At 37.7% G+C, this 68029-nt stretch overlaps 11 protein-coding genes, 2 non-coding genes and 1 pseudogene across 15 annotated transcripts in view; 8 read left to right on the top strand and 6 right to left on the bottom strand.

Moving 5' to 3' along the window:
- LOC133730107 (F-box/kelch-repeat protein At2g44130-like) overlaps positions 1-257 on the top strand; it is a 1540-nt gene extending 1283 nt beyond the window's left edge. Inside the window, exon 1 of the mRNA XM_062157777.1 lies at positions 1-257. This exon is cut by the window's left edge and continues 1283 nt beyond it. Coding sequence (XP_062013761.1) covers positions 1-134 — 134 coding nt within the window. The 3' untranslated portion in view covers positions 135-257.
- Positions 258-5765: 5508 nt separating this feature from the next.
- LOC133728016 (feruloyl CoA ortho-hydroxylase F6H1-3) lies at positions 5766-8359 on the top strand. The gene is made up of 3 exons (XM_062155437.1): positions 5766-6371; positions 7290-7874; positions 8308-8359. The coding sequence occupies exons 1-2, from the start codon at positions 5863-5865 to the stop codon at positions 7870-7872; spliced, it is 1092 nt and encodes a 363-aa protein (XP_062011421.1). The 5' UTR covers positions 5766-5862; the 3' UTR covers positions 7873-7874; positions 8308-8359.
- A 3431-nt stretch (positions 8360-11790) lies between these two features.
- LOC133731560 (probable CoA ligase CCL12) lies at positions 11791-17216 on the bottom strand. The gene is made up of 14 exons (XM_062158934.1): positions 16799-17216; positions 16084-16213; positions 15739-15998; positions 15239-15446; positions 15088-15128; positions 14853-14981; positions 14604-14677; positions 14288-14508; positions 13946-14040; positions 13651-13867; positions 13300-13425; positions 12933-13031; positions 12559-12765; positions 11791-12352 (listed from the first exon to the last, which is right to left on the bottom strand). The coding sequence occupies exons 1-14, from the start codon at positions 17071-17073 to the stop codon at positions 12239-12241; spliced, it is 2196 nt and encodes a 731-aa protein (XP_062014918.1). The 5' UTR covers positions 17074-17216; the 3' UTR covers positions 11791-12238.
- Positions 17217-17518: 302 nt separating this feature from the next.
- On the bottom strand, positions 17519-20065 carry LOC133731562 (constitutive photomorphogenesis protein 10). The gene is made up of 4 exons (XM_062158935.1): positions 19839-20065; positions 18811-18884; positions 18288-18435; positions 17519-17967 (listed from the first exon to the last, which is right to left on the bottom strand). The coding sequence occupies exons 1-4, from the start codon at positions 20014-20016 to the stop codon at positions 17870-17872; spliced, it is 498 nt and encodes a 165-aa protein (XP_062014919.1). The 5' UTR covers positions 20017-20065; the 3' UTR covers positions 17519-17869.
- Positions 20066-20126: 61 nt separating this feature from the next.
- Positions 20127-20198, bottom strand: TRNAM-CAU (transfer RNA methionine (anticodon CAU)). Its single transcript has one exon. It is a non-coding gene; the product is annotated as a tRNA-Met (tRNA).
- Positions 20199-20517: 319 nt separating this feature from the next.
- On the bottom strand, positions 20518-20589 carry TRNAM-CAU (transfer RNA methionine (anticodon CAU)). The gene has a single exon. It is a non-coding gene; the product is annotated as a tRNA-Met (tRNA).
- A 436-nt stretch (positions 20590-21025) lies between these two features.
- Positions 21026-25200, bottom strand: LOC133732789 (glucan endo-1,3-beta-glucosidase 4). 3 transcript variants are annotated; one of them, XM_062160372.1, is made up of 5 exons: positions 25055-25200; positions 23745-23873; positions 22003-23247; positions 21562-21586; positions 21026-21464 (listed from the first exon to the last, which is right to left on the bottom strand). In XM_062160372.1, the coding sequence occupies exons 2-5, from the start codon at positions 23809-23811 to the stop codon at positions 21320-21322; spliced, it is 1482 nt and encodes a 493-aa protein (XP_062016356.1). In that variant the 5' UTR covers positions 23812-23873; positions 25055-25200; the 3' UTR covers positions 21026-21319. The 3 variants fall into 3 exon arrangements, with proteins under 3 accessions (XP_062016356.1, XP_062016355.1, XP_062016357.1); XM_062160371.1 differs by lacking the exon at positions 25055-25200 and adding an exon at positions 24619-24907; XM_062160373.1 differs by lacking the exon at positions 25055-25200 and adding an exon at positions 24270-24280 and having other exon boundaries at positions 23745-23874.
- Positions 25201-25659: 459 nt separating this feature from the next.
- Positions 25660-29185, bottom strand: LOC133731788 (serine/arginine-rich SC35-like splicing factor SCL30A). Its single transcript, XM_062159194.1, has 6 exons — positions 29027-29185; positions 28236-28392; positions 28009-28086; positions 27066-27230; positions 26804-26944; positions 25660-26100 (listed from the first exon to the last, which is right to left on the bottom strand). Exons 2-6 carry the CDS (start codon positions 28385-28387, stop codon positions 25869-25871), a joined length of 768 nt encoding a protein of 255 aa, XP_062015178.1. The 5' UTR covers positions 28388-28392; positions 29027-29185; the 3' UTR covers positions 25660-25868.
- A 3340-nt stretch (positions 29186-32525) lies between these two features.
- LOC133731968 (transcription initiation factor TFIID subunit 7-like) lies at positions 32526-35058 on the top strand. The gene is made up of 6 exons (XM_062159418.1): positions 32526-32729; positions 32839-32952; positions 33451-33584; positions 33679-33798; positions 34053-34126; positions 34583-35058. The coding sequence occupies exons 2-6, from the start codon at positions 32841-32843 to the stop codon at positions 34752-34754; spliced, it is 612 nt and encodes a 203-aa protein (XP_062015402.1). The 5' UTR covers positions 32526-32729; positions 32839-32840; the 3' UTR covers positions 34755-35058.
- Positions 35059-44357: 9299 nt separating this feature from the next.
- On the top strand, positions 44358-47995 carry LOC133727875 (IQ domain-containing protein IQM2). Its single transcript, XM_062155282.1, has 8 exons — positions 44358-44552; positions 45276-45830; positions 45919-46033; positions 46122-46187; positions 46282-46458; positions 46545-46784; positions 46893-46994; positions 47107-47995. Exons 2-8 carry the CDS (start codon positions 45319-45321, stop codon positions 47920-47922), a joined length of 2028 nt encoding a protein of 675 aa, XP_062011266.1. The 5' UTR covers positions 44358-44552; positions 45276-45318; the 3' UTR covers positions 47923-47995.
- A 283-nt stretch (positions 47996-48278) lies between these two features.
- On the top strand, positions 48279-52002 carry LOC133733667 (protochlorophyllide-dependent translocon component 52, chloroplastic-like). Its single transcript, XM_062161314.1, has 7 exons — positions 48279-48973; positions 49277-49464; positions 49796-49881; positions 49983-50167; positions 50309-50506; positions 51089-51276; positions 51596-52002. Exons 1-7 carry the CDS (start codon positions 48455-48457, stop codon positions 51852-51854), a joined length of 1623 nt encoding a protein of 540 aa, XP_062017298.1. The 5' UTR covers positions 48279-48454; the 3' UTR covers positions 51855-52002.
- Positions 52003-53514: 1512 nt separating this feature from the next.
- On the top strand, positions 53515-55728 carry LOC133732196 (uncharacterized). The gene has a single exon (XM_062159688.1). It carries the CDS (start codon positions 53864-53866, stop codon positions 55523-55525), a length of 1662 nt encoding a protein of 553 aa, XP_062015672.1. The 5' UTR covers positions 53515-53863; the 3' UTR covers positions 55526-55728.
- Positions 55729-58330: 2602 nt separating this feature from the next.
- Positions 58331-64529, top strand: LOC133732469 (protochlorophyllide-dependent translocon component 52, chloroplastic-like). Its single transcript, XM_062160025.1, has 8 exons — positions 58331-58539; positions 58686-59450; positions 60052-60239; positions 60557-60642; positions 60751-60935; positions 61066-61260; positions 63556-63743; positions 64053-64529. Exons 2-8 carry the CDS (start codon positions 58929-58931, stop codon positions 64309-64311), a joined length of 1623 nt encoding a protein of 540 aa, XP_062016009.1. The 5' UTR covers positions 58331-58539; positions 58686-58928; the 3' UTR covers positions 64312-64529.
- An 874-nt stretch (positions 64530-65403) lies between these two features.
- LOC133734685 (uncharacterized) lies at positions 65404-66981 on the top strand (annotated as a pseudogene).
- The last annotated feature ends 1048 nt before the right edge of the window (positions 66982-68029 follow it).

Here is a 68029-nt window from a genome sequence, read left to right as displayed (position 1 = left end):
TGATGGGTTCGGAGTACGATGGCGGGAGCCAAGGGGTATTCATGAAGGATGGGCAAAATGGTAAATTAGAGAGGGTTAGTGTGCCTGAAGAGTTTTCTGGGTTTATTCAATCAGGCTGTTGCGTTGAGATTTAGAATTTAAGGATATGTGACAAATTGATACATGAGTATGTATAATTTTGAGAGGAGAATGTGCAGTATACTTTCATTTTAATTTTGATAATGTTAATGCAGTTTCGTAAAATTATTTTGATTTTATTTATTGCCAAATTGTTAGATATCTCACGCGTTAATTTATGATAAAAGAATAACTGATAATTTTTTGTCACGTATGTTAAAGATATTGGCTTATAACCACTGCAAGTGGCTTAGTGGTTCTTGCCTAGTTGGGTGTGCTCCCCAACCTAGGTTCGAACCCCGAAGCTGTCAAAGTGGCGAGGCACTGTGCTGCAATGCACAGTTGGAGCATTTCACATGCGCCGAAGGGGTTTATCTTGAGCCTAGGAAGCCTTTGGATTCCCCTTGACAAAGTCAAAAAAAAAAAAAAAAAGATATTGGCTTATGAGCTCATGAGTTGTCACCTTACCACCAAATTTAGCTCGAGGGTTTAATAAGTAGTAAAAAATTTGTTGAGGGGGGCCCTGTAGGGTTTTCAAAAAACACTTTTGTTGACAGCCTTTGAAAAATGGTGAATCAAATTGTGATCATTTCCAATAATTCGTTGCTTGATCTGACTCTGAGTGTAAGATTGATACTTGAGGCGTCTTATGAGTCAAGCCGGTAAACACTAAATCAAATACAAAAAAAATTGTTAAGGGTCTTCAAAAGTTGGTGAATTAAACTGTGATAATTTACAACTATGTATTAATTAATCTGATTCGAGAGTTGGATAGATATTCAAATTATAATTTCAAAAGTGACGAAAACTCTTGCAAACTTCACATGGCAAAATCTCGAGATACAGTGAGTGCGAGTTTGAGACCTTCAATTTTGAGATTGATAATATATGTAGCCATGTAGGAATTGAAACAATTGGGAGTAGAGTTAAAAAACCATGTAAATACAGAAGGTAATGATTGTATTTTGTTTTTTGTATCATGTATATTGAGTATGTGCATTTTATCTTTTGATAGTGTCTTTCCTTTTCAGTGCAAATATCTTCTTGTTATTTATGCAATATACAATGTATATCGAGTAGTGTATCACTATTTTTCTTTTGATGTCGTGATTACTGTCTTTCCTTTTCAGTGTAAACATCTTCTTGTGATACCTGCAATGCAAATTGCTGTTGATGGTGACTATCATGACTATCATGTAATGCTGGGAAGCTATGTCAAATTGAGCCAACCAAAATTTAGATGACTTGGGAAGATTGGGTAGAATTTGGACCTGATCTTGGTCTAATTTTTTCAAACCCATCACCATCACATAATGTATTTTCGAATCTCATAACGAACTTTCGTTATGGGTCTTTAATGAAGATAAATCAAATGTTAATACGATTTTGAGATTGCGAGGCATAACAATTTTCTAAAATTACCCAAGTAGTATGAGAAGAAGTAGAATGGGCTACCGTTGTCCTCGGGGTTCACAACATTTGATTTTTGAGAATCGATGCTTCATACTGGGGGTTCACAACATCAATCACTCGTCAATGATGCCCATCAGGAAGATGAGAACAATCTAATCGAGCAAGCCAAAGAGAATAGACTGAATAGTTGTTACGGTCAAGTTTTTTTTTTTTTTTTTTGATCAAGAAGAAACTTCATTAATAATGAACTGGATACAATGAGTTTTGGCATCATCTCATACACAGAAATGGCCACTGGACTTCACGTTGGAACTCCAACATGACTGACTAACGGAGCCAAACAAGCCCCGACTCAACTACAGACTTAACTTGCACTACAATTAAAAGGCACAGACAATAGGCGCAGGCACACAACTTTGTCAACACTAACTCGCCACCCAGAGTCCTCCTGACCTGCCCTTGATCGACCAAGTCTACACTAGTTGTGACTTCAAACCCGACCAAACAGAAATGCTAGACCGTCAGACCTGAGACTAAATTAAACCGAAGACCATTGCCACCTTAATGTCAACACCTTCAATCCACAAATGCTCCAAATCGCCATCACCTCCGACTCGAGATCAGACAGGAACAATCCCACTAGAAGGCCAAGGATGATTGTCTATGCCAGTATGCCACCGCTGGACATTTTCGCCACCGCTGCTGACCTAACTCCAGAACAGGAACGACCTCTAGACTGCTGAATAGAAGATTGTCTATGCCACAATTGCAGTGCACCAGACCCAACAGCTTGATGCAGAACAGATGGCAGCCCAATTTGAAGAACAGTTGGATCGTGCTAAATGAGGAAAACGAAAAGTGACTAGTAGACGCGAAACAGCTCCTCGGAGTCCGTTTGGGACGCACCTTACCTTTCCGGAAAGGGAATCGCCCCAGAAATCAAACTCGTCGCTATGCCACGACCTGTGGCCTTTTTCGGGCTTTCGGGGTCCTTTAGGGCCTCAAAACTGCATTTTTCTATTTTCCGGTGTTTTGGTTTTCCTAGTTATTTTCGGGTTGTTTTCGTTTTTACCCATGGGCTTTAGGGTTTCATTGTTAGTCTCCCTAGGCCCTAGGGTTTATTTTATTATAAATAAGCCGCCTTAAGGCTGCAGAACGCATCTTTTTATCTTTTATCAATCAAATTGAGATTATTCTCTTTTATCTCTGGTGGACTCCAGAATCTTTGCTTAGGTTTATTGCTGGTAAACCTAGTTTATCATTCCGACTGCGTCACAGCTAAAACTTAAAACAAAACCTAGAAAGTAACTTATTGCTGAAAAACAAACCAAAAGAAACTAAACCCTAATTTAACATGCAATAAAACAAAAATTAAAATTAAAACATTATTAATGAAGAGGAACAAAAATAGAGATGTATTGCTTGTTACGGTCAAGCTTGATGGATGAGAGATTAGTCACGGTGGGAACAAAAATAGAGGAAGAGCCGAAGAGGTATCCACGGAACTGGAGGAAGCCACGAGAGAAAGGGTAGGAAAAAAAGAAAAAATAGTATAAGGTCGTTTGACGCTTTAGAGCACCATATAAGAAACAAAATGAATCAATCAGTACACAGGCTTTGATCATATATTATAGTATTTATATAGAGTTTGATTCCTATACAAACTAAATCTTAACATGCTTGATACTCGAGTAAAAGATACAGAGAGAGATAGAACTTGAAGAGAAAGCAGGAGCCTTAGAACTTTCAGGAACATGTGCAGACGTGGCACTTTGCTTAGAGCGTTCGTTACTCGTTAGTATCATCTCACTCGAGACTAGGATGTATACTTTGAATTGACTTATGAGTAAACACCAAGCCAAACAAAAAAATTCGTATGAACAACTGATCAGCAACTGCATGGTAAACCTATAGTGTTCCAATCCCCAGTTGATCAACCCAATACAAATTTAGGTAGGACCCTTTGTTAGAGTTTACAGTTGAATTTTGTTTTATTTTAGGGCAAATAATGTTCATCGATCTCACCTTTTTTTTTTGTCATAAATAATGTTCATCGATCTCACCTTGTGCATGGTAGAAAGTACAAGAGTAAGCTCCTTAGTCCTCTTACCACAAGTCCACATTCCACAACTACTTCGGCGGTAAGATCGATCCCACTAATTACTGTTTGGTCTAAACAAACTTTCCAACATGATTCCCACGGATGAATCTAACTTTCGAAGGCCAAGTCTAACTTAAAACTATTTGTAACTACGTGAATCTAACAAAGTTACCGGCTTCGAAATATTAATACTCTAAAGCACTGTATTGTTTTCATTTGCGCATTCTCCAAAGTCAAACGCTTCACAAGTTGTCCCTGAAAGGCTGAAATGTCAGTGAAGATTGTATGAACTTTACTTACTGTTTCAGCATGTTCTGCAAAATCAAATGTCGAAGGCAGCTTAAATGATAGTGATGACTGATGACTGATGAGGAATATATATAAGGACTAGATAGAGGAGCATGGAAAAGAAGACACAGTGAAATGCTGCCGACACTATTTTATAGTGTTTTGTCACATCGATCTCTATTGTTGTTTTTCAGATTGCGCGCAGAAGCTACAGAGAGACAGCTGCATTGAACAAGTTCAAGTGGATTCCGTTAGAGCTCTTCTTTTTGCGTTCTATGGTCGCTGCTTTCTCTCTGTAGATAGCAGATTTTGTAGGGCTGATTAGTTTCTTAATTGCTTTGGGCTGGCAGCCCTTGTTGCCCCTCTTATGCCTTTGGGCTTTAATGATTTCCCTTTATGACAGAAAAAAAAAAAGTGGATTTTGTTAATGCTATGTAATTATTCAGATCGAAAACTTGTTTAGGATTGTATTAATTTAGTTGACAATGAACTATTCTAATCCAACTTGTATCAAATGAAACATTTTATGTCATGCAATGACTAGTACATATCTCAACATGAAGCACCCATGACCACCAACCCCTAGAGCTAATAGCTAGCTAAGTAGTCAGTAGCTAGCTGCCTCGATCTGTTTTTTTTTTTTCCTCTTCTTCTTTAATTAACTCATGAAGCACCCCAATGACCTAGCCAAAGGCAAAGAATTAATATTTGTACTTGCACTTGGGATTCTCTCTATTTTGATTATGAGATGTATTTGAATCAATTTTAGTCGTGTATTACAAATTTAAGAGTTATAAATCTATAAAATGACTCCGTATACATCTAAAAAAGCGTTAATCGTAATTATATATTTATCTATGGACTTGGAATTCATTATTTTATCTTTTTTGTTTGGATGTATTTAAATTAATTTTAATTGTGTATTACAAATTTTAGAGTTATGAATTTATTTTTTTCTTCTACTCAGACTTGCACCTTTAAATTCACAATATATGATAACACAATTAATACACTATAATAGGGTTACCACTTGGTTTGGTAATTACCAAACCGACTGAATACCAACCGATATTTTAAGTTTGGTAAACTAATTTTTGGTAACAGAAATCGATAAAACTGAAATTGAAAATTACCGAAAAAGTTAGTTTGGTTTTGATAAATACCGAATCTATCGATAATCTAAATATTAGCTTTATATACTATAGTTTTCTATACACATATATGTATATTAAGAAATAAACATAAAAAAATTCATAATAGTATGAACATTACTACATATACTACATTAATTGTACATGTATTTTAAGTAAATTGGTCAAAGATGCTTAAATAACCTAGTTTTATTAAAAATGGCTAAAACTTAATGTCATATGTACAAAAGAAAGCTATAATAAGTAAATGAATACAAAGCTTATGATTATAAAATTGAAAAACCTAGTATGTTTCATTCTAATTTATATTACAAAGAATTAGTTATTTTAAAGTTGGTAATACCGAAAACCGAAATATTGAATTTAGTAGATATGATTAACAACCGAAAATTTCGGTTGGTAATTGGTAGCTCAATTTTGAAACCGAAAGGTTTGGTTTTGAAGTTGGTAATACTTATAAGTCTATAACCGATTCAACCCGACCGAGTGACAGTCCTACACTATATCAACACACAAAATTTTAAGCATCAAAGTGCAATACATTCTTTACAATTAATTAGATTTCATCAGTGTGGTCCACTAATTAATTAGCAAGCCAAATGAAGCAGAGTGCCAAAGCAAACTTGAAGCAAAATATGCATGATACTTGCTAGGTGAGTTGGTGTCTATAGCCAATAAATAGCCATGTAAATCAATCTAAACCGTACCACTTCCGTAGCCAATTACTCTGATCACTAGCTTCCAAGAGACTAGTATAAGCTTTTTTTCATCCCCAATTCTCAAATTGTAGAAATGGCACCATCTATAAGCCAAACCATCACAGACCCTTCAGATCTCACTGATTTTGTCATAAACAAAGGCAATGGAGTAAAGGGTCTTTCCCAAATGGGACTCAAAAGCCTCCCAAAGCAATATATCCAACCCCTTGAAGAAAGAATGAGTATGAATATGACAAAAATGCCTGAAGAATCCATTCCCATCATTGACATGTCAAACTGGGAAGACCCGAAAGTGGCAGAATCAATTTGCAATGCGGCAGAGAAGTGGGGGTTCTTTCAGCTACTCAACCATGGTGTGCCCATTGAAGTCCTTGAGCATGTCAAGGAAGCAACTCACAAGTTTTTTGAGATGCCAGCTGAGGAGAAGTGTAAGTTCTCGAAAGAGCATTCGTCTTCAAACAATGTCCGGTTTGGGACAAGCTTTAGTGCTGAAGCAGAGAAGGCACTGGAGTGGAAAGACTGGCTTAGTCTCTTCTATGTTTCTGAGGATGAGGCCTCTGCACACTGGCCTCCACTTTGCAAGTAAGCAGTGAAATCTACGTAGACAGGTTTTTCTTCTGGCAATCAAGCGTTGAACATAATATAAGTGATATGCCGACATGGTATCAGTTTTTAGGTTCCAAATAGTTCTTGGCTCGATTTTTCGGTTTTCCCACTTATATGCAGGCCCGGCCCTGAGACATTTAAGGCCCGGGGCGAAGAATAAAATTGGACCCTTTATATAAAAAAAAAAAATTTCATCGGCCTGCTACTGCTTTATTCATTTCTTTGGATTTCCTCCCTCCTCCTGCTACTGTTTTATTTGGGGCCCCTCGTTGCACTCTCTTTCTCTTTAGTTTTTTTTCACTCTCTCTCTCTCTCTCTCTCACACGTTGCCATCCACCAATCAAGGGTGAGCATGGCATATTTAGTCAACCGACCCTTTTTACAAAAAGAGAAAGAGACAAGCTTTTTGCATCTCTCAGACAACAATTTTTTTTTGCTCCATGGGCTCTGGGCTATCGCCCAGCTTGCCCTGAGCCAGGGCCAGGCCTGCTTATTTGTACATTCATTTATGGTTAAGATGAGGCGTTGAACATAATGTAAGTGATAATTGCCGACATGGTATCAGTTTTTAGGTTCCAAATAGTTCTTAGCTCAATTTTCCGGTTTTTCCACTTATTTGTTCATTTATGATGATTAAGATGAGGACGTCGTACCTATATGTTTTGTCAATGTTCCATATATATATATCTACGACGTCCTCATCTTAACCATATATAGGTACGTACCTATATAATTAAGATGAGGACCAGAGTCGTCCCTGGTTATAGGCCCAATAAGCCTGCGCCTAGGGCCCCGATTTCATGGCCCCTAAAAAATTGCAACTCCCTCATTGCGGACGTCGTACATTTATTTATTAATTACATGAACTAATGATTGAAATTTTTTTTTTTCTAGGGCTGAAGTGCTCGAATACATGAAGAGGACAGACGTACTCATAAAACGACTCCTAGAGATACTGATGAAAAGGCTAAACGTGACAGTAATAAACACAACCAAAGAACCACTTCTAATGGGATCCAGGCGAATTAACCTCAACTACTACCCCGTTTGCCCAAACCCTGAGCTGACAGTTGGAGTTGGGCGTCACTCTGATGTCTCCACACTCACAATCCTCCTTCAAGACTACATCGGAGGGCTTTACGTCCGAGCTGAGACTACTGATGAAGATAGCTGGGTGCATGTTCCTCCATTGGAAGGGTCATTAGTGATCAACGTTGGTGATGCACTGCAAATAATGAGCAATGGAAAATACAAGAGCGTCGAGCATCGAGTGGTTGCTAATGGAAGTAAGACTAGAGTTTCGGTTCCCATATTTGTGAATCCGAGGCCATCGGACGTGATAGGGCCTCTGCCTGAAGTGCTTGAGAGTAGTGGGGAGAAAGCATTGTATAAGCAAGTTCTGTATTCTGACTACGTCAGGCATTTCTTCCGGAAGGCTCATGATGGGAAGAGTACAGTTGACTTTGCCAAAATCTGAAGGTAATTTCACTCAGAACTGGTCCTAAGATTCTAACGGCCTGAGGCAAAAAATTAAAATTTGTCCTTCGATATATATATATATACACACACATATACACACACATACGTTACACACACACACACACACCAAATAACAATATAAAATCATGTATTTTGAATAAAAATCAGTCCATAGATCGAGAACATGCAGAAGACTATTGTTTAGCTTGCCTCGATGGTCTTTAGTTAATGTTTATATTTCTATTGGGTGTGTGTGTTTGGTGGGGTGGTAAGGCTTTGGTCTCATATATAAGAGGTCAGGAGTTCAAGCCCCATCAAGGGTGGGAATGGGGTGGGTTTTTTTTTTTTTTTTTTTAAATGTTTATATTTCTATTATCAAATTTAAGCGTATACTTCCTCGATGGTCTTAATCCATTCTATATGTCATTTTCAGGTTCGAACATTGGTTGGGGAGGAGCATTTCAGCAGCACTTCCGCTAAACCAAAGATATACTTTTTCCCAATTTAACCAAATAAAATATATCTATTACAGATGACATGTATATAGAACGAAATCCTCCGAGGCCCCCGGGGACCCGTGGCCTGAGACTGCCGCCTCAGGTGGCAGCCCTTAGGACCGACCCTGATTTCACTACTATATCGGTATGTACCTTGGGATGTTCCAAGGCTCTTTTGTTTTAAATAAAGAAATGTAGTCCTCATGGTTTTAAAAATAAAATTATTTGCCCAATACTATTCTGTCTAGTGACAATAAGTCTTTTATTTGTAAATGAGAGGTCGTGAATTCAATTCACAGAAGACTATTTGTTGTATGAGTTATTGGTGCAATAAAAACAAAAATTTGTATACGATATAAGAGATGCGACCTGTTGGTAAATTATAATTCCAACATTGTATAGGTCATGGGTTCGATTCTCACTGACATATGTAAGGGTGGGGTGGGTTAAGGGTTTTTTTTTAAAAAAAAAAAAAAAAAAAGAGATGCGATCAACAATGTAATTATCGATAAATATTTTGTAATGACTCAATAATATCTCATGCATTCAATAGTGTTAAGTGCTAAACATAAATTCATCAAAGTCCGACATAAAAAAAGGAATCATAATATATAAGCTTACAAAAGTGGAGATTATAGAAGATATGATTACATTTACTCGCATGGTGAGCAGAACCAGCTAGTTACGTTTACAACATAAATGCTTTGAGCAGTTGTACACGGTGATTAAACCGAGAACTTGTGCGTGGTGGGTGATTCATAAAATATGGCCAGGGCATGCCCATTCTCATTACCTAAGAGAAGGCAGAATTTTCGACCTCTGAGATGGATAAAACTAGAGTACAAATGTTAGCCTCCCAGGGTGGCAAGGAGTAAAGATTACTTCTTCTACTTCACATTCCCGCACGACGTTGTGGAAATCAGATGGACTCCTATAACATCTGGCTGAAAATTATTGAAAAGCAGGTGACACCATCGCGTACCCTCCACAACTAATGTCGAGCCATGAAAATTATTGCGAGGGATGTCCGCCATATCACCTATTCACCTCGTTGTTGTTATTGTGTTATTGTTACTTGTCTCCAAGATTTGTTGCTGCCAAATTCTGTGGTGTCGGAGTAGAACAATGCGGGAGTACTGTACTTACAGGAGAGCAGCTTGGTTCCCACAATTGCGTGGCAGAAATCAGAAGCAAAACCCCCCATTAGTAGAAAATTAGTAAATGTGGTAAGATGGAGGATCCGGAAGAGCTGACCCATACCCCCTATTTCGGGTCAAATACCTCGAAAAGCAGCCTTGGATTATTCTTGGAATGGAAGTAACCCGAGAGAGAGCATGGGATTTTGCCTCCCAGCTCCACCACCAAGGGATTAGCAGGCTTCTCTTGATTGAGCTGGACACTGCAACCGGGAATGGAAGATTGCCCAAAATGCAACCAATTTGTACTAGATATGCACCTTCATGTATGGGTAGTCACATCTGTCAATTGTACGGCTTGTACATATGTAAAAACAATGTACATTCATTTTTTTAAGTTTGCATGGTTTAGTTTTTATGAGCACCGACAAAACAGGAGAGAACTAGGGTTGGAGAAAGTTATTTGTCAGCCTGTTCGGCGGCGCCTCCACTTCGGTCGTGGCTCCCTGCCTCATCCACGAGTGGCGGGTGTTGCCGGATGGGATCTTGGGATCTCAAGCAGGGGCGGAGCCACCTTGGGGCACGGTGGGTCCCGTGCCCTAGTGAGATTTTGATATATATACAAATCTGGTTTCATCAATCCCGTTCCAATGGTCAGCTGCTGACCATGAAATTTTTGCTCAATCACCGTCCGATTTCAATCGGACGGTTCACAGCTAAGTGATGAGAGAGGAGAAGAGAGTTGTGAACCGTCCGATTTCAATCGGACGGTGATTGAGCAAATGATCCCTGGTCAGTTGCTGACCAGGTGATCAGGACTGCTGGTTTCATAGTAACTCTAAGTGTTGTCTTGCTGTTGTGGTTGAGGCATATATCTATGATAGGCTCATCCCTGGTTCGATTGCTGGTAGCAGCAATCTGCTAATTTTTTTTTTTTCTAACATTAATACTATTATTTATTCTCAGCAATGTGCTAATTTTTTTTTTATTTCTTTCTTTTTCTAACATTAATAGTATTCTTTCATATAGTTTCAAAGTTCAAAGATAAATTATATTTCCATTATGAAAACTTGTCTAAAATCTAAAAACTATAAGTTTGATTAATAAAATATGTAATCTAAAAAAAATATTGATCTTTTTTAGTACAAAAATAAATATTGATCTTTCCCTAACCTTATTCTAATTATTATTTTTATTACAATTTTGATATATTTTAAGTTTAAGTTTCAATTTTTTTTTATAAAAAAAAAAATAAAAAAAACTTTTGAGTGCCCCAGTTGAGATCATTTTCTGGCTCCGCCACTGATCTCAGGGGTCCTACTCTGTTCTTCGTTTCGCTGGTCAAGGCACAGTGATTCTTTCATCGATTTCTTGGTGATAGATTTAGTGTGGTTTGTTGTATGGTTCAAGCACCTTCGACTTGGGGAGCTTGAAGACATGGGGCTGCGGTGGTGGCCTGCCGGTGGGTCACCTGATGACAAGGATGAGGAGTACTATAGCGGCGACTATTTTCTTTTGGTTAGAGTCTTCTTTTTAGTTAGGTTGTTGGTTAGGTTACTTTGGTCACTAGTTGGTCCCTACTCGTTTGAGCTAGGGTTGGGTCAAATTGATGTGTCATGGATGTGGTGTCTTTCCTGGGGATGAGTTGGTTTATTTTCGGTTTTATCTTATGGTCAATGTGCTAACAAGCGATCCTTGCATGTGGTTTGGTTTCATTGGGACGCGGTGTGGAAGATGGTGTTGGTTTCTCTGGCAGTTGTCTATGAGGTGTTATCGAGTTTCTCGGGATTATCTGTAGCCTGTGAGGTTGGGCGATATAGTTGGTTGGGGGTTGGGCTCTTTTGGCTCATGGATGTCATTCTTAATGACGGACCCATAACTAGTTCAGTTTTTAGGGAGGAGAGTGGGGAGTTCATGTTCACCACCAGTCATTCCCATATTATGTAATCTTGGTTATTTTCAATAAAGAATTCTTATTCTCAAAAAAAAAAAAAAAAAACAATGTACATACATACAGTTTAGGTTTCATATGTAAAAGTTAACCTAAAATAAAAAACTAAAAAGTAACGGGAGTAACAGTTTAGGTTTCAATTAAAACAATGTACAAACTAAAATAAAATAAGTGTGAATTTCATTCTCCTTTAGTAACTACTTTCGACAATGACACCACATGATGTTAGAACCAATCAGTATATATGAACAGTAACCGTATATATATATATATATCTAAATATATAGAACACAAATTGAATATATAATAACAAGTAATAAATTGAAATCAAATAACTTTAATTCAAAATTGAATTACTAACTTGATCAGATAGAGGCCTGCGATGCAGTGACCTAAGACAGAAATTCGCCCCTACTTGTGCTGTAGTTTCGGACGTCTATCTAGAGGATACAACTATTTGGTGACGAATTCTACTTTATGTTTCTCAGAATAACTTTGGGGGGAGGAAGAAGAAGATTGATCGATGGATAATGACGACCGAAGGTCGTCCTTATATAAAAGCCAAGATGAACAGTTGCGTCGGTTGCATCGGCAGTTGTTTGACGTTGTTTGATTCCATCCATTGCAACTGTTAAAACTTCTTCCATGTGGAAGTCCCACAAGTTCCAACAATACCCCACATACCTTGTACAATAACATCAATTCTCATCCCATCTGCAAATTCCTATTTATCATCCGCACAAAAGGGAGTGAACACTGTTGGCTGACATAGAACAGTAACTACATTCTACTCCGAACAGAAAGCTCATGCTTCATTTGGTCCCTCAAAACTCTTCTCAATAACTTATTAGAAGCTGTTCGAGGAAACTCTGCAACAATCTTGACCAAGCTCACCTGTTCATCCATTGCAACAGTTGGAGTAATCACATCAGCAACTAAAAATGACACAAAACTTAGTTTTAGAGTATATGTGGAACCACCAATAGCTTTGTTTTGGGGAGTTTTTTCTCAAAACGGTAAAAACTTGAAGTTAGTGCTATAAATTGTGAGTGTTGAGCTCATTTCCCAAGCTCAATAGGAAATATTAGAGGTATTGATACCTTGAACAAAGGGTTAAGGTTGCTATGAATGGCTCTTGAGAATTTTGTCTTTAGCTCGTCTGCTTTGGTCTCAAATCCCTTCTTTAATACCACATATATAACCAACTGTTCCGGACCCCCATTCACTGGTGCAACACTAACTGCAGCTGTCTCCAAGATACTTTCATCAGACCGGTCACATACACGCTCAATTTCAATAGAACTTGTCTGCAAATCAAGAAGAATTCAAAAATTTAGTGTTTCTATAGTAAGTCTAAGCATATCAGTTGACAGAACAAGCAGCCAATGACTATTCCTGTGAGTATATAAGATACATAAACTTAAGAATGGTCAGAATCACTGATTCTAGAAAGTGAACCTTTGGAACATCTTACCTTGATGCCACCAAGGTTCATGGTGTCATCAGCCCTGCCTTGAACAATGAAGTAGCCCCCAACTGTTCTTTTGATTATGTCTCCATGTCTCCTGAGTTGCTGTCGATACATATACCAAAGTATAGAACGATTACAATTTTTGTGAAGGATTAATTACATTGCCAAAAAAAATTGTACTCAAGATCGATTGCCAAACTTTTAACTTATGTGGATGAGTCTCAAATAATTTCAAGGAAAGCCAACTCTTAAGACTGACAGAAACCAGGAAGTCGAAAGATGAAGTATGTCTAACACTTTGTGTGACTCAGACAGGTACTGTTAGTGATTTGAAAAAATAATACAGGACCAGAGACAGTTCTAAGCATACCATTCCATTGTACATTGGCATTCCCTTGAAGTAGACTTCTTCATGGTCAGCATTTAGCAATCTATCAGTTGCTCCCATGTACAGAGGGAATAAACCCACTTCCCCAACACAAGCTTCATCATCTGGCTGTCAGGTTGTTCAAAGAAATCAGAGACCTTGACATACAATGTAGTACAATATTATCAATGAGTTGGCTTGATATTATCCGCCACCTATTAGTCTGTTACCATCACCAATTGTTTCGACAATAATGCCTAGGTACTGGCATGATGTAATAGAGTGGCAGGTAGGTGATTAGAACAGTTAATGAAACTGAACCCCAATTAGAAACTAGCTAGAGAAACCACTTACGTAAGAAACTCCACTTTCATCAAGGATGACAAAGCCTGTTGTCATCGACTTTGTGCTAAAGGTCCCAAAAGCTTGTGGCTGCAGTGGACTTGCCATTATGTAGGATGAAGCAAGTTCTGTGCCTCCACAGCATTCAAGGATGGGCTTGTAATAAGCACGGGAAGAGAGCCAAAGGTCGTCATCGACGTTAGATGCTTCACCAGTCGAAGCGAATGATCTGCACAAATCCAGGTTTAGTTCCTTTTCTTTGGAATCATGCAAATAATTATGTTTCTTTGAAGATGTAGAAGATTACTTTATCTTTGTCCAATCTAGGCCTTTCATACACTCTGTACTCTTCCAAGCTTTTACTAAGCTGGGAACTGTACCCAAAATAGTGACTCCTGCATCCTGAACAGATATAACACAAGAAAATAAGCGAGGAACTGTATGAAGCTGGCAAATACTAATTAATTAGTCTTATACAAAAAAAAAAAGTAGGATGTTAGTTCTCCTGAGCTGTTGCACTTCTTGTCTGTATTGCATCATTTGCATGCGCCTTTCAGGTATTTTATTTTGTAATTGAATTAATTTCTCAGCACCAAAAGAAGTGACACTTTTGCTAAATGAGGCTCCGAGAGAAGTACAGAGGTATCACCTGAACAAACTTTCCGAAGCCACGACCTAGAGGAGATCCATGATAGAGAGCAAGAGTTGCACCACTTAGAAAGCATGAGTAGATTAAAATTGGACCCATAACCCATCCTAAATTTGTGGGCCAGCAGAAGACATCTCCAACTTGAGTATCAATGTGAGCCCATGAATCAGCTGCACATCGAATTGGCGAAAGTTGTGTCCATGGGATAGCTTTTGGATCTCCTGTCAAATGATGCAAGATAAGCTGAAGAATGAGACAACAATGAATTTCAAAGTAGAGATAACAACAAATGTTTGGCTGAAAGTGATTTCTGTACCTGTAGTTCCTGATGAAAAGAGAATATTTGTCATGGAGTCTATTGGCTGATAGACTGGAGCGTAGTAATTCTTTCTGCCAAGAAAAATGTACCATTACACTGATTAGAAAATTGGTTCAAAAGCACAATCATTAAAAGAATGTATAAAATTTTCCAGATTCACCAATGATCGTAAAAAAAAATAAAACTGTCTGGTTGAAAGACAAAGTGTTAACTGGTAAAACCTAATATCTTGCTGCACTAATTTACCTCGGCAGATGATTGACACTAGACAGAAAGTCATTCCAGGATATATCCTGTTCTCGTAATTGAATGCCTACACTGTTCCCAATTGCTGGAAGCACAATAGCTTTACATGGAGCAGCATCCACAACCCGACTGCAAGGAAAGAAAAAGTATTAATTAACCATAACAACGCTATAATTCCCAAATGTGACATTAAGTTAGTAGTATCTAGTATGCTTGCAAATGTAGTATGCTCTACCTGTACAGAGGAAATTTACGACCTCCTCGTATTATGAAATCCTGGATACAAAGTGCAAGCATAAATCATTTCAGAGACTACTAAGTTAATGGCCTTATAAACAGACTGATAAGTTTTAATGTTAAAGCTCCACATATTAGGGAAAGTCCACCTGGGTAAAGATTCCCTTTGCTTTAGACACACGCAGACGAGTTGCAATTTCGTTAACAGCGAAACTGTCAGCTATTGATACAACTACATATCCTGCTAGTATGATTGCCAAATATATGATAACTGCACTGACTGTCATTGGCATGTCAATTGCGATGGCATCACCCTTTGAAAAGGTTGCATCCTGGTCTAGTGCATTAGCCACCAACCTGTGAATTTTTGTGTAGACAACATGAACACAAGAGAATGGTTTGAGGAAACTGTATAAAAAGAGATAACATCTTGATCTATTCGAAAAAGGGTAGAAGAACAAGCAGAATGAATGAAAAGTTTAGACAAGTCACAAAAGAAAAAAATTGTAATCAAGGACATTCATATTCCAGGTGATCAATCAAATGGGATTAAGAGTAGCAAGGACGTTTGGGTGAAAAAAAAAAAAGTCACAATCATTGCTCAAATGTAATGAATCTCAAGGACTTAGGAAGTTAAATAAGAGCATACATTACTTGTTCCCGAAGTTCTTTTAGTGTCATACAATTTACAGCAGAATCATCACAGCCTTCATCTCTCCATATAACAGCCACACTGCCATCCTCTCTCCTTGGATGTCTGATGGGTAGCAAACAGCATTCAGCTATATTCAGAACTGAATCTTGAAGCCAAACTCCCCCATGCTTCGATTTTTCAGTCCTATCAAGAATACACTTTGGGGCCTCTCGAAATGAAATTGAGAGCTCTTTTAGAATAATTGACCAGTAAGCCTAATAATCAGTTGCAAGTCATGAGTTAACTAAGAAATCAGTTCCTCTAATTATAAACAATATTTGCATATGATTGAGTACTTACCTCGGGATTCTCAACAGAAAATTTCTGGAAAAGGCTAAAAGTTGTTATAGGATCCTTATATGATGTTCCTAAAAGCTGTGAACCATGCATTTCCATCACTCGGCCCAAGTTTGTGTGTCTAGACTCATATCTGATAATACAGAGCAACATGTTCAGTTAGGAATAGAAATAAAATCACAGAGCAGAATCAAGAAGCATAAGACAGCCAATGCAATTTCAAATTAAAGCCTCACTCAACGATAGTTGTGGTGACAATCCTACATACTTTCTACTTTCTAAAATTCATAAAAGAGGCATCAAATGTTTGAAATGATCAAAACTGAAGGCTTAAACTTGATTAATTCAAAGATGGGTCTCAAGATCTCAAACCTTTTTGATATTGTAAGTTATATATAACTGAAATAAAATCAAATATGCCATAAAGGGTAGTGACTTTATTAATCAAGAAAACAGTGCAGCATTAACAAACCTCACTGATCAAAATTGCAATTCTCAACGTAGTACCAATCCAAGTGTACTTTCAACTCTACTAAAATTCATAAAAGAAGCATCAAAGGCTTGAAATGATCAAAATTGATGGATCTCAGTATCTCAATTCTTTTTTATATAGAAGCTATATATAACTTGGACTAAAATCAAATATACAATTAGGGACTTGAATGACCAAGACAACAATGCAGCAATTAAAACAAAGAAAGCAAATTAGGAAAATTACAGAGAAGGGAACCAGTAGAGTGGAGGGCCTCTGTTGGAGACATCCCAATTGGCATAGACGGAGTAGTAAACCAGTTGGTGCAGCTCATGTGGGTGTGAAGGTTTCAGCAATTTCTGAGCCACTATCTGCCTCCACACCTCTCCTGGATCAAATGACGTGGTGTTGGTTGCAGAGATCGTCTGCTTAAGGACAGCTTCGAAGTCCTTGGCCTCATTGATGGTCAGGCCTGCATGAACCAAGTCAACCAATCCCAATTCACTAATGGTCTTCACCATCTCTATCTCTGTGTTGTGGTTTAAGGTTTTGCATGATCATCACCAACATGTGTTATAAAAAGACTCTCTAGTGTAGTAGGTGAGAGATGTACGGGTTGTTGAGCCGCCACGTGATAATTTCAGTTGGGAGGTTCAGAACAAACCTCTCTTTGCCTAACCTGCTTAGATTCTACATCTGAATACAATAGTCATTCTGTGTTTGGTGGAAGCCATCTTTTAATTTTTGGGGCAACTATGTCATTGTTACCAACTACTCGTTCTCCAATCACAAAACTAATATCGAAAATTTTATAATGCTGCGGATCATTTGCTAATATTGGTAAAAGGTGCAACCAAATTGTGTTTCATGTAATGAGTAAGTTGTTTGAAAAAGAAAATACAGTTTGAAGAGTTTGGGGACCATATTTTTAGTACCAATAGCTGCAAGCAGTTGTGGGTGACAATAGCAGATAAAGTTGTTAGTCTTATATCAGAGCCGGCTATTCACAATGCCATACCTAATTATTTATTAGAAAGAGAGTTTGAGACTTTTGGTGCCAGAAAATTATTCTAATACGACTAACAGATTCCTTATGTTATGATACATATTCCAAATGGAAACATATTTTGCAAGCATTTTTCTTTGTGGTTCTTGTCATTCAACCATGACTCCGCAGACCATGAAGTAACCACAACTCCTTTTTTTTCGGTTATAATACACTTTTCCATTATCAACCTCTTGGAAACATGACGAAGTCTACTTGCAACGCTGTTGGACTCTGATGCTTGCACTATGTGAGCAGATTCTGTGTAAAACTCACTTGGCGAATCGCATTGTCCACTCAGAAGCTAGTTCATCGTGTTTAGCTTTATCTGCCAAGTACAAATGGGCGATGCTAGGGACAAGCGGATTATCTGCTCAAATATAAACATCAGTACAAGAAACACATCATTTGGACTTAATGTTATTTAAATGAATATGATGTTGGGGAATATATTTTATTTTAAATCAAACTTGATCAACTCAGGAAATGTAAAGAAAATGAGCTCCTTTGTTCTTTGATGATGTTTAACACATGGATGAGTTCGTTTAAAATACTAACATTTAGTACTAAAAGGAAACTAGTGCTATACCACGAGTAGAAGAGTGGAGAAAGGGAGGAAATGTAAGGAAAGGAACACAAGAACATGCAGACAAGCAAACTACAAAGAATGCTCAAAAGAATAGAACTTACAAGGATCAGGTTTTGTGAAAATGGACCGAATTGCTAGTAGCACCTTTGTAATTGTCAGAGCTGGACTCCAACCATCCTTTACAATTTCCAAACTCACATTACCAGAAGCATCGACATTGCAATGAAAGACTCGAGTCCTGAATACGATCTGCAACACTAATCTTTTTAAGAAGAGAATAATAAATTAAAAGAATACTAACTTCAGATAAGTGAATCACACAGATAAACTGCTGACCTCCAGTTGTATTTAATTCATACATATACATTTTATTCTTAGATCACATATACATTTTATTCTTAGATCAATGTTTGATACATTGATTTATAAAATAGGTACCAAGGCTATAGCCTATGGGTCCCACTAATGACCAGAACGAAAAGTTGGATGATCACTTCATTACTTTGCTTTTGGTATAGCATCAGTTTGAGAATTTATATATAACTGTATGATGTATCTTTGGATGTAGAGATGAACTATAAATATAAAATTATTCATCATCAGATGCCTAATGGGGGGTAGTACCTTTGGAGGTTTAAATGGATAATCACCAGGAAATGTAATGTCAAGGAAGTATATGCCACCTTGGTATGGTGTTCCTAGGAACAAGAACATACAATTGTGTCAATGTTGCCAAGTCATACCTAGGATACATAAGATTATCAACATAACTATGAGCATTGAACAGAATAAACATAAAGCAAAGAGCCATTTGAATACCCAATTAGACCATATCCGGTAAATAGTTCATTCACCTCCATTCTAGCATGAACCAAATGAGTGATGCAATACTATCCCAAAACCATAAAAGAGCAGAAATGGCATCATCAACTAGAAATACAAGAAAAACGAAGCCTTGCTACTTGCTAATGGGTTCCCAGACATTCAAGTTTCACTACAAAGAAAGATTACAGAGTTGGTTCTAACTAAAACCTAGGGTCTGCAGATTTGACTTTCTAAAGACCTAACATGCAGAACAAAAGGACAACCAAACAGAAATCTAAATTCATGACCGATAAAAGCCCAAACCAAGACTGATATAGCTGTAGGTTGTGCTCAATTATTTTTCAGGAACATGAAAAGGACTGCATCATCCAATAGCCATAAGCCATCAGATGTTAAACCCCCAACAGTTACGTCATATAATCTAAGCACACCAACAACCATCTACTCCACATCTTAATACAATAACCAATCCATAACCAGCATAGAAAGTTATATAATAAGCTAGTATGCTATAGGAAGTATATTCAAGGCACAAATCCAAATAAAGCACCAAATTATAGAAGTAAACCATAATTCTCTAAAAACTTAGCAACCCAAAAGAGTCATCTGCGATCCACAAATTCAAAGCCAATCAATTACCCAATACTATCAAATTTATCAACTGCAAAACCAACTCATCCCAGAAAACAAAGCAAAGCTAACAAATTGAGCTTGGAACCATCAAAGTAAGCAGCTTTAGAACCCAAAACTGAGCAAAGAAGTAAAATTGAAGCAAAGTAAAAACTGGGAAAGAGTGAAAGATGAGATCTTTGAGTGGAAGAACGAACCTGGAGGGCCAATGATGGTGGCAACCCAGTGGTAGAGATTGTCACCCTTGGGCCCAGCAGAGCAATCAGGAGGTGGGTCCGTGTTGAGCTCAACCATTTCTCTCTGGATTCTCTTCCCTGAGGAAGACACAGAGGTCGTGGACGCCCACGTCGAGGTTGATGCCGACGATGTTGTCATCGACAAAAGATGATGCCTTGTGTTTTCAGAAAGCTTGAATTACGGTTTTAAATGATTTCAGAAAATTAACGGGTTAAATTCCTTAAAAAATATAAAAACTACAAAAAATTTATCAAAGCCAGGTTTCGATCCTGGGACCTGTGGGTTATGGGCCCACCACGCTTCCGCTGCGCCACTTTGATTCGTTAATTGTTTGTTGCACGACGTCTTATAAGTCTCTCATAGAATATCACTGCCAAATTTCAAGTTGATTAAAGAGTCTTACGAGCATGTTCATCTGGTCAGTAACTGATTAAGAAAATTTATGCTCAACTACATTTGGATGTAAATCTAATAGTGGAAATCATTATTTTTAAGTTGAACTATTTTATTTTCAACTGTTAAATTTACATCTAACGGTAGTGAGCATATTATCGAATAAACAACTAATGATAAGAATTGAAAGTGTTCAAATGTTTAACGGGTTAAATTCCTTAAAAACTATAAAAATTACAAAAAATTTATCAAAGCCAGGTTTCGATCCTGGGACCTGTGGGTTATGGGCCCACCACGCTTCCGCTGCGCCACTTTGATTTGTTAATTGTTTATTGCACGACGTGTTATAAGTCTCATAGAATATCACCGCCAAATTTCAAGTTGATTAAAGAGTCTTACGAGCATGTTCATTAAGAAAAGTATGCTCAGCTACCTTTAGATGTAAATCCAATGGTGGAAATCATTATTTTTAAGTTGAGCTATTTTGTTTCAACTGTTAAATTTACATCTAACGGTAGTGAGCATAGCTTCTCTAGTTAGTTACTAACCAGCCGACCAGGTGAACACCCACTATCAAATCTGTATCCAAACCCGATGCATTATCGAATAATCAACTGATGATAAGAATTGAAAGTGTTCTTTGATACATTAATTTAGAGTTTTAAAGAAGTGAAATGTTACTAAGACTTGTATATAATCCATGTTTTGCTTTTATGCATGGATATAAATAGGTAAACTGTAGGTACACTACAAGCAACAAATACACTTTTCATTGATAAGGTAGATAACTAACTTCTGGTTAAATCTGCCCCAAAAAATGAAGGTCTAGCCGCTACTTCATCAGAATGCCTACAACGAACTAAACAGAACTCTCCGGATTTTTAAGACAAAAAAAAGGTGAAGGAGAACATGAAGAGGTTCAAAACAAAACCAAACTAGATGAACAATGTATGAACTCCATTTCACCTAGCTTGTGCACTCCATTTTTCTATCTCAAATGGGCTGCTTTAACTACACGACGTGGAAATAATCTGGATCGAACCTCAAGTCAAAACAATAACAAAGGAAGAAAAGCGGCTGGTATGAGATACTGCAGTTGGGAGACTTTCAGATTTGAACTCCAGCCTCCAACAGGGCTTGAAGGTGCAGTCGCCGAGATTGGTGTAAGTGCCCCGGTTGTACTTGAATTAGAACTGTTTCATAATATTGCAAATTTAGAGCCAAATAATGTATACATTCTAAAGTTCTAATTGTGAATATCTATAATATTTAGAGGATAAGTATTCTCACCTTGCAAATTTGCAAGATCCATTACCTGCAATGACAGAAAGAGTATTAGGAGGACAAAAGGAAATAAATGTAAGAAAGCTCATATGCTTAACTGGAGAGTTGAGATAACAGTATAAGGCAACTTGAGTACTTCGAAGTTTGGAGCAAGATGATAACAGATGAAGAGAAAGAAAAGTTTGAATGTACAGTCAGTAAGTGGTTCAACACGTCACATCTAAATATCATCATTATTATGTCAATTAGCAAATCAGAACCATGAAATATTTATCTCATACTATAGCTAATTAAACAACCAAATCCTATAAACTACTTAAAGCTCCATTTTTACCATAACTTGTAGAAATGTGCATTCTGTACACATCATTTGTTTGGAGAACTTGACTTCTGAACCATTATAAGAGCAGTGCATTTAAACAAGGAGAAAATGTTGACAGAACTTACTGGGATCAACAGTAGTTGTCTTAGCCGTGCCATCAAAGTCGCATGTTCCACCAACACTCTGCATTCTTTGATAGTAATCATTATAAGCATATGAAGCATGATTTACAAGTGTATTGGGAAGAAAACACCCATGCCCTTGTTGAATGGGAGTGCAATCAGCTTGGCCTTGCCCACAAGCCCAGTTTAAGCCATCTTGCAACTTATCAGGATCAGCATCAGTTTTCGCCACACAGAACGACCCTGAAGAATTTCCAGTTGGAGTGGAAGTACCCAAAGTAAAAGGATAAACAGTAGACCCATTAGTGAAGAGCACGCCCCAATTTTTCTCTGACACTGGCCCTGGCCTCTTATCTTCATTGAACAACTCATAAATGTAAGTGTTGATAGGAAAAGTTGGCTTGCTTGGTGGACCCGAATCATTCAAAACTCGCCGAATCAAGTTGTTTGTGTATGTCTGAGCATTTTCCACATTCGCATCAGGTTCATTGGATCCACCCAACGATGGCCAACCACTCTCCGTAACAACAACAGAAATCCCAGTAAAATTGAGGGCCTCTATAGAATAATAGGTAGCATCAACCATAGCATCAAACATGCTGTTATAGTGGGATAAAGTGTTTGGATCAACAATCTGCTTGACAGAAGGAAGTGGTTGAAAAAGAGCATAATCAATCGGGAAAATTCCGTCACCCTTGGTGTAACCATAATAAGGATATGCATTTAACATGTAATAGGAATTTGTGTTTTTCAAAAACTGAAGGATTTGGAAAACTGTAGAGTTCCATGATGGATCAAAGGTAGCAGTGGAGGGGGGGAAAGCCTTAGGGATTACATCCATGGATTGTGGAGTTGAAACTTTGACCTGGAAGTTTAAGTTTGTAGCAACCAGGGCTTTGTGAATGTAATTCATAGCAGAAACCAAAACTGGCGAAGCATGAGGAATTTGGGTAAGAACCTCACTGCCAACAGCAATGGCTGTAATGTTGGTGGAAGGTAAGTAAGGTGCGACATTTTTATTAACCCAGGCTGCTGCTACTGATGGAGACTCTCCAATCCCTAGGACCTCCTCATTTGTAATACCTACCACTACTTCAATACCACTGTTTGAAAGGGCCCTCAGCATGTGAGCATCAGCATCATAAAGGCGAACATGTGTAATTTGATGGGCTATAAGGATCGCAACCATTTCAGTCCCAGATGGAAGGTCTGAAACATCAGTACCAATGTTTACCCCTACGAATGCACCTACAAGTTTCATAATGTGATTCAGTTACTTGTTAGAGTGATAACGTTCCAGCAATAAGTAAAGGCATTTCAAAATTCCAACTGGTGTGCCTTCCATTAGAATAAAGAATTAAACATATCAGACTACCAATCAAGCAAGTTTTATCATATTCTCATGCGTAATTTTGGTCTTCCAAGAACACAAACTTCTGAATTGATACAGTATGGTAAAGTGGAGCTTGTGACAAGAATTCTTTTTACATGACCTGAAAATAATAGGCTCAGCTGATCAAGATGTAGATAATACCCTTTGCAACTACTGTTATGGCCCATCAATTTGTTTCTTAATACACACTTATCTTAACACTACTAAATGATGCATAGCTTAAAAGCAGTCAAACAAACATGAAATGGGCAACGACTGTCGTCTAAGAAGCAGTTGAGCTCTTAACTACTTAATCCGAAACAATGGAAATAAAAAAAATGGAGTGAACAAGGCACAAAGCATGTTATTTTACCTAATCCATTGGTAAACATGCCGACTAGGAGCAATAGCAGGCCTGCAATCCGTCTTTCAAGCATCATTCTCACCACTAAGACTTCAAGTTATACCTCCAGTGCTGTGCCTATAGCTCGTAACTCCTGATCTGCCAATAAGATCCCAATGGCCATATGCAAAGTTCAGCTACAGCTTTGTATATCAAAGCCTCAGAATTGGATGAACGTGCAGCCCAATTATGTAACATGAAAAAAAAAAAAAAGGAGGAACGAAGTGAAAAACAAAAAATCCTCCACCACCCAAAAGTCGATGGTCCAAAGTATATCACGGCTCAGCACAATCACATCGACTCATTTTGACATGGTAGGTTTCAACCCCATGAATACAAAAACAATAACTGATAAGGAAGAACATCACCTAATATTAGCTCAAACCTACTCATTGCTCTCACAACAGTAAAAATGCTAAATGTGCTGCATCACACTTGTAACTAAATAGACTCCGGAACCAAATATCAAACTCAGACTACTAACATTTGAGTCTACGATTCAACTTTCACTCAAACCATAACCATTTCAAATACTCTCCTGCAACAAATTCTTTCAAGTGTTAAACTTTCCCTTGCCCTTTTCGAAAAGAAACTCAGCTACAAAAAACTAGCTGCACATACATTAAGCCACTTCCCAAACCCAAAGAAATCACGAAGAGCCAGTCACCCCAACCCAAAAGAAGAAAACCCACATAAATGGAAAAGAACCAGCTGAAGGAAAAATGAAAAGCCAATGTAGAAATGCCAGATCCGACGACTAAAAACATTAATGACCAAGACCCCCAGAAGCTGAAAGATAAGCAATAAATAGCCATAAAATCAAAAACCCATGAAATAAATGTACCCGATTCAACTTCCCCAGCCAGAAAGTCACTTCCTTTAAGCTCAAGACGCTTCTATGAACTCAAACCAAAACACCCAAATGAGTAAAAGCACTTCACAACATAGCTACAGAATCTCTACCGTCCAGAACCAACCAGAATCCAAAGAAAGATTCCTTATATTAAAGTAGTTCACAACTTCTTATTGTTTTCACAATGGAAGCCAGAACAGCACTAAAACACACACACTTCTAGAGACTAGACCCTGTATATACCTTCCATTAAAAAACAATAAAATATTGGATGCTACCCAGAAAAGAAAACACTCTGACAAGCTCTGCCCCACCATTGCAATCATATTAATATTATTCGTTCATGATGCTAATTAGAGATTTACAGAGGAGTCAAGGAATAGAATAATAGTTGGGACGTTAAGAATGAGATTATAGAAAGAGAGACCTGTTGGCAGAAGCAACTTCAGTACAAAAATGAGCTACTCTGTGAGAGTGAGGAGCTGATACCCAACTAAAGCTCAAGTCTTTCAAAGTTGAAACTCTGGTTGCTTCTTTTTATATTTCCTTTTTCTTTTTCTTTTGAGGGAAATTACAGAAGTTTTTTTTTTTTTTTTTTTTTTTATTGGTCAAACACAGAAAAGAAAGGTGTATTCTTTGTGCAGGGTCATTGGGATTATCGCCAAGGAATATTACATTATAGTAATTATTTAGGTGATTTCATTCATTTTCCTTTTTCTTTTCTTTTTTTCTTCCCTCCAAAAGTTATTTTCCTCAGCTGGAAAGACAGAAAGAAGGAAAAAAGGTGTTGAAAAGTCGTGCAGTGGCCGCGTGAGAAAGGATGGTTTTTGATTTTTGAACCCAAGCTCAATCATCATAAATCAAGCTCAATCATCATAAATCATATCATAATTAGTAACAAGGTGACGGATACAAGGTAAGAGGAAACGAATAATCTTCAGTGCGCATCAGCAGTTTAAACTGCCATCAAACCTTTCTAGACGAATTGTTCAAATGAAAACGGTTTTCAAATTGTGAAATCAAAAGCAGGACTATTCAAGCTTCTTCAGGATCACTGATATCATAACAGGAGTAACTGAAACAAACATCATCAACCTACTGAATCCTAGATTAAATCTCATCAAATAGTACATCAAAACATTAAAGGAACCAAAATACAAGACTAAATCTCAAGTTCGGAATAACAAGGTACTTCACAGTAGTTTTGAAAGTAAAAACATTTAAACAGTCTTTCTACTTGTTCATGGACTAGGAGACCTGTCTCCATTTGGTTCCCTTGAGTAATCTTCATGATCAGGACTTTGTGGCCTGCCACTCAAGCTTCTACCAATTTGCCTTGGACTCTGGCTTCTGCTCCGGCTTGGACCCCTAACCGGACTCTGACTGCGGCCCCTTGAGCCATTATATGGTTGAGGAGGAGATCGGGAAAACGATCTCTCTCTACTGTACCTTCTCCCTGGGGGTGAGAAAGATCTGATCCAGAAGAAGCAACATAACTTTCACACATTAGAATAAATTGCAGAAAGCTATAGGCATTGCATACCACACAAACAAACAAGTAGATGAAAGCAATTCAAATGTGACAGCAAAACTTTTGCCATTTTCCAGCAAATAATTTGGGGGAGACACTATTCTCACAATCATTACCATGAGACTGAACTCCACCAATTCACAGTTACTCGTGTACTCGTCTATTCTTTAACCAGAAAGTCTTTATTTTGTGAGGGTTGCAGGAAACAAGTAATACGCAAGTTCCAAATAGTGGTAAAAGCAACTACCAGCAAAGGTTAACCATGATACAGATATAAAATTATATACTGCATGTAAGTTCAGGTTTTTTTTTTTTTTTCCTCAGCCAATGTAGATCCAGAGTTTATATCTTTCAAATTACTTCTTCACATGCTAGTTCTGGTAATAGAATGAGAAGCCATCCAAATTGCAACGACACAAAATCCAACTTTCCTCCTCCTGAAGTATGACGGCTAGCCACAATCCTAAAACTAAAATGTACATATCTAACAACTATGAATCATCATGTAAAGCATTTGATTTGAACTTTGGGAGCAAAACACATGCAAGCCATGCAACCACAATTAGTTGTTTCTATACAGGAGAAAAAAAAAAAAGCCTTTAGCCTTTATTGGAAACAGGACACAAAGGTGGAACTGACAATTACCTCGAATATTCCCTTCTTTTTGGGGGAGGGGAATCATAAGAAGGGCTGCGGGGCCGAGATCTTGCATGACGTGGAGGTGGAGAGCGTGAATAGCGTGGAGGAGACCCTCTTCGATCACGATGTCGACCACTACCCCTGGAGCTGATTGGAAAAGATTTGAAATACTTCTCAGATTTGAACAACAAATTAATTATTTTGTTTTAATCAAATGTCCAGGTTTCAAACTATATGGCACATCACAAAAGCAACAGGCAGGTTTTACCTTGGACCCTCCCTTTGCCTCATATCAGACGGCTTCTTCCTGTTCTCCTCTGCAAATACAACAGTTACCTCGCGACCAAGAAGAACGTGACCATCCATTTGATATTTAGCCTCCGCAGCATCAGTAGGATCAACAAATTGGACAAAACCGAAACCACGAGGTTGCCTGGAAAATGGGGGGAAAAAAAACTGTCACAAAAGGGGCTACACCAAAAAGAAAAAATGGTGATGAGTACTTTACACACCATCAGTCTTTCCTATATATGCCAAAATAACCTCCAACTAATACGTATGGCCATGATAAAAGAGCAAGCACTCGGCTGCTGACCTTTCAAGTGTGAATTTTAAGATGACTTGAAATTCTTCAAGACTTGGAACATCTTCACAATGTATTCAAACCCAACTTCCTTCAAATCTTCTCTACCATTAACATCATCTTCAAAAGACCTCTAATTACTTGATTGTTGTCTTCAAAACTTTAATTTCACTGTTAAACCTCAGAAACTTCAATGAACACACCCAACTTATAGAAACAGTAAGAGTAGAACATATAATATAGGCCGATCACGAGAACAGCTCTTGATAGCAGGGCCAACACATTTTAAAAAAAAATTGATTTGATACTTCAAATGTAAAAATAGTAGCATTAAAAATACTTTAAAGAAATGTCATTTTCAAAACTGTTGATTTTTTATAGGAGCAACAAGTGGGAGCAGAACCATCCAAAATACTATCATTATAATTGCTTAAAAAGTGATGTATATTAAAAACTTATAACAGGTTGCCAACTCAAGCCATATTTTCACCAATCATGAGAAATAAACGAGAACACCAGATGTTAATCATTTAGGTGTGATATTCATAAGGAAAAGAAAAAAAAAATTGAGAAACATAATCTCTTCACAGAAGATATTCAGCGACTAAAGTGTCACAAATATGCTTACCCTGAATAATAATCCTTTGGCAGGTAAATGTCCTTCAGAGGACCAAACTGCCCAAATGGACGGCGAAGATCATCTGGCCTGGAAGCAGACAGCAAATACAGCATGTCATTAGTTGACATTTAGCTTGTCGTTGCTTTCATAAAATTATACCAATACATTGATAACCCACCACATGAGAGATTGAAGTATAAGGGGCAAAATATCACTTATAAGTAACAATAACAAACCTGCAATCATGGCGAAGGTTACGAACTAGGAGGCTTGTAGGAAGATCTCTATCTCTACTATGACCACCATAACGACCCCTTGGGCTAGGACTCCGTCCTCTCCTACCATATCCCCTTGGTGGTGGTGATGGACTGTAACTCCTTCCCCTCATCTCCTCTAGTCCGATAGAAAGAAGAAAAAAATTATCAGAATTGAAAAAAAGAAACATTTGAAAATTACATAAACCAACAGATTGAAATTTACCACTGAGGTACAAGTCACAACTGATCCAATTATTTTTTGGAACATTAAATCCTACAATTAAGAACGAAAAATTGCAACAATATATAACCCCAACTTACAGCTGACAAGCCAGTGATCATATACTAGCTTTCATAAACAAATTACTACATTCAATAACAATATAACCACAAAGGCAACTAAAAAAATAAAAAGCAACAGTCTTGCAATCCAGATTATTCGTTTATCGAAATCCGATACAACGAGTGAGGAGGATCTTATTGAAGAATCAAATAACAGTAAATGACTCTTGAAGCCCACAGTTTAGCTTCAAGCACAGTAAAGCTTCAATAGAAGCCCAATATCTTCAATCTATATGAAAATCGTTCTTGAATCTTCTTTTTTTCAAGCAACGAGATTGAAATTTGACTACATTTTTCACGAATTACACAGAAAATTCGCAGCCGATGTATAAACCCTAACGAGCACGGCCTCGACCTCTTAAACCCTAACAATGCAAACATAAATACGGCATCGAATAGCATAGAGAGAGCGAGCGATAGAAACAGACCTGAAGGTGGTGAATCGGCGGCCGGCGGTAGTGACCTGAAATCGACGGCGGTGGTTGCTTTGGTTTGGGTGCGAGTGCGACGAAGATAGCAGCTTCCGGTGGATATGAAATCAGTAAATGTAGCTTTTTGTGTATTTATTAAAGAGGATTAGGGTTAGGGAGACCAAGACTTTATAAAATTGACCACTTTTTTAATATTTTTAATTTCAAAACTACCTACTAGGGGTGCCACTTGGTTTGGTAATTACCAAACCGACCGAATACCAACCGATGTTTTAAGTTTGGTAAACCGACTTTTTGGTAACCGAGACTGATAAAACCGAAATCGAAAATTTCCGAAAAAGTTGGTTTGGTTTTGGTAAATACCGAATCTACCGATTATCTAAATATTAGTTTTATATACTATGGTTTTCAATACACATACATGTATATTAAGAAATAAACATTAAATTTTTCAAAATAGTATGAACATTACTACATTAATAGTACATGTACTTTAAGTAACCTAGTCAAATATGGTTAAATAACCTAGTTATATTGAAAATGACTCAAACTTGATGTCATATATACAAAATAAAGCTATAATTAGGACATGAGTACAAAGTTTATGACTATAAAATTGAAGAACTTAGTTTTGTTCGTTCTAATTTTAATTACAAAGAATTAGTTGTTCTAAAGTTGATGATACCGAAAACCGAAATACCGAATTTGATAGTTATGATTAAAAATCGAAAATTTTGGTTGGTAATTGGTAGCTCAATTTTGAAACCGAAAGCTTTGGTTTTGAAGTTGGTAATACCTATAACCGATTCGAACCGACCGAGTGACAACCCTACTACCTACCCTCTCGTAATTCTATATTTTTACAAGCATGTCATATCCATCCCCCTCTATTTTTTTTCTTTCTTTTTCTAGACCAAAATACCGTGTTGTATACTTGTATATATCATGTTTGTTTCGTATATTTGACGATAAATACAATAAAAAAACCATTAAGATAACTTTTGGAGAATGTTAAATCCAAATTCAAACCATTAAATTTCGTGTTAATCGTCAAAATCTATTAAAATCCCCTAAGAACATAACTAAACCTTAATTTAGAACATTTTATAAACTTAGTGACATAATAAGCAAATTTTTTTTTTTTTTTTGCGACTGAGTCTTACGGTATCTTAAAGCTTTCAATTAAGATTTAAGATACTGCATTCTGGAGGTATTGTCAGAACATTTCTTCCATCCTGATCACAAATAATAACTTCATAAATCGAATGCCGGTTAGGAGGTTTCCAACCACAACGCTCAATCACTAAGTCACATGTTATGATTAAGCAAAAATAAATCGAGAGGTAGATTTTTCTTTGTATTCCCGAAAACTTTTATCTGTTTATGAAAATTATGAAAACAGCCTAAGACCATCTCCAACCGATGGGTCATTTGCCATGTGGAAGCCCAACGATTACTTTTGACAGCCCAAACTGTTCTCCAACAAATATGTCTTTTCCACGTGGATTTGACATAAGCCTTTCTTCTGTCAAATTTGACAGCTTCCTCTCTTTCTGTCTTTTATTTTTTTATTGTTTCTCAGTGGTCTCTCTCTTTCCTTCTCGTGTCTTTCTTCCTTCATCTCACCCAGAACTTCAAAATCTCAGAGAAAGAAACACTTTTCCTCTCTTCAAATTTCTTCTCTCTTCTTGAATATCAAGAACATAGATCAAATGGATACCTCCCAAGTCACGAGGCTACATCAACAATGGATATCACCGTCCACTGGTCCAATCTTCCAGTCGAGCTCTGGCCATTGATCGGAGAAAAGCTCGAACTGCGCATCCAGTCTCTCCAATTCCGCAGCGTTTGTCATTCATGGCGTTCTTGTGCCTCGCTTCCACCCTTCACTTCCTCCGAAATTCCCTCTCCCATTCTCCGATGGACCCACCTCCTTCCTCTCCCAAAACACCGTCTACCTCCTACAGAGCCCCTCCACGTCATCACTGGCGCCGCCGTTGTCTGGAGGTTGGTTGGTCAAGGTCGAAGAGTGCGACATAGAAGAAATCCGATCACCTCCAGGCGAATCAGGTACACAAACGGCCCGTCGTCGTCTCCTGAATGTTTCAATTTGTTGGAGTTTAAAATGATCGAATTAGGGAAGTCGTATTTTCTGAGATACATCCTTGGCTCTAGTTCTGTTTGTGGTTTAAAGAAAGTGATTTAATGCCTGCTGAGATTGTTGATTGTGCTATTCTGGTTATCTCTGATAAGGGAATTTTGGGTTTTGCTAAAAGTGGAGATGAGAAACTCACATGGTTTAGTAATGGAGGTTTTGTTTTTGATGATGTTATTGTTTAATAGGGTCAGCCATATGTGGTGGATAGCTTGGATTATGTTTTTAGGATTGATGTGTCTTCAGAAGTGATGGTGAAGATTTCGTCGAAAGTGATTGGTTTTGGTGGGAGGAAGCATTTGGTAGAGTCTTGTGGAGAGCTTTTATGTGGTCGATATGTATTTTGATCAAGAACAAAATAAGCAAGAAGGGGCTGGTGTTGAGTTAGATTTTTCTTTGTTTGTCCGTTGGCGTCGTGGAAGACACCAAAGATATCAATCTGGTGAACTCAAGGTAGTTGATTTTAAGGTTTGCAAGTTGGAACTGTTGAATGGAGAGTTGGGCAGATGGGTTGAAGTGAAGAGCTTGGGTGATGGAGCGTTTTTCTTGGCTATGGATTGCTGTTTCTCTGTTTCGGCCCAAGAATTGGCTGGGTGCAAAGGGAATTGCATTTACTTCTCAGATGAAAACAATGTTAATCTTGCTCTTAGAGAAGTAACTAGACCAGAGAGTTTCATGTTCTACTTAGAGGACCATAGCATTCAGAAGTTGGGATCTTCCCCAGGCGGTTCCCAGATATTTTGGCCACCTCCAATTGAGCTCGGCTCCACATGTTCATATTCTCTGGATTGATGCAAGTATGATTTGTTGTTGTCATAAAATTCTATAATTGGTCTCTCTTTAAGTTGCGTTCCTTTTCCATGTTTAACTTCATATTTGGAGTAAGTTAGATGATTTATTTGTAGAGTGGTCTACGTATCTCTTGTGTTGTATACTTGATGAATGTTGTTGTTGATAAGATGATAAAGATGTTTCTAAGCTGAATCACTCTCATGTAATTTCAATCCCATTGCAGCAGCAGCAGCACCTACAGACTTGCAGACCAAACATGTAACAAAGCAACCGTGCTGATGCGTTTCTGCAATTGGTTAAGCAACACAAATAGAATTATATATATTAAAATAATATTCAAATTTGACATCTCCATTGGAGCTAAAATTAGTCAAAATGTTAACATGTCAATTTTGCCATGTCATATGTCAAATTCAAATTTGACCAAAGCCAAAAGACAAAATCATTGGAGATGCTCTAAGCGAAGTAGCCAAGACTTTTATAAATTGACCGCTTTTTCATATTTTTATTCCAAAATCACCCTCATGCAATTCTTTATTTTACAAGCGCGTCCTCTCCTGCCATCTGTTTCTTCTCTTTCCCTCTCTGTTCTTCTGCTTCACCGCCAAAAGTACAGAACCTTCTCCCTCCTTCTCTGCTTCACTTCAGGCCACCTCTGAATCTCTCTCTCTCTCTCTTTGCGTTTGAATTTCCCACGGTTAATCTCATCGGCCACCAAAGACTTCAATTTCTGAATCAATTTTACATTCGGAGGTCAATTTCTCCATCAATTTTACATTTGGTTCGGCTTTAGGGTTAGGGTTTTGGTTTTGTGCATTTGCGTTTTGTGGTTTTAAAGACGGGGTCTTTTTTGGTTTTGTAGTGATGGAGGAGCAATTCGTACTCAGAGTCCCACCTTCAGTTGCAGAGCGATTAGATCGTCTTCTCAGCGAGAATGCTTCTTCAGACGACAAGTCGTTGGATTTGTCTTTCGAAGGTCAGAGCAAATGTACTTTCTGGATTGTATGCATCCTCAATAGAACTGTTTAGTCCTTCATTGCATTGCTGACTTGCTGTTACATAAAAGGCAGAACCCTCTGATAGGATTAAAAAAGGCTAGATTTTCGGTGTCGTTTCGTCAATGAGAGTTGATTAGAATGGTGGTTAGTGATACATGGATAGTACTTTTGCATGGGAGTGATGCATTTTTTTTTTGTTGGATTATATTCGAGGGTTTAGTTGCAATTGGTTTGGACTTGGGATGGCAATTCGGCGTGATGCTTTGTAAATTGTTCGATCTTTTGCCTGCTTAGTGTGCCTGTAGCTCTTGTTCAAACCAGCATTGTGATTAATTATGATTTCGAGTATGTTATGTGGACATGGCAAACTGGCAAAGTAGAGAGGAAAACAGTAACGATGGTGTATGTGTATAGTTTGTTTTTTCCTTACCCTGTTTCATCAAATGTTTTACATGTAAGCTTGAAATATCTTGCAGAGGATGGCCGGAGTGGAACATTTGTAATTGGCAATGACCGGTTCCCTGCATCGCTCTTGGATCTTCCTACTGTTGTGGAATCCTACAAAACGTATGACGATAGTGTGTTAATTAAGACTGCAGATATTGGTCAGGTGGGGTGCTGTATGTCAAAGGCATATTGAAACAGCTAATTATGTGAGTGCTTCATTTCAAAGGCATTTATGTGATATTTTTGGGTTTTGACAGATGATTATGGTTAGAGATCCAAATGATCCTGCTCCAGATACAGTTGAGTACAGGCATGGTCTCACCCCTCCAATGAGGGATGCTCGAAAGCGAAGATTTCGCAGGGAGCCTGATCTAAATGTAACATTACTATCTTTACATTGGATTTTTTATTTACTAATGCCATATATATTACGGTAGGAAAGAAGAAATCCAGTGTCGCTTGGTGTAAAAGTGTAAAAAAAAACATAAATAAATTGAAAAGAAATGTCTTTTGAGAGAGACTCCTATAATTGTTGAGGCCTTTCTTTTTTATTTTACAGCACAGTTATCTTACGCTCATATCCTTCACATCTGGATGTTGTTGCTGATAGTGATATTGTTGCATTTTACAGCCTGAGCTTGTCCAGCGTGTTGAGCAAGATCTACTGAACATTAGTGCTGGTGGACCAGCTGACAATGTGGATATCCTTTTATATAATGTTTGAACATTTTTTGTTAAAGTTTGGCAAAATGTGGAAATAGTAGATTTTGGTCAAGTGAGAAATAGGATCCCTCCTACTTTTGGTTTTAAACTTATACTGTTAAGCCTAGAATGCATCCCTATTTATGATGATTTACTAGGCCTTATTTTCATGAAGGCTGCATAAATTGCAATTGTATGTCTTTTTGTTTAGCTGAACATGTTATTTTCCTTGCCTTTTTCTCCGCTTTTATAAGAAATTTTTAGGCCTCCTGTTCATCAGGTTATGAAGCTTACTGTTACATCAATTGATATGTGACTCTATCTCACTGCTAATACAGAAACTTTTCTGGATCTGTGATGATGGATTTGGCACTGTTGTCTTGTAACATTCAATCTGTATCATGTGTGAAGTTCTGTATGTTCTGTTTTGTTTATCCCTTGATTTGATAGCTCACATATTGAAGTAGCTGAGCAAGAGAAAAATCGAGATGGCAAGGCTGGTAATACAAGTAAAAACCCTGCACCAGCACCTGAATCAAAAACTGATATTCCTGAGGCTGCTACAAACACAGGGGAGCCTGATGGAGAGCATGATAGAAGTGATTCGGATGAATCTGACGATTCAATTTGAAGCAAGCCCTTGTGCTGATATTGTTTCCCCGTCAAGCTTCTTGATGAAGTTAAGATGTGCATATCAAAAAGAACAGGGATGAAAGCTTGTTTTATGAATGACAGCATAAATTTATGTTGTGTTGATAACATTAACATGTATGCTAACATTATTTTTGATCTCCTCCTAGTCGGTTTGCCAGTTCTGAATATCCTCAGGATTCTCAAAGAACTTGTATAATTTGGTAGTATATAGTGGAAAACTTGTCTACAAGTTTGTACTTTTGCAAAGCTATGCCAAGTTTCATTTCTTCGTTCCAAAGGCATTTATAGGCTGTGGTATTGTCTTTTTGAAGTGTTGCTTGAATGTTTGGGCTACCCATATCCACTATAAGTTACCGTCTACTCCTTCCTAATGGGCTGAACATGCAGCCTTTTCTTTCTACTGAATGCTCTTGTTCTCTGATCTTTGTCAGTCTGCAAAATTAATTTCGAGTGAGTCTATGCGCAAAGCGCAATAGACCAACTTGGTTTGACATATTCGTATCTGGGAATCAACAAATACAACTCCACATCGTTCACATGCTTCACCATTTTTTGTTCTTGAGTTCAAGATGACCCCTAACCTTATTCCGGTATACTAGTTTTCCTAAATAATAAAATTTCCCATCATACCATGAAGTTAAATGTGCAAACCAATTCGAAATTAAATTGTAATTCCCGCATGAGCCATGAGATGAATTGATATAAGAATGTGTAGCAGCAGAGAGCCAGCTAATGTTGTGAGGATCGATCATGGCGGAAAATCCTAGAACTTGTCTTGAAGACTTAAACATAGTTCTAATTTTCCATGTGATCCATGGACCATGAGCCTAGTTCTAGTAGCTAGCTAAGCTACGCTGCTTAACAAATTGATTATTTCCCTTTTCAGATCTGATTTTCCGTAGTACTACTCCCATTATGTGAAACCTCGGATTCTTTAGTAGCTCCTATACATCCCACATTAAAAAATGAACAAAGACATCCTGTTATGATGAGTAATGAGCATTAGTCACCTTCACTCGTATTCCTATTCGTCATTTTTTTTTCCCCTTCTTCTTCTTCTTTTTCTGCGGCCATCTTTCGGATGAGATCGAATAAGCACATGAAGGTAAGCCTATAAATCAATTAAGAAAAACTAATCACGAAGTTAGTAATGTTTAACAATTAAGACTCCACCGGGGCATGCACCAACCCCCTGGGTTTATGCATATCCTTAACACCATAATCGAGCTCGTGATGCATAGACTAAACTTGAGGACATGCATAGACTTTATAAATTATATTCATGTAGTAAACTGTATATGATTGCTGGAATTCAAGGTGGATGTTATCCAAATGTGAGTGGAGCCAAATTGCAATATGGTTCATATATGATTGGTGGTGTTTATGAATGAATATACACAATGATGCCAGCTTGTGTTAGTTCGAGTATGCAGTAGGTAAGATCTACACAAGCTGTGTTTGACCCCAATACCACCATACCCCCCATAGACCTAATTCTGAAATATTATGATCGAGTTTCAAACAAGCAGGCTAGCTTTAACTTATATACTATATATATATATTCCCATGCAAAATCTGATTAGGTTATTACCGACGGTCCATGAGCGACCATCAAGTGTTACAACTTAATTCGACTACGAAAATCATATATTATATGGATGGATCATTATCATGTGCAACACTGATGGATACAGACACGTACACCTATATATAAGTGATCAAAATAATTGAGCTAGTTAGTTCGTTACATATAAATAGGCAGTAGATCAATCGATTTTGTCATTCATCAGCTTCATTTTCTTCCAATTCTCTACGCTTTAATTTTTCGTTTAGATTTATTTAACTCCCTGTTATAATTATCATGCAATATAAAATTCAATTTTGAAATTATTAGAAGACATATATACTTAACTAGAATGTATAATTCGTTCAGTTCAACTACTAAACATGTTTTGTTTGCTTAATTAGCTGTAGTTTGTGGGTGTCCCCCAAAATGTGTGTATATGCATGCCACTTTTGCTCATACAACATATTATTTAAGCGTGCATGCTGCATATGATACCATTGATGTTCTTAGTTAGTACACTGTCTCGATAATTAAACTCGAATTACGTCATAAAAGCATAACTAGGGGTGATGCATGTTTACAAATAGCTCAACCACTAAGCATGATCACACAAGTTTTGTTTTTCTATTTGTTTCTTGTTCTTGTGTGTCTCCTTATTTACACTATCTTATGTACCCTAACGCGTTTACAAGCATATATAATCAACAATTCTCAGAAATTTCAACTATGCTTCATGCATGCTACAAGTACTTACAGGAGGATGGCAATGTAATTAATACATATGTATTTTCTAGTTTAATTTCTTCGTACTTGCATTGAGCTTTGGCCGGTCTAGCTAAATGGTTGACCTTCTGCATCTAACTTGGGTTGCTATATATAATTATGAGTATGAACCCCATTTACTATATAATCGATGACTTGCTATCCGAAGTCAATCGTAAAGGTATATATATAATTGATACAACTTGGGTTGCGACTTGTGCAATGTCACTACGATTACCTTCACTAATTAGACAATAATGTCAACCAACAACTTCACCTTGTCTGAAGGGGTGAGCTAGCAACGTATATCATGAAATTTTATAAAGACTATCGACGACAAAATTAGGAAGCTGCAAGTGGCCTTGAGGTACTCGTGAGTGTCATGTAACCCTGCCAAATACATATAACTAGCTCGTGCATATGCTCATGAAAACTGGTGAGTAATTAAGTTAATTAATTTTGACCATAATTGAGTAGGAAATTAAAGATATATAAAAGGTGAACTACGAACCAATATCTATGAGTACGTTACGATCGATTAACCATATATAAAGAAATCAACTAGTAGTTTGATGATTGTTACATATATAAAGAAGGTAGGTTGATCAGTTTGCTTTTCCTTAATTTGTTCATCGATTTGGATATATAGAATCAGAAAGACCATGCCTGGTTGACATTTTCGTAACTCATATACGTGTGTTTGAAATTTCAAGTAAAACGAACCCTTTCTCACTCTTTAATGTACGTGTGTTAAGTATAGAACTATAGATGTTTCGAAAATTGACTGACTGGATCTCCCGTCTCCGTATCTAGCCAGCTGCTCGTTTCTTGTTTGACAAGGTCTTCGATTGGGTACGTACGCGTGCGAGACAAACTTCTATATATCTATATATATAAACTTGCAGGACAAGTTATGGATAAGTTTAGGAAGAAATAGAGTTGGATTAAAATTTTAATGCTAGTGTGATAGTGATAGAAGCAAACATTGAAAATTTTAGTCTAGTGGTCATTAACGAATTAGACTAATGGGTCACCTTTAAAAAAATTGACGAGGAAGCCAGAATTCCTAGTAATGTTAAATATCATCAAGTCTCTCTTTCACTTTCTCCTTTTTCAACTTCTCTCATCATTCTCTTGCAAACAAGAGGAAAATAAAAGAAACTAGTTTCATTATTCTTTTTAGTTATTAGTCAAAATTATTTACTTAAGATATATGGATTGTTGCTTAAAGCTTATTTGTGCATAAATTCAACCGCGCGTCTCCGACATTGCTCTGTAACTCAAATGCATGTTCAATATCTCATGATGATACATCCATTTCTTTGATACAAAAACAATTAGACTATTGAAGGATTTTTGAGTTAGTAAATTTCTTTAAAATTTCTATTTGAAAACATAAACGCACATACATATTCTTCATTTGAGAGAAAATTACGAGCATTCTTTGATACATATATAGATCAATTTAACGATAGTTAAATTTATCATGCAAATCTGACTGATGATGTGTTCCAGGGTTTTAAATAATAAACCCTAACTAGATTAATTATATGGACCGCGTCAATATTGATGGAAGCTCAATCGATCTGAGCCTATGACTGTGTGACATTGGAGTTCTAGAGTAACCCCGCCCCTAACCGACTAATTAGAATTGTAGATGGATAAGAAATCAACCCACACCCACGCGCGTAAGTACCCGATTTACTGTCTCTGTCTCTGTCTCTGAGTTGTCTCTAACCCGTAGATAAGACATCGAGATCGATCTCCGATCAGACTACGCAGTGGCCCTACATAGACCAATGCTTCAGTCACCGTCCATTCCAGTCTTGTAGCTCTATATTATGATCAATATGATGCATGGTAGGTCATGGACCATGGTCAGTAATCCATCAATATCTCTATCGAATCTGGTTAAAGGTCAAAGTTGCCTGTGCATTTCTGGACCGGTTCGAACCGCCCGGCAGGATCTCACACACTCTCACAATCTCAACGAGCTGGAAAATCCAGCATCCGTCAACAGCACACAATTAATATAATTCATGGTAGGGTAAGGGTACGTAGAAGACCGACTTTGATATATTAGCTGCTGAGCCTGATGATGCAAAGCAAAACAGAGTGAGTTTCAAGTTGAGCTGACTTTTTCCATATGTTTTTTAGTCACAGCGGAGACCGTACCTATTGGTTTACTATATTGCAGGTGTTCAGAAACTTGGGATAATCAATAATGGGATATAATAAGTCGGTGCTGACAAGTAGAACCAGTGCTTACAAGTTACAACTTAGAAGCGCGTTTTCTCCGACTTCTTTGTTTTTTAGGGTTTACGGAGACTGTCGAGAAGTCTCAAAGTCTGAGGGAGGTTGCAGTAGTAGTACTACAAAGTACGTACTAGTGCAAAAAGATAGATAGAGCAGAGACAACTAAGAAGTCAATTCGATACCACTCTTAGAATTATTACGAATAAAGATGATGGAGGTAGCAAGCACCTCACCGCTAGCTGTCAATATATTTAATAGCAGCTCTCGCGTGTTCTCCAGCTAGCGTTACATGCTTAATTATGCTATCTATGACGGTTGTTACCGTCGATCGAGATCATTTTCGGATCTGTATTCGGTACCAAAAACCTAGCTAACCATTCTAATTTATTACACACCGTTTCGTTTTCAGTTTACGTACATTGATAACGAAACCATGTCTATTTATCATCAAATAATGTTTCAAGTTTAAATGCTTTCTTTATTGTTATTTAAAAAATCTTGCAAACTCCTTTTTTTTTTGGAACATAATTATACTTAAACGAGGCAAATATTCTATGGTACTCAAATGAAAATTCTGGTTCTAAGTTCTACACCGGCCTCTAGTAACTTGTGTCTTACTTCATCAAACATTTCAACAAGAAAATCAAGGATTGGAATGTGTTAACCAATCAATGTGATCCATACATCTCTCTAAGTCATAATCAATGAGATATTATACTTATACTTATATGGGAAATGGTTACCCAAAAAGAAAATTACAAAAACGAGTGAGCTAGTGGAAATAAACCCTAGATCAAATGAAGATTATATAATACTAGTAGCACAATAGTACCACGAGGGCGACTGTCATGGGATTTAGCTGTCTGGATTATTAGGCATGTATGTACCACTCATACCAGGCAAACCGACGTGGGCTCATTAAACAACTGACACGTGGATTTAATGCACCGTAGTCGGCGGTCGAGACTCCACGGCTCTCTGTACGGTACGGCGCAAAGTACCCTGTATTCAAATTCGTCGAGATCCCAAATTAACAAAAATTTTATTTGTCATGACAGTTGGAAGTGATCATGTTATGTCTGAAAATTATCAATTGAATTACATAGAACATAAACATGAAAAGCCTAAACAGAGCTTTGAGTTTTACGTGTATTGGGAAAATGGAAGCACTTGGAATTGTAGGTTTGACTGGTTGTGAAAAACAACTTAAAAACTAAGTAGTGCCCGCAGCAGTAGCTAGAGAAGATCGAGTAGTTCGTACTATATAATTGAGAAGAGGACAAGGTTTTGTTCTTGTTCAGACAAACACGTTGCCAATTCCCAAAAAGTGGGTTTTACAGGTAATATGTGCCAAACTTGGTCATATTTTAACACCTTCGTATAAGAAAAGAAGTGGGAAGCAAATCTAGATCTGTTTTGAGTTTAGATTACACTCGGATCTTCCACGGATCTTATGCTTCAATCCGTTAACCCCAGGTTCTTTGGTGACCTCTCGTTTTGTTCACGGAATATCGATTGAACTTGGTCCCAAAAACCGATCAATGATTGTTTAAACAAATTGAGTGCTCTTATACATTGATGCATGAATACATTATTTACAATTCGTATGTTTTTAGTTGATCCGATATTAATAATTAAATATGATATACGTGATATACTGATTAATGAAATTAGTTTTGAAATACAAATTTAGACTTATTTCAATGAAATCATAACATTTTTAATTTTAGCATATGAGTAGCCAAAAAACTCAAACAACCAATATTATACGTATTTCACTAACACAAAAAATGTACATTTTGATAAGAAGACATATGTAGCCCTTCCACATTCTAGTAATTTGTAAGATCGAGAGATCGAGAAGGCAATGTACGTTCCTTCGACTATGTACGTATATCACGTATGTGATGCTTACTGATAGCGGCCTAACTCAAAACCCTTAAGCCTGGACACATTCAAAAATAGATATATCCTCCTACGGTTCTATCTTCAGCTAATTAGTGTATATGTTTTTATGATCTTTTCTTGTTCTTAAACAATATTTTGATGATCGATGCTAGTGGAATTAATAAACATCATGCAAAAGGTGCTTTGGACGAGGGTAGATTAATTATGAACAATCATACACTGATATAATCTTCTCATCTAAAACAACACTTGTTTAAGTACGGAACCCTTTGCATAGAAATGAGTGCATGAACAAGATGCGTATACCCAGCTGTCAAGTTACCCAAAATCTTGGTGATATATATTGTTGTTGATACTGGTATACGTAGGTCGTATATAAACAATTCGATGATGTTTTTGCTGTATACTACTTTCCGACACAGGCTTATTAGGAATTAAACTATGTATTTGTTTTGGTTTTTTCGGCTACGCGTATATGCACTTTACAATGTAAATCTACGTATGCAACCCAATAAAATTTTGCATTTTAATTCAAACTTTAAATCAGATGCAATCCATTAGGCAATACTTAATTGCTCTGGTCAAAACTAGAAAGTAGTTCAATCTGCCTAGCTTGAAATAAAAGTAACTTCGAAAATATGCTTTTCTTGGCCGGCCATTAGAGAGTAGATTGGTTCAAAAAGTACTTCTATTTAATCCGCCAATTACAAAAGTAGCACACAACTTTAGATTTCATATATATACATATTACTTTTGTTGTACATAATTAACTGTACACACTTGCTATTTTCACAACTTAAATTAACAGTGTTGGCTCGAGTTTGTTAAGGTCCGTTTGTAGACTGACTTTTCACTTACTGCAAGATACTATTAATAGCTAATTTTTATTAATCTAGCATTTTGAAGTAAGCTTTCATCGGTGTACGTACATGTTGGCTAGCGAATGAGTCACTTGACACCTATATTAAGCTAAGCTTAATTAATGGTAAACAAATTATTTTCTCACAAAAAAATAAGAAACAACAACAACATACAATCAATTAGCACGCATATGCATGTATACATGTCACACCAATTATTTGTGGGGTATAAGATTATTTGCAAAACTTAATGACTCGTACCAAAATGCATGTACAATACTAGTATATTACCTTTATATATTAGTTTCTTACTTTCTTGTATGGATAAATATGTATATGAGGAGCTAGCCAAGTTTAAATAATCAGCTTGACTGTTTCTTTAGGCTATTAAACTAAGGACAAGCTTTAGACTTTTTAAGGGAATTTTGTTGTTATTAACCCATCATCAAACACCTCTTAAGCTAGCCTCTTTGTATTTAGGAATATTCAAGTCAACTTGTGGGTCATGGGAGCTTTTGCTAGAAGCGTATATATGCATGGAAGTTTCCAAGACTTTGAGCTTTCACTGTCGAATATATTCAATTACAGAGACCAATATAATTAACAAGACAATTCAAATTTATCCTTAACAACTCATGTCTCATATCCATCCAAAACAATCCACATCTTCACATACATCATCACCAAACCAACCAATTTGCTAGCTTCCCTCTACTTAATCACCTTCACATACAATTAGTCAATAAGTATATTTAATTATATAGCTAGGTGTATGTGTATGTGTATGTGTGTGTAATTCCTATATATGATCCAAATGAGTATATAAATTGAAACTTGCGAGTTAAGCTACGTTGCTCATTACTTGGAGGTAGGAGAATTTTATGACATAAGTGCTGGCGATTATGAGTACAAGTCAATCTCAGTTTCTGAACTTGACTAGCTAAGATCATTTCCAAGTTTCGAGTGAAAATGACAGATTGAGACTACATATTACCATAGTTAGCTTCCATGAAATTTGTGCTTAATTGTGTATATATAAACATACACACTGTTTAATATTTACTAGTTATAACAGGAGAGTGCAAGTAAATGTGAACAGTATTTCCAGATTGACTTAATTGTTTAACATGGAACTTAAATTAATTAACATCAATATAAACTTAATTTCTGAGTAATAAACAACAACTAAGGTCAGTACTAACCATGCACAATCCGTGGGAGGACCGTGTTAAATGTGTTTTGTTTTCTTGATTTGAAGGAGTCGAGATTGCAACTTAGAATCTTGTTCAATATTGAGGAAAGAAATACTAGTGAAATTATAGAGTTTTTTTGGTTCTTGAAAAAAATAGGGATCGATCCAGTCATTAAAGATAAAAAAATAAAAAATAAAAAAAACTAATTTCCAAGTTGAATTTATATTATCTTAGAGATTAAGTAAAGCTCAATTCAAACAAATATAAACTTTTCTATTGGAACTAAAGAAAACGAGCCTACAAACTAAGATCATATAAAGTTTATTAAAATCCTGCTCACGGAGACACGTAAATTTTATGCAACTCTCTAATCGATACACGTAAACAACTCAATAGAAACCAATTAAGTTCTTTTCTCTTATGGAGACCACTTTTCCATGACACAGATTATAAAGGGATTATTGGATCACAGTTAGTCATCTTTTTCTACTTGGAATTTCACTAACAAAAGAGTGTAAATTAACATGCAATATATGATAATAAAACTTAGACATTTGGTGATTATAATTTGGGAGATTTTTTTTTTTTTTTGACTCTGGACGACAATGTAACTCCCCACCCCACCTCATCCCAGATATCAGTGAGATTTGAACCCGTGACCTCCACAATATTAGTTAGGCTGGCTAACCAACAGGTCACGGCTCATCGACATAATTTGGGAGATGATCAAGTATAATTGCTAGTATTGCCAAAAAAAGTGAGGTGCATATATACAAGATTTGCCTACCTGGTCAAGAATCAACATTACTGCTCATAATATCATGTCAAACAATTTCTAAGAAAGAGCCATATTATTAATTTGAGAGAAAAAAATAGGTTTTTCGCATTTTCAAATTTCTGTTCTTTTTTTCCCAGTAAAACTCCATGCCCACGTGGTTGGAAAATGGAGGCTCTCTGTCTCCCAACTCTCTTCTCAGTTCTCACTTTTCATTGCCCTATATAACGAGCTTCAATGACAGGTCTAGTTCGAAAAACACAAAGAGCTTTGTATAGCATAGCAAGGAAAAGAGAGAGAGAGACAGCAAACTCACTGTTTGTTGCCATTACTACCCAAACCAAACCTTCAAACAAATCCAATTCTATCTCTAACTCACCCTTCAAGTTCGAAACTTTCTCTTCTTTTAATACACAGCAATCGCTTTCTACTCCTTTGAGATCCTCCAATTAAGGTAAAAATGCCTCTTTAGTTCTACAAATGATCCATTTCTTGCTCCTTCTTCTCCTTGTTGTTTGTTTGGTGTTTGGTTTTTACATAAAATGGCAAAAGTTCCTTCTTTCTTGGGTGAATGTTGGTTTTTATGGCAGTTTGATGAAATGGGTGTTCTGGGTTTTGATCTTGGTTTCATGGGAATGGTGATGGTTTTAGTTTTAGTTTTTTTTGGCAATGGGTTTTGTGGATCCTGCTCTTTGCTTGATGGGTTTGTACGCCAGTTCAGTTCATATGGAAATGGTTTTCAAATGGAATGTGTTTCTCTATAATGGTTTGCTTTATTTGAAGAATTAAACTTTTGGTAATGTGTGTGTAGATTCTTGGTCTTTTTCAATGGATTCTACAGCAGCAGCATAAAATGTGACCTCTTATTGTTTGATGATATGCTTCAAATGGTTACATTGATATAAATTTCCAATTAGATAATGCTATTAGGAGAGAAAGGATGTTAAGGGATTTTCTTAGTTGAATACAAATTGCAATTGCATCTGGATGTGTTATTCTAGTAGGTTTTGTAGATCCAAAGCTATTTGTTGTCTTAACTGTAATAGGTTCTGACTCGTCTCTGGGATATTTAACTATAATGTTTACCTTCATAAAAGCTCGAATTTGTAAAGATTTCCTGTTATGTAAGGCAGTGTTAGATGTGGAATATTAACTTTTTCTCTTTTGTTCTTCGCAGGAATCCGAATTGGCTGGGTTGCTAAACCCCCCTTTGCTATCATATGGGAATTTCCTTTTCTTGCCCATTTTCTGAGGACTGTGATTTGGAAAGTGCGTTAGAATCAGTAACTGTAAAATCTATCAGTTTTGGAGATGATGAAGTAAAAACTCCAGTTAGATCAGTTAGTTTCAACCGCGGTGATGCAGAACCTTTGATAATGAGAGCCTTAGGTTCTGGAAAGATGACATTAGAAACTTCTGTTAGCTTTAAAGGGGATGAGTTAGAGAAAATGGGCTTGCTTAAGTTTTCTTCATTAGATAAAGAAAAGAGTATTGCCATTACATCATTTAGCCCCCTTTGCAAAAAAGTGGACATTGGATCAATCAGTGCCGTTAGCAAAGAAATGGACATTCAATCCCCGAGATCAGATAATTCGGTGGGGATGATCCGACCCGTGCAAACAGATTTCACCAACCCCAAACACATGGCGGCAATTAAGTTGCAGAAAGTGTACAAAAGCTTTCGGACCAGAAGAAAGCTAGCAGATTGTGCAGTTCTAGTTGAGCAGAGCTGGTATGTATTTCTTTCTTATTCTTGCCTTTTTACGAAAATGTTTATTGTGCTTCAATCTTACTCAGTCTAATTGTTTTTAACAATATAGGTGGAAGCTATTAGATTTCGCTGAGCTTAAGCGGAGTTCTATATCATTCTTTGAAATTGAGAAACATGAAACTGCCATTTCACGTTGGTCTAGAGCAAGGACCAGAGCTGCCAAGGTAATCTTTTAACAGATTGCCATCTGCTTCACTTTTAAGTTTACATATAATTTGTTTAAATACTTAAACATTTTTTTTCGAATTGCAGGTTGGAAAGGGTTTATCAAAGAATAGTAAAGCACAAAAACTTGCTTTGCAGCACTGGCTTGAAGCGGTAAGTTAATTGCATTTAAGTATCCTGTTTTTCTTTTCTTCAAGCTTTTATTGGCCTTTACTGATTTCAATCTTTCATATGTGATTGAAAACAGATTGATCCAAGGCACCGATATGGACACAATCTACACTTTTATTATGTTAAGTGGCTTCATTGTCAGAGTAGAGAACCATTCTTCTACTGGCTAGATATAGGTGAAGGGAAGGAAGTGAATCTTGAAAAATGCCCTCGATCAAAACTTCAACAGCAGTGTATCAAGTATCTTGGTCCGGTGAGCCTTTATTCCCTTGTTGATAACTTTTATCTGTAGCTTTTTACATCCATTTCGTTTGCTGATAACAATTCTGCTCAATACAGATGGAAAGAATGGCCTATGAAGTTGTTGTGGAGGATGGAAAATTATTCTACAAGCAATCAGGGGAGCTCCTCCATACATCTGGAGAAGACAAGGATGCCAAATGGATTTTTGTTCTCAGCACTTCGAAAATCTTATATGTTGGCAAGAAACAGAAGGGCACATTTCAGCATTCCAGTTTTTTGGCTGGAGGAGCCACATCTGCTGCTGGGAGATTAGTTATTGAGAATGGCATTATCAAGGTATGTGTGCAACACCAAAAAACCCAGATTTTGATTACTGTTTCCATAGTGCCCTTTGTTCTTGATATTGATTATCGTCTCTAACATATTTCTTGTTACTTTCTACAGGCAGTTTGGCCTCACAGTGGTCATTATAGACCAACAGAAGAGAATTTCAGAGACTTTGTTTCATTCCTTAAAGAGAACAATGTGGATCTCACTGATGTTAAGGTATAAAGAAAAAGAACTTCATATTTCACTATTTTGGATGATTTGTTATCTATCGTGAGAGACTAAGTGAAGACATGCGTACTAATAAAGCCTACTTTGTTGTTATATTCAGATGAGTCCAGTTGATGAAGAAGAAGGTTCACTTAGCAAGAAAAGAAGCAGTGCTCATCTGAGAAGCTACTCAGCTGAAGAGGAGTTAATCCCAGATCTATGTGACTTAAAAACTGAAAATACCATTGTTCGAGACTCTAGTAGGAAGGAGACTGATTCAATGGAGCAAGCTGTTGCAATGGAATCAAAGATAGCAAGCCGGCTCCACAGGCTTAGCCGAAAATTATCTAATCTTGAAATACCAAAAAGAGAAAGTTCGCTTGAGAGTGAAAGTCAAGCAGCTGCTTCAAGTTGCAACAGTTTCCCTGTAGAATCTTCGGTATCAACAGAAGTACATCAACCATCAGAACAGGAATACATGGTTCCAAAGCAGAACTTGTTCGATGAAAACCATGAAGAGACTGAGGAAGAAACCATTCCTGAAGAATCGATTCTCAAAAGGATTAACTCACTCAAAGGAATGAAATCATATCAATTGGGAAAGCAGTTATCCTGCAAATGGACAACAGGAGCTGGACCTCGCATAGGTTGCGTAAGGGACTATCCTTCAGAGCTCCAGTTTCGAGCTCTGGAGCATGTCAACTTGTCTCCAAGAAAGGCTAACCGTCCTAGATCATACTTCTCTCCTCGGATCACTAATGTATCGAGTCCAACACTGCTGTCACCCACAACATGTGGCGGGGAGGTGGCGGCAATCTTAAGTCCAGCCGCATTTGATAGAGCAAGCTTATTATCCAGAAGCTTTAAGCCTGCTAGAACACAGTCCTCTCCATTGTTTGTAGGAAGTAGAGTAACCAAAATCACTAATGTTTCATGACTGAAACTAGAGCCCTTATTGATTTATTCTTTGGTGTGAATAGAAAAGATGATATAGGAATTCTTTGTCATTCTTTTCAAACCAAATCATGTATACACACATTCTTTCATTAGTTCATCAAATTGAGATGAAAAAATTGTAGAATTTTGGTGGGTTTTGAAGCCCCTTTTAATACAAAAGAAGATTCAATTTTACTTGATAAGGCCCACTTCAAGGGCCCATTTCTCAACATCAAGTCTTCAACCCATCATCCCCAAATTTAAGTTACTAATCCTGTAAACATTAGTGATGGTGACTAGTGATTGCTTGGTTGAGCTCCAAACACTTATAGAGCCATTCAATCTCTCATTTTTCAATAGTTTTGACTCATTACCAATTTTCATGTAAATGTTATCCTCCATTCCTCCACTCCATTAAATCAGAGCCTCAAGTTTCTATATGACTGAATTGCAAGTCCAAAGATTAATGCTTTTGAGATCAAGTAGTTACCTTTATTCTCTCATCTCTTTTGTGAGCTCTGCAAGTGGCAGCCATGGAAACTCTCAGAGTTTCATCTATTCCATCATTACAAATTCCTTCTAAATTTGATAAAACCCAATCAAAGAAACTCACTTTCTTGGGTTTTAATCAAACACCCAGTTCATCATTCTCATTGGTTCAAAGAAACAAACCAACATTCAAGACACTCACCACCATATCATCCTCTATTGCAACTGAGACTGAAAACCCATCTGGACCACAAGTTGAAACTCAAACCCAAGATGACAAATTTGATTGGTATGCCCATTGGTACCCATTGATGCCAGTCTGTGACCTTGACAAGAGAGTTCCACATGCAAAGAAAGTTCTGGGTATTGATGTGGTGGTGTGGTGGGACAAAAATGAAAGTACATGGAAGGTGTTTGATGATGCTTGTCCTCACAGATTGGCTCCATTATCTGAAGGGAGGATTGATCAGTGGGGAAGGTTGCAGTGTGTTTATCATGGCTGGTGTTTTAATGGCTCTGGTGACTGCAAATTCATTCCTCAAGCACCTAAGGATGGCCCTCCGGTAATTCAATGACAACCTAGAGAGATTTATAGAGTACAAGTTTCAAACTGCCTGCTTATTTCATATAGTAACTATTATTTTTATGAACTAAAATAAAACAGTAACTGTAATGAACTTTGAAGCAAGACTGTAGCTAGAAGATGTCATATCATACCATAGTTCTGTATCATTTTGATTAACTTTAAGCATAAAAGTAAGTATATTCTATTTTTCTTCCTCCTGTGGAAGTTCTTTTTGTTTTTTTTTTGTGTGACAGTAATCTTTGCAATGCTTAAATAAATGATCCTTCAACCAAAAATGCAGATTCACACTTCGAAGAAAGCATGTGTAGGTGCTTATCCAAGTACCGTGCAGAATGGAATCGTGTGGTTCTGGCCAAGTTCTGATCCTCAATACAAAGATATTCTTGCAGAGAAAAAGCCTCCCTACATACCGGAAATAGATGATCCATCATATGCTAGCTTGATGGGAAATAGGGAGATACCTTACGGGTATGTGAAGAATTTATATTTTTACTACTTGGATATAAAACATGGTCTGCAGAGGGAAATTACACACACATATAAAAAACCTTGTGGATCTATCAGGTCTGATTTTCTCTAATGTCAAAGAACTTGTAGCTAGCTGTATCCACATGAATTATTAATTGTCATTTAATGGCAGAAGTGGCTCCTAGCCACAATTCCACAAAGGAAAGAGAAGTGTATTATTTCTGGATCTGTGTCACAAATTGTCTAACTAAAACTTTGGAATATGAAATTTCTTTTTCCTCTTCCAGAACATAGCATATAACTTTGCTTGATTTTTGAATTGCAATTCCAGGTACGAGGTCTTGATTGAAAATCTTATGGACCCTGCTCATGTTCCATATGCACATTATGGAATAATGCAAACTCGACAACCCAAAGGTTAATCATTTATGGAAGATGATAATCTTTATTGGGTATCACTATGTTAGTCTCTCCTTATGTAGAGCGTTTACATTACTTACCGTATCTTTCCTTCACAGAGAAAGCTGATAGAGAAGGGGGCAGACCATTGGACTTGTATATTCCTAAGTTAGACATAAATGGTTTCATCGCAGAGCAGAATCCAGGTCACAGTAGATTTCTGCCGCCATGTGTGTTTTGTGTTTCTATCTTTAGTCCAGTTGACCATATTAATGGGACTGCATCCTCACCTGGAACTGAAAAGGTAGTACATTATTTTGAATGATCATTTGTTTAGATAATGCTGATTCTGGCAGCTAGACTTTCTGTTATTATTTGTTCATATCCTTTATCATTTCTATTCTTGTCCATATACTTACGAGGTGTTTTTTATTTTTGGTTGTAGGTATCATCACCCCAAACGGGACAAAAGCAAGCTCTTTTAATTTTTATCTGCGTTCCAGTTAGTCCAGGTAATAGCAGATTGATATGGACTTTCCCAAGAAACTTTGGCGTTTGGATTGACAGGATTGTTCCACGATGGATATTTCATATTGGGCAAAACCTGATTCTGGACTCGGATTTATATTTGCTTCATATTGAGGTGACTCCTTACTCTTTGTATTAAGTTTTGAACTAACTTGGATCACACTAGTTTATATGCAATTACCTTTTCAGTCAAAATGATAACGATAAAGTTCATATACATCACGATTATTGGATAACCCTTACTCCCAGATTCTGGTGAAGTAAATGATAATTATGAACTATAAAGTTACTTCCATGCAGCAGAGGGATGCTAAAGGAAACCCTTAGGAAACTTTGGTTCTGAAAATTGTCATAAAAGAGAACGGCGTACAAGAGAATGACTCAATAACATGATATTCTTTCAAAAAAACAGTATATTGGTATTGCAGAAACAACTTGGGGACTATTTTGATATCAAATTTCTTGAATAACTTCAACATTGGGATCATAATGGGTCAAGTTGTTTACATATTCATGATGATCACTTAAGTTTTTTTGCATGTTTACATGGGAACTTTCAGTTGTTGATAGATCAACAGCTGTAGAGAATTCCCGTCAGCATGCTTATGATGTGAGCAGCACATGATCATGAAATAGAATCTCAGGTAAATTTCATTGCACTTAGTCTAGTCTAATGTGCTTTCGGGTTATTGTACAGGAACGTAGGATAATGGATGCTGGCCCTACCCAGTGGCAGAAAGCTTGTTTTGTGCCAACAAAGTCAGATGCCCTTGTTGTTGGTTTCCGAAAGTGGTTAAACAAGTATGCGGGTGGTCAGGTAGATTGGAGAGGCAAGTTCACTGGGGCTCTACCGCCCACTCCTCCTAAAGAACAGTTGTTGGACAGGTAACTTTCATGCAAAACCAAAGATGAATTCAACTCTAGTTTAATCAACTCTTAATTGGAACCATTTTAATGTTATCTGTTAAATTTCAGAGACAGCAAAGTAGATCATTACGGTAGTCTTGGAAATGCTAAAATTGGTGGAAGCTTATGTGTATAGAATACTTTTATCAGTTAAAATACCTTGAAAGTTTAAGCACACCACAATACCAATGCCGTTAAAGTACAAGCATTTGTGTTACCTGTTAGTGTCGTGAAGTTTAGAACTAAGTTGGAGTGCATTATACTGGAGTCATTGAGGAGTTTTTGCACACCTTTTCAGGTACCGGTCTCATGTGGTAAACTGCAGCAGTTGCATTTCTGCCTACAAAGCTCTAGGCGTGCTTGAAGTCGTATTGCAGGTCTTCTCGTTTTCTTTACTTGGAATTGTCGCTGCAATTAAGCAAGGAGTATTATCATCACTGGCTGCGAAAACTGCGCTAGTTGCAACAGCTCTACTATGCTTTGCAGGTTCAAAATGGTTGGCTCATTTTATCTACAAAAACTTTCACTTTCACGACTACAACCATGCCCTTGTGTAAAATTGATGCTCCTGCTCACTGTTTAGCATAAGAAAACCTCCCATACAAGGTGTAATGTAAAATAGGAAACATCATATCGTAAAATAGCTCATCCCCATGCCAGTATCAAACAAAACGATAATGTGCCTAATAAATTCTTCTTCTCTTGCATCATGGCAATATAATTCCTTATGTTGCTCATATCCCAACAATAACACATATCCATGAAGTGCATCTGAAAAAATACGGGCCAAAGAATAGTAGTTTCTGTTTCTAAAGAATCAGTCTTGATCTCTCTCCAAGAACCAGTACCAGGGTGTGGACAGCTGCTTTGGGAGGATCATAAATTTCAAATTCATTGTAATCGTAACCAGGAAATCCAATGTTAACAACTTTATATTCTTTCAAGTCCGGATCATATCCAAATCCCAAAGCCTCGCTGAAGTGGAATAAGAGGCAACATGGCCGCTCGAAATCCGAAAGGTTTGGAGAGGAGGGAAGAAACTTGAATTCCTTAATTGCCGGATTGCATAAAATCACCTCACCAGAAATGGGTTGAGCTAGACAAATGATCCCATTACAATGGCCTTTAATAATAATTGATTCACCCCCGTTACAAAGAGGAATATGGATGTCCTGGACACTAGAGAGAAAGCTATGCTCAACATCATCATCGTGATCGTTATCATTGTGAAAATTAAGCATTGATAACACCTTTTCAAAACAACAGTAGTAGTAGTAGTAGAGAAATTGTTGTGGATGGAATTGTAGAGGTGCTTGGCTACGAACGAGGGACGGGTGATAAGAACATACCACTTTTTAGAGACGCACTTGAGTCGCATTAGAGTTTTGGGTGGCAGAACTGATAGGATTTGCTCCACCAAATCTGCATCGCCGAACTCTCTCATTTCAGATATATAGCTACTTTCCTCTTTCAAATCTATTACATTGCACACTACTAGAGTCAAGTCACCAGACACTAATCTTATTCTCAAGATCAACGCAATAAAATTAATCTCTGATATATAAATATTCATCTTACAGATTCAATTTGACGTGAACAGTAAGTGAACGAAAAACAAGTGCGCATGCATAAAACATAAACGAAATTAAATTATTGAAAATTGCATGATTAATTACCTTATTCTTAGTAAAAAAAAAGGGTAGATCAAATTAATGGAGGTTGAGAAAGAGATCTACTAGTAGAACAGATCAAAACAATATGTAGTTGCGACTTGCGAGATGATTTTAGGGATTCAGAGAGACTTGAGACGCAGTTGCTGGGGTTTTTATTTTATTTTATTGCAAATCTTTGTGGTTGCGAGAACTGTGCTAGTTGATCTAAATAAGTAAAAAAGGATATCATACCCCTAAAACTAACGAGATACATCATTAATCAAAATAGCATTGAAAAAAAAAAAAAACTAGTTATGTTCTTACCACAATTCTCGTTGTTAGGACTACCACCTACCTATCATACATAAACGTTACAATCATATTCATAACAATGATAACATCACATTGTTTTTACCACCATACCATTATGTCAAAAAGATTAATGCACACGGAGGCGAACTTAGAGAATTTGATTAAAAACTCAAATTTCTTTTTAGTAACTAATAAATTGACGTAAACAAAGAAATCCTCCTCCATATTACTATGTCAAGCTCAATTTTGATGGTTCTGTCATTGGAAAAAAAAACTGCCGAATTGACGGGGCATCTCATCTCCCAGCAGACAGCAGTGAAGTAGAAGCGAGTGACGCTCACAGAGAGTCAAAAGACAATCCAATCAAAACCAGTCGCTTCTAAAACTCGAACTAAAGCTCTCCCCACACGGTCCTGTCCACAACGACAACCACACTCCAATGTGTCAATGAGACACCAACTCCCGAACCACCCTTCCACAAAACAGAGAGACAGTAAAGCTCAAGTCTTGCAGATCCAAATCTCACATTTCATGTAAGTGCCCATCTCTGTTTCAAGATCTGATTGCTTTTTCCAATCTGGGTTTTCACTTTTCATCCCAAAATGAAAGAATCAAGTCCCAGCAGTGAGCCCATTGGGCAGAACATCATAAAGCTGATAAGCAATCTCTGCTTCTCAGCGTTCGTCTTCTCAGTCCTTATCATCACTGTGATTGCCATCACCTACCAACCCCCAGATCCATGGCTCGAGTCTGCTCCGGCCTTGACAAAACTCTTCACTGAATCCGAGAACGCTACTTTCAAAAATGACAATTCCATCCTTAAGACCGGCGAGGATTTCATTGCCCCGGCTGCCCCTCCGGAGAGCCGGATCACCGAGGCCGTCATTCAGACCACCGAGGCCAACCTCTCCAGTTCCCCACAGCCCGAATCCGATTCGGGCTGTGGGGATCTGGAGGCAGTGAATTGTTCAGACCCTAGAGTTCTCATTGCGGTTGAGAGGTTCAATTTGAGGCTGTTTAAGACGATCGTGTTTTTGGAGTATCAGAGTCCGGTTAATGGGTCGAAAGCTGATGAGTGTGATGTGTTGTGGAGGTTTAGGAACAAGAAGGAGAAGTCTTGGAGGAGGTATAGGGATTTTAGGAGGTTTAAGTTTGGGTTTGGAGTGAATTGTACGTACAAGGTGGTGCACGCCGGAGGGTGGCATTCCGGTGTGAATGCACGGCGTTCACAGAGGAGTAGGGTTGGTAAGGGGGGTGGTGGAAATGGTAGTAGGATTGCCCCACCGGCTCGTGATGAGGAGATTAATGATACCATACCGAGCTTGGGGGAGAGGAATTTTAGGAGGGGGAAGTACTTGTACTACTCGCGGGGAGGGGATTATTGCAAGGGAATGAATCAGTACATGTGGAGCTTCTTGTGTGGTTTAGGTGAGGCAATGTATTTGAACAGGACATTTGTGGTGGATTTGAGTTTGTGCTTGTCGGGGAGTTATAATCCGAGTAATAAGGATGAGGAAGGGAAGGATTTTCGGTATTATTTTGATTTCGAGCATTTGAAGGAGGTTGCATCAATTGTGGAGGAGGGTGAGTTTTTAAGGGATTGGAAGAAGTGGGATCGGAGCCATAAGAGGAAGCTGCCTGTTAAGAAGGTTGTGAGCCACAAGATTACGCCAATGCAACTCAAGAAAGATAGGAACACGGTTCTATGGAGGCAGTTTGATGCGCCGGAGCCAGAGAATTACTGGTACAGGGTGTGCGAAGGACAAGCTGCCAAGTACATTCAGAGGCCGTGGCATGCTTTGTGGAAGTCAAAGAGATTGATGAACATTGTTTCAGAGATCAGTGGCCGAATGGATTGGGATTTCGATGCTGTTCATGTGGTGCGAGGGGAGAAGGCGAAGAATACACAGCTGTGGCCTCATTTGGATTATGATACATCCCCCGATCAGCTACTTGAGAAAGTTAAGGGTATGGTTCAGCCTTGGAGGAATCTGTATATAGCCACCAACGAACCTTTTTATAATTACTTTGACAAACTGAGGTCTCAGTACAAGGTTCATTTGCTTGATGATTACAAGGAGTTGTGGAGTAATACAAGCGAGTGGTACAATGAGACTACGACTCTGAACAAATGGAATCCGGTTGAGTTTGATGGGTACATGAGGGTAGAAGTGGATACTGAGGTTCTTTACAGGGCAAAGACGCGAGTGGAAACGTTCTATAATTTGACAAAGGATTGCAAGGATGGAGTCTTTACATGCTGACCAGGTTTTTTTTCCATTGTTTGATTCACTTTTCAAATGATGCTACTCAGCTCGTGTCAGGCTTATTGTTGTTTTTGCTTCTTGCTTCATTATATTGATGGTTGGCTATTCCAGTTGGTCACAGTTAGCCTATATGCTGTACGATATATAGATTCAACTCATTTTGAGTCACCTACACATCAATATTATTTCTTACAACTTATGAGCTGTTTGTGCAATGCTTACATCTATTTCACATGTGAGCAAGATAAGCAGAATATGATTTGAAAGTGAGGTTGAGGTCCTTGAGCATTTACATTTACATCTACCTGGGACCCACCGAAATTAGTTGTGCGAATGACACTTTTGAAAATTTTGCACAAGAGATGCCTAAGATAGCTTTATAATGCTCTGTTTCTCTTCAACACATGCTGTGTTGCTTCCTTTAAGTCATTATTGGCCACTAGTCTTAGTTTTGCAAAAGGCTTAAAGGGGTCATCATACCTATATATGTACTGTACTTATACTCTAGTTTGCAGAATGCTAAAGGGGCATTTTACCAGTCTATGTTGATGGCTTTATAATGATGCCCCTGTTGCTGGAGAAGAATAAACTCTAGTGATAGAATCCTTGTATTGTTTTGAGCCTCTGGGTAAATTTAACTATAGAAACTTTGTTAGTCCTTGCTCTTCATCTATTACTCTAATGCATAAGGGCTTACGTCTATATACCTATTGCCAATTATATGGAGACAGCCTTGGAAATCCTTTTGGAGATTTGAAAGCTTTCTTTTCTTTTCTTTTTTGAAAATAGAAATGACATCTTCCAACAACTAGTTCGTCTCCATTTTCATGGCTTTTTATTTTTATTATTATTATTTAATATAATTTTACTAGCAATGTGTTCATGTTTGTTTTTCATTGAATTAATTCTAAATATACTTAAGAGTTTGTAGCATTATATGAGGAATCCTTGCCTCAGTTGCAATAGGTAGTTTATTATGATCAAATGTCATGATGTGATGTGAGCTGGTGCTTGTGAAAGAAAACTAGAGGCTCCCTAGCCAAATTCTTTACTTCTGCAGTATCAAAGAGGGAAGAGGGGCTTTCAGCAGATTTCGTAATTTTATTTGTACATACAACTAATTGTTTTGCAGTGAATGTAGAGGATAGGTTTGATCAGTGGTTAGAGCACCCACTACCTATGTACGAAGTCATGAGTTCGAGTCACCATGGGGGCAGGAGTGAAACCCTTTGATCCTCTTTTTAAAGGAAAAAAAAAAAGATCCTCTTTTTAAAAGAAAAAAAAAAAAAAAAGAGGATAGGTTTGATCTTGTAAGTGAGAGGAGAAAATAGGAAGAAAGGAATAGGTATTTGGGCTAATGTAGCTAGAATTCTTTGTTGTTCAAGCTGCTGCAGTTTGAGTTTGAGAGTCTTCATAATTGAATCCATAAATTTTTGTACAAAAATTGAACCTTGCAAGTTATATTGTTTGATTTCTGTTCAACTTGAAATACAGGGCGCTTGAAAGATTAGCATAATGTAGATTTAATTGCCGTGGCAAGGCGTGCCACAACATGTGCTATGCAAAGTTTTGTGTAAATGATCCGTCTGGTGTATTATTTACACTTAAACGGTATTGCCTTGATTTTGGCAAATACCTCATCAAAATAAAAAATAAAAAAATTACATATCCATATATTAGGGCTCATCATTGGGCCCGGCCGGCCCAGTCTGGTGTAAAACTTGTGGGCATGGTCCGGGCTTTGAGACATTTAGGTCTGAGTTGGGCTCAATTTTTTTCCAAGCCCGAACTCTGCCCTCATCCCATGGGTATTTGGGCTTTGTCGGGCCGGGCCACTTGGGCGGGGGTGAAATGGGCCTTTTTAATAATCGTTTTTCTCTGTTTTCTGCTTTTGCTCTACTTCTGATCCTTTCATCTCTCTTCATCTCATCCTACAAAGAAAAAGGAAACTTGTAAGCTAACTGTAGGTTTTAGATACAATTAGACAAGTCTTCGTCTCTTGTACACAAACATTTCTTCATTAAGAGTGTTTTTGTTATAAAATGCTTTGTTGTTAAAACTACACAAAGTTAGTTGTGGTTTGCAGTGAAAACAAACAACGAAACAATTTGTTTTCATTTGATCTTTATTTTTTGTTACATTGGGAGGAAATTAAACCCCTATCCTTCCAATCTCCCCCCCCCCCCCCCCCCCCCCCCCCAAACAGACAAAAAGAATAAATGAACAGCCAACCTCAATTCCTCCCTCCCCCAAGATCAAAAGAATATCAGTCTAAGAGTTTGTAGAGTTGAATTAGGAATCCTTACGTATGGTAAATGTAGGAATGTTGATGGGGCAAGACGGGGCTGGTGAAGAATGTGATTTCTTGGACATGGTGCAGGGTTTGGTGCCTTTTACCTGCCTGCTCTGGGTTGAAAGATTTGAATTTGGGAAAAGAGATTCATGGGTATATGGTGGTGAAACATGGAATGGGAGGGAATGTGTTTGTTAGTAGCGGTCCTGTGAATATGCTAGTTGTCTAAACAATAAAGATACGTGTATAACGTGTTCGATAAAATGTCTCATTCAAGTAAAATATTAAGACAAGTTCACGCTAGCTTTTTCTCCAAAAAAAAAATCATGTTGGAAAAATTCGAATGGAGTGACTTCACTTAAAATGCTTTCCATTCGCAGTGCTTTTCATTATAGGAAGTAGCCAGGCCACCTAACTTCCACCGATCGAGTTGAAAACGATAGCTGCTGCGGACTTTATAGTCACTCAAACTTAGAGAAATAGCAATCCATAAGTAAAAAAAGGGTGAAACCACCTTGGACAAAAACTAGACACATTGGCTAGAATAATTGGGATACTGAACAGCAACTGAAAATGCTTTGGCTTTCTTCTCTTGTCAATATCTCCACCACATAGCTCCATCTAAAGCTCAATAGCTCTTCACTTGATCAGGCCTGAAAGAACTCAGCTTAAACACTCAACTTGTCAATCATCAATTCACGTCTTCATCAAAAAAATTGTAAGGATTCTTGTTGGGTTTTTGCAGTAGAGTTTGAGGGTATTTTTTCCTCAATTTGATTTAATTTATGAAGTGCGACTTGTGTCAAGTGTTAACCGTAGTTGATGGAAATAAAATATAACATTTTTCCTGTTATAAACTTGCAGGGATTGTTGATAAAACTTGAGATTAGAAGTTTCAAGTTGGGTAAAAAAAAAACACAGACCCAGGTTATTGTTCTTTGATTATCATTTAAATCATTACAATTCTATGCTTGAGTACATACTGTGATTATTAGAGCCTCAGGTTTCTTAGACTGCGTTGCAACTCCAAGATTAACACTTTGAGGTCAAGTTCTTAACTTTAATTTTCCCATTTCTGTTGTGGAGTTCTGAAAGTAAGTGGCAGCCATGGAAATTCTGAGAACTTCCTCTATTCCATCACCACAATTTCCAGCTAAATTTGACAAAACCCAATCCAAAAAACTCACTTTCTTGGGGTTTAAGCAAGTACCCGCTTCATCGTTCTCATTAGTTCAAAGACACAGACCCACATTTAAGACATGCACCACCATATCATCTTCTAATATTACAACCGAGACTGAACACCCATCTGCACCACAAGTTGAAAATCAGACCCCAGATGATAAATTTGACTGGTATGCCCACTGGTACCCATTGATGCCAGTTTGTGACCTTGACAAAAGGGTACCACATGCAAAGAAAGTTATGGGTATTGATGTGGTGGTGTGGTGGGATAGAAATGAGAGTGCATGGAAGGTGTTTGACGATGCATGTCCTCACAGATTGGCTCCATTATCTGAAGGGAGGATTGATCAGTGGGGAAGGTTGCAGTGTGTTTATCATGGCTGGTGTTTTAATGGCTCCGGTGACTGCAAGTTCATCCCTCAGGCACCTACCGATGGCCCTCCGGTAATTAACTTTTCAATGACAACCTTGAGAGATTGCTAATTGTGCTAACCTTTATACAGTATGAAAAAATATAATAGAGTAAGTTCAGTACCAGTAATCAACTTTAGACAAAACTTCACATTGATTGCCCAAAAAAAAAAAAAAACTTTAAACAAAACTGTAATGGCAGATTGCTAGTTATATGCGTATGCACGTTAATTTTCATGCGAGTAACTAGAAGATGTCACACAATACCATAGTTAACAGTATATAGAAGCAAATTCATCTATTGTTCTTGTAGTTTTTCTATTAGTACGTTCTATGAAGTATGAACATAATCTATGCAGTCCTTGAATTTATGGTTTTGGCAAGTTAGTAGCTAGGGATGACCCTTCATACAACTTTCATTCAAGTTGCTAGACCACACTACTGTATCATTTTGATGAACTTAAGGAGAAGGGTATAGTATGCAGAAGCCTTACAGAATTATTATGAAGCTATAGTGTGAATTTCGTTTAACGTTCTTCCTTTTGTAGAACCGTAGAAGTTGTTTTATTCGATGATAATAATCTATGCAATGCATGAATATTAGTGGGGATGACTCTCCAACAATGTTTTGCAGATTCACACATCCAAGAAAGCATGTGTAGCTCCTTATCCAAGTACTGTGCAGAATGGAATAGTGTGGTTCTGGCCAAGTTCCGATCCTGAATACAAAGATATTCTTACAGAGAAAAAACCTCCCTACATACCGGAACTGGATGATCCCTCGTATACTTGCTTGATGGGAAATAGAGAGATCCCTTACGGGTAGGTAAAATTATAGTTTTCAACTAATTTGGTCTAAAATCATGTTCTAGTGTTCTACAGAGGGAAATAACACTTTTATATGTAAGAAACCTTATGGATCTACTGGGTCTGATTTTCTGTGATGTCAAAGAACTTGTAGCTCTATCCACATGAAGTATTAATTTCCATTCAACGGCAGAAGTGGCTCCTAGTCACATAGAAAAGAAAAGTGTGTCTTTTTGCACAAGCGTAACTAAAACTTTGGAATCTAAAATTTTTGTTTTCCTGTTTCCGAAAAAATCATATAACTTTGCTTCATTTTTTATTTGATCTTCCAGGTATGAGGTCTTGATTGAAAATCTTATGGATCCTGCTCATCTTCCATATGCACATTATGGAATAATGCAAACTCAACAACCGAAAGGTAGATAATTATTTCTGAATCATCTTTGTTGGATGTCTTTATGTTAGCCACTTATGTAGGACTCTTATGGAGGACGTCTACATAACTTACTGTATCTTTCCTTTACAGAGAAGGCTGATAGAGAAGGGGGCAGACCATTAGACATGTATGTTCCTAAGTTAGACATAAATGGTTTCATCGCAGAGCAGAATCCGGGTCAGAGTAAATTTGTGCCACCATGTGTGTTTTATGTTTCTCTCTTTGATCCAATTGACAATAGTAATGGGGCTGCATCCTCACCTGGAACTGAAAAGGTACTACATTATGTTGATTGATTTATATAAAGCTGATTCGGGCAGCTAGATCTTCTGTTATAATTTTCTCATATCCTTTATCTTTGTATTTTTTTCATATACTTATATGGTTTTTTTTTATTTTTTGTAGGTCTCATTAGCCCAAAACAGCCAAAAGAGAGCTCTTTTAGTTTTTATATGCGTTCCAGTAAGTCCAGGTAATAGCAGATTGATATCGACCTTCCCAGAAAACTTTGGTGTTTGGATTAAGATTCTTCCCCGATGGATATATCACATTGGACAAAACCTGGTTGTGGACTCAGATTTATATTTGCTTCATCTTGAGGTGACTCCTTACTCTTTGTATATGTTAAGTTTAACATTAACTTGCATCTCACTCATATAATATGTAACAATTTACTTTTCCACTCGAAATAATTAGAGAAAAATTCAGCTACCGTCCCCAAACTATTTTGCCAAGGCCAATTTGATACCCGAACTCTCAAAAATATCAATGTGATACCCAAAGACCTAAATTGGTATCAACGTGATACCTCCGTCCAAAATTTCTGACAGCGCCGTATGTTTGCTGACATGGCAAGCACGTAGGTCCCAAAAAAAGTGAAATGACCAATTTACCTTTTTTTTTTTTTGTTAATTCATTTTTTTCCTTTTCTTTTCATTTCTTTTTCTTCCTTCTTCTTCTGGGATTTCCTTCTTCTTCTTCTTCTTAGGATTTCACGGCGCCAAGCAACTTGGGGCTGGAGCTTCCAATCGAACCCGATACCGGTCGAAGAACCTGCTGGTGCTGAGATGATCAACGACCCGTCGGCGTAAATTGGGGCCGCCGAGTTGTTGAGCGAGACGAGGCGTTCAGCCGGAAGGTACCGTGAGAGAGTGGTCGTCGAGGCAGAGTATGTAAGGTCTCCGAATGGAAGGCGGTCCAGTTCTAGGGATGCCATTTTAGCTATTCTTCTTCTTTTTCTCTCTCCTCCTCTCTCTCTCTCTCTCTCCTCTCCTTCTCCTCCGCCCAAACCATCACTAACGCCGCCGAGATCCTCTCCAATTCCTGCTACAAATCCATTTCGGCGGCGTTAGTGATGGTTTGGGCGGAGGAGAAGGAGAGGAGAGAGAAGAAGAAGAAGAATAGCTAAAATGGCATCCCTAGAACTGGACCGCCTTCCATTCGGAGACCGTACATACTCCGCCTCGACGGTCACTCTCTCGCGGTACCTTCCGGCTGAATGCCTCGTCTCGCTCAACAGCTCGACGACCCCAATGTACGCGGACGGGTCGTTGATCATCTCAGCACCAGCAGGTTCTTCGACCGGTATCGGGTTCGATTGGAAGCTTTAGCCCCAAGCTACTTGGCGCCGCGAAACCCTAAGAAGAAGAAGAAGAAGGAATCACGTTGATACCAATTTAGGTCTTTGGGTATCACATTGATACTTTTGAGAGTTCGGGTATCAAATTGGCCTTGGCAAAATAGTTTAGGGACGGTAGATGAATTTTTCTAAAAAAAAAATGGTAAATTTTTCATTTCACTTTTTTTTGGGACCCACGTGCTTGCCACGTCAGCAAACAGACGGCGCCGTTAGAAAATTTTGACGGAAGTATCACGTTGATACCAATTTAGGTCTTTGGGTATCACATTGATACTTTTGAGAGTTCGGGTATCAAATTGGCCTTGGCAGCATAGTTTGGGGACGGTACCTGAATTTTTCTCACATACTTATGATAAAGTTCACATACATTATGATAATTGGATAAGACTTGCTCCCAGATTCTAGTAATTAAGGGAGGATAATTGTGATAAATAAAGTTACTAGAATGCAGCAGCAGAGGAATGGAAAAGGAAACCCATGGGAAACTTTGGTTCTGCAAATTTGCAGAAAAAACAACAACGCGGAAGAGAATGACTCAATAATGTGTTATTCTTTCAACTTGTCAGACTTTTAATTTCATTTTCTTGGATAACTTCAAAAATTGGGCTCAAAAGTTGTTTACAAATTCTTGAATGTGGGCACCATGTTTCTCTGCATGCTTATGAGGAAACTTTCAGTTGCTGATAGATCAATAGTTGTCACAGAGTCGGGAGAACTGGAAATGATCCTAATACTTAGTTAGCTGTTTTCTTTCTTTTCTGTTTTGGGCCTTTTGGCTCCCTTGTAACCAAAAAAAAAAAAAAAATTAGGATTCAGTGCATACATTTTTTGAGTTATTTCAATAAATTCATCTTCTTCTTTTTTTCCTTCTAATTTCCTGTAGTGATGCTTGAATTTCTAGACGTAACCATGGTAGTAGTGGTCACAAATTTTCATTTGGTAATACCTAGTCTGAACTCTGAACACTTATTTAATGTCCAAGCCCTTGATGAATATTTTAAAAGTTTGATCTTTCTTTCACAGAGAGAGAAAGAACTGTTTTTTCTTTCCCCATTCCTTTATGGTAACTGGTAAGTTAGTATTCGTGGCACTGGCTACCCGCTACCGTTAAATAGTGGGAATCAAGTCCTAGAAATTGCAGGACGCTCCTCCTGAACTTTTTTATAAGAGAAATAGATATTGAATTATGTGTGCAGCCACACGATCATGAAATGAAGTTACATTTTTAGACATGCTCTCGGGTTCTTATTGTACAGGAACGTAGGATAATGGATGCTGGTCTTACCCAGTGGCAGAAAGCCTGTTTTGTGCCAACAAAGTCAGATGCCGTTGTCATTGGTTTCCGAAAGTGGTTAAACAAGTATGCAGGGGGTCAAGTAGACTGGAGAGGCAAGTTCACAGGGGCTCTTCCCCCTACTCCTCCTAAAGAACAGTTGTTGGACAGGTAACTTTCATCCAACACCAAAGATGCAATAAACTTTAGTTTAATTAACTTCTTAGTTCAGAAAGTTGGCGCGATTTTACTGTTATCTGTAAAATTTCGAGACAGCTAGCAAAGTAGACTGTCACATGAGTCTTGGAAATGCTAAAGTTTGGTAAAAGTTTGTGTATAGAATACTTCTGTTATGGCGATACAAATGCCATTAAAATACAAGCATTTGTCTTACCTGGTTGTGTTGTGATCCTTAGAACTAAGGTTGCAGAGTATTGTCAGTCTTTGATTCACTAAGGAGAATTTGCACAACTTTTTTAGGTACTGGTCTCATGTGGTGAACTGCAGCAGTTGCAATGCTGCCCACAAAGCTCTGTGCATGCTTGAAGTTGTATTGCAGGTCGTCTCATTTTCTTTACTCGGAATTGTCGCTGCAATCAAGCAAGGAGTGCTATCATCAGTGGTTGCGAGAACTGCGCTAGTTGCAACAGCTCTACTCTGCTTTGCGGCTTCAAAATGGTTGGCTCATTTTATCTACAAAACTTTTCACTTTCACGACTACAACCATGCCCTTGTGTAAGATTGACTGTTTATTAGCATACGACGTAATCTCTTTTTTTTTTTTTTGGGTCTGAAATACGAGGTAATGTAATTACCGTATGATATACTGAACGCTTGGAACCAAAAATTGTTGAAAATAAGTTTGTGCAACAGTACGCAAGAGAATTATTGTGTAAATGTGGAATTCGGCCTCTTAACTAATTTGCCATTTGAAAGAAAAAGGAAGAACCCGCGACTCCGACTCGATCGGCCAGTTCATTTTCCTTGCTACTCACCTCGTTGAATTTGATATGACTCGGCCTCAAGAACCTGATACAGAAAAATAATGGACTGAACTGTGGCATTATCAAACACCTCAGCAGATTTAAACCAGCTGCAGTAAGAAAGCATGTCACACCTATATCAATGAGATACGTCATCAATTGATTAATATCTTGTTCTTACCACCCATCATTTTGTGAAGAAAAGACAAAATTCATTCATATGACTAGTTATATTTACACAAAGAATTTGTCACGTTGTGACACCTTCCCAAAATAATATTGCATCACAATGAGAATATGAATGTTGTTGTAGTATAATGTATTATACTATAAATGTCTATATCATGTAATAAGTACTTGAGTGTATAGATAAGGTACTTGAGTGTATAATGTAGATATAAGTACTTGTGTGACATGCTTTATGCCAAAGGGCAACAAGCATGACAATTATCATCATTGAAGACAACCATGTGGAGCTGCAGCCATGATCAAAATGGTTACCAAATTGGTTTTCTCTTTGAGTATTCACAGTTTCACACTACAAAGTATTCATATAAATACTCCCTTGTATCAGATGAATAAACACACTAAAATCTTCATTCTCTCTTAATAGAAACTCTCTCTCTCTGTTAATTTACGTTTTCCTTAAACAGATGTGAATATACAAGAGGGCACCAGCATCGCACTCCAAGTCAACAACACCATCGAACTCACTCCGCTAGAGGACGTACGTCTGACTCCAGTCAGTCCGCTCTATCAACAACGCCATCCAGATGCAGTAGAGTAGACAAACCACCGCGTCCACCGGCTGTAGAAGAAAACAGATGGCCTCCACCACCATAGCCGCAATGGCTCGTTGCCCCAATCCCGAATCCGAGACCAAGATCACACTGCCGCCATCACCGAGATCGGCACAGACAGTAAGGAAGAGCAGGCCAAGGACAGCTATAGCGACAACCATAAAGTTTGGGAGTTATGTCAAAGACGGGAGGCCAGCGAGTAACCTTATATAGCAGAGCGATTAGGTCAGAGAGCAAATTGAGATTCTTTTAGTAATTGAATATTTGAATAAACTGGAAAGATTTTTAGCTTAAACATTCATAATACGTACACATTAAGGAACTTCTAGCAACTTCTATTTTCTCAGTCTTTAGTTATTTCACAAAATATGCTTCTACAGTCCTATGTTTTTTCTTTGTATTTAAACTAAATTGAACTTCATCCTTAATTTTTTACAATGCATGCACATAATTTAGTATATCTTTTTTCATTTTGTAGTAAGTAGTTATTCAAGGTTATTATCCCTTGAAATGCATCTTTTGGAGAAAACAGTTGGTAGAGCAAAACTGTCATTTGGATCTTAATCATCTTAACTACATTGTGTGGTTTAGGTGAGGCAATGTACTTGAACAGGACATTTGTGGTGGATTTGAGTTTGTGCTTGTCGGTTATAATCCGAGTAATAAGGATGAGGAAGGGAAGGATTTTCGGTATATTTTGATTTCGAGCATTTGAAGGAGGTTGCATCAATTGTGGAGGAGGGTGAGTTTTTAAGGGATTGGAAGAAGTGGGATCGGAGCCATAAGAGGAAGCTGCCTGTTAAGAAGGTTGTGAGCCACAAGATTACGCCAATGCAACTCAAGAAAGATAGGAACACGGTTCTATGGAGGCAGTTTGATGCGCCGGAGCCAGAGAATTACTGGTACAGGGTGTGCGAAGGACAAGCTGCCAAGTACATTCAGAGGCCGTGGCATGCTTTGTGGAAGTCAAAGAGATTGATGAACATTGTTTCAGAGATCAGTGGGCGAATGGATTGGGATTTCGATGCTGTTCATGTGGTGCGAGGGGAGAAGGCGAAGAATACGCGGCTCTGGCCTCATCTGGATTATGATACATCCCCCGACCAGCTACTTGAGAAGGTTAAGGGTATGGTTCAGCCTTGGAGGAATCTGTATATAGCCACCAATGAACCTTTTTATAATTACTTTGACAAACTGAGGTCTCAGTACAAGGTTCATTTGCTTGATGATTACAAGGAGTTGTGGAGTAATACAAGCGAGTGGTACAATGAGACTACGACTCTGAACAATGGGAATCCGGTTGAGTTTGATGGGTACATGAGGGTAGAAGTGGATACTGAGGTTCTTTACAGGGCAAAGACACGAGCGGAAACATTCTATAATTTGACAAAGGATTGCAAGGATGCAGTCTTTACATGCTGACCAGTTTTTTTTTTTTCCATTGTTTGATTCACTTTTGAAATGATGCTATTCAGCTCGTGTCAGGCTTATTGTTGTTTTTGCTTCTTGCTTCATTATATTGATGGTTGGCTATTCCAGTTGGTCACAGTAAGCCTATATGCTGTACGATATATAGATTCAACTCATTTTGAGTCACCTACACATCAATATTATTTCTTACAACTTCATAAGCTGTTTGTGCAATGCTCACATCTATTTCACATGTGAGCAAGATAAGCAGAATATGATTTGAAAGTGAGGTTGAGGTCCTTGAGCATTTACATTTACATTTACCTGGGACCCACCAAAATTAGTTGCGCGAATGACACTTCTGAAAATTTTGCACAAGAGATGGCTAATATAGCTTTATAATGCTCTGTTTCTCTTCAACACATGCTGTGTCACTCCCTTAGTTTTGCCAAAGGCTTAAAGGAGTCATCATACCTATATATGTACTCTACTTATACTCTAGTTTGCAGAATGCTAAAGGGGCATTTTACCAGTCGATGTTGATGGCTTTATAATGATGCCCCTTTTGCTGGAGAGGAATAAACTCTAGTGATAGAATCCTTGTATTGTTTTGAGCCTCTGGGTAAATTTAACTATAGAAACTGTGTTAATCCTTGCTCTTCATCTATTACTCTAATGCACAGGGGCTTAGGTTTATATGCCTGTTGCCAATTGATTTGATAATAGGGAGATAGCCTTGGAAATCCTTTAGGAGATCTGGAAACAATCTTCCTTTTATTTATTTATTTATTTATTATTATTATTATTATTTTTTTTTTGGCATATAGAAATGACATCTTCCGACAATTAGTTCATGGGGCCGTGATCGCTTACCCAATTTCAACTTAAAAATTGTCCACTTACTCCACTAAGAGTTTTTTAACCCCACTTGTCTTTTGACAAATTTGCCCCTATTATTAAATTTTCCCTCTCTCCTCTCAGTCTCTCTCTCTCTCTCCCAGTCTCCCCCCCTCCCCTCTTCGATCTATTTTCTCTCTCCTCCCCCCTCACCGATCTCTCTCTCTCTCTCTCTCTCTCTCTCTCTCTCTCTCTCTCTCTCTCTCTCTCTCTCTCTCTCTCTCTCTCTCTCTCTCTCTCTCTCTCTCTCTCTCTCTCTCTCTCTCTCCCTCCCTCCCTCCCTCCCTCCCTCCCTCCCTCCCTCCCTCCCTCCCTCCCTCCCTTCACTTTCACTACATATAGTTCAGATTTTCTGGGTTTCTGGATC

The sequence above is a fragment of the Rosa rugosa genome, chromosome 2 (assembly GCF_958449725.1).
Source record: "Rosa rugosa chromosome 2, drRosRugo1.1, whole genome shotgun sequence".
Classification (NCBI taxonomy): domain Eukaryota; kingdom Viridiplantae; phylum Streptophyta; class Magnoliopsida; order Rosales; family Rosaceae; genus Rosa; species Rosa rugosa.
The sequence above is the reverse complement of the archived record's forward strand: the minus strand, read 5'-3'. Positions and strand labels throughout refer to the sequence as shown.

Bases quoted from the DNA above. Each gene is read 5' to 3' on its own strand.
- LOC133728016 (XM_062155437.1), top strand. From the start codon at position 5,863: ATGGCACCATCTATAAGCCAAACCATCACAGACCCTTCAGATCTCACT. The intron at 6,372-7,289 runs GTAAGCAGTGAA...TTTTTTTTCTAG, and splicing joins CACTGGCCTCCACTTTGCAA to GGCTGAAGTGCTCGAATACA.
- LOC133731560 (XM_062158934.1), bottom strand. From the start codon at position 17,073: ATGGTGAAGACCATTAGTGAATTGGGATTGGTTGACTTGGTTCATGCA. The intron at 15,129-15,238 runs GTGGACTTTCCC...CTTTGTATCCAG, and splicing joins CAAAGGGAATCTTTACCCAG to GATTTCATAATACGAGGAGG. The intron at 14,678-14,852 runs GTAAATTAGTGC...TTTTCTTGGCAG, and splicing joins AGTGTCAATCATCTGCCGAG to AAAGAATTACTACGCTCCAG.
- LOC133731562 (XM_062158935.1), bottom strand. From the start codon at position 20,016: ATGACAACATCGTCGGCATCAACCTCGACGTGGGCGTCCACGACCTCT. The intron at 18,885-19,838 runs GTTCGTTCTTCC...TCTTGTTCCTAG, and splicing joins CACCATCATTGGCCCTCCAG to GAACACCATACCAAGGTGGC. The intron at 18,436-18,810 runs GTACTACCCCCC...TTAGTGTTGCAG, and splicing joins ATCCATTTAAACCTCCAAAG to ATCGTATTCAGGACTCGAGT.
- LOC133732789 (XM_062160372.1), bottom strand. From the start codon at position 23,811: ATGATGCTTGAAAGACGGATTGCAGGCCTGCTATTGCTCCTAGTCGGC. The intron at 21,587-22,002 runs GTAAGTTCTGTC...CTGTCATTGCAG, and splicing joins GACAACTACTGTTGATCCCA to GTAATGGATCTTGCAAATTT. The intron at 21,465-21,561 runs GTGAGAATACTT...ATTATGAAACAG, and splicing joins GGATCTTGCAAATTTGCAAG to TTCTAATTCAAGTACAACCG.
- LOC133731788 (XM_062159194.1), bottom strand. From the start codon at position 28,387: ATGAGGGGAAGGAGTTACAGTCCATCACCACCACCAAGGGGATATGGT. The intron at 26,945-27,065 runs GTAAAACCTGCC...TTTTCCAATCAG, and splicing joins AGGCAAAGGGAGGGTCCAAG to CTCCAGGGGTAGTGGTCGAC. The intron at 26,101-26,803 runs GTAATTGTCAGT...CTTCTGGATCAG, and splicing joins AAAAGAAGGGAATATTCGAG to ATCTTTCTCACCCCCAGGGA.
- LOC133731968 (XM_062159418.1), top strand. From the start codon at position 32,841: ATGGAGGAGCAATTCGTACTCAGAGTCCCACCTTCAGTTGCAGAGCGA. The intron at 33,585-33,678 runs GTGGGGTGCTGT...GGGTTTTGACAG, and splicing joins AGACTGCAGATATTGGTCAG to ATGATTATGGTTAGAGATCC. The intron at 34,127-34,582 runs CCTTTTATATAA...TAGCTCACATAT, and splicing joins CCAGCTGACAATGTGGATAT to TGAAGTAGCTGAGCAAGAGA.
- LOC133727875 (XM_062155282.1), top strand. From the start codon at position 45,319: ATGGGAATTTCCTTTTCTTGCCCATTTTCTGAGGACTGTGATTTGGAA. The intron at 45,831-45,918 runs GTATGTATTTCT...TTAACAATATAG, and splicing joins GTTCTAGTTGAGCAGAGCTG to GTGGAAGCTATTAGATTTCG. The intron at 46,785-46,892 runs GTATGTGTGCAA...TACTTTCTACAG, and splicing joins TTGAGAATGGCATTATCAAG to GCAGTTTGGCCTCACAGTGG.
- LOC133733667 (XM_062161314.1), top strand. From the start codon at position 48,455: ATGGAAACTCTCAGAGTTTCATCTATTCCATCATTACAAATTCCTTCT. The intron at 49,465-49,795 runs GTATGTGAAGAA...TTGCAATTCCAG, and splicing joins AATAGGGAGATACCTTACGG to GTACGAGGTCTTGATTGAAA. The intron at 49,882-49,982 runs GTTAATCATTTA...TTTCCTTCACAG, and splicing joins GCAAACTCGACAACCCAAAG to AGAAAGCTGATAGAGAAGGG.
- LOC133732196 (XM_062159688.1), top strand. From the start codon at position 53,864: ATGAAAGAATCAAGTCCCAGCAGTGAGCCCATTGGGCAGAACATCATA.
- LOC133732469 (XM_062160025.1), top strand. From the start codon at position 58,929: ATGGAAATTCTGAGAACTTCCTCTATTCCATCACCACAATTTCCAGCT. The intron at 61,261-63,555 runs GTGACTCCTTAC...CTTATTGTACAG, and splicing joins TATATTTGCTTCATCTTGAG to GAACGTAGGATAATGGATGC. The intron at 63,744-64,052 runs GTAACTTTCATC...CAACTTTTTTAG, and splicing joins AAAGAACAGTTGTTGGACAG to GTACTGGTCTCATGTGGTGA.